We start from the raw sequence: 72,089 nt of genomic DNA, 5'->3' as shown, positions 1-72,089 counted from the left end.
TCTATATATATCATTTAAATACTATAATCTTTTAAGTTAGCACTGACCCTTTCACAGAACTTTATGCTTCTAATAAACCACAGAGGAGACCTAATATTAATTCATCAACTGTGTCATAGATGATATAAATAAATGACATATATGGTGGGCTTTTCCTGTGCCCAACTCAGCCCACATCTTTCCTGTGTCTATACAGCAAAAATATATTGCAGATATTTACATCACTGTAATACACAGCGGCCGGGGAAACAGACTTTCTGCAAACACATGTTGAGACTCAGGTTCTGGCTCTTTGAGATGAAATTAATTAATATTGGGTTTCAGCAGAAGGTTGAAGTACCTCTGAAGAGATTGTGCCTCTGTGTTAAAGATAACTGAAAAGAAAGGAAATGCAGGCATGTAGTATTGGAATAGTCTGCAAAGGGAAAACTCAGGCTAAAATGTATCACATTTCTCTTTCACAGTGGTGAAATGATTTAACAACATTCTTATTGAAGGGAATCCATTAAACTGTCATTGTTGTCTAAATGTAGGTACTCAATATTAGCGTTTTTGCAAGAGTTTTCATTGTTGCAGTGTGAGTAGAATTCTCATAACTCCAAATAGCACAGCATTTTCTCTTTTCCCTTCTCACTCCCTCCTCCTTTTTCTCTGTATAAGCTATGTTTGAGATGGTCAAGGGTGAGTGTGTTGCATATGATGCTGTAGCACCAAGCACAGAAGGGAGATACAGCACAGGTAGCATCCCTACTTTTCACTTTTACATCTCTGTTGATGGCCAGCAGATCCAGACAGGATTCTTTTAACCAAGATTAGTTTATTCTGACCCAAGCAAAGAGCAGTGACAAGAGCTGTTCCTCAGGGATCGGTATGGGGACCGGTACTGTTTAACACCTTTGTTGGTGACACGGACAGTGGGATTGAGTGCACCCTCAGCTGTTTGCCAACGACACCAAGCTGTGTGGTGCGGTCGACATGCTGGAGGGAAGGGATGTGCCAGCCAGAGAGACCTGGACAGGCTGGAGAGGTGGGACTGTGCAAACCTCATGGAGTTCAACAAGACCAAGGGCAAGGTCCTGCACATGGGTCGGGGCAATCCCAAGCACAAATCCAGGCTGGGAGAAGGGTGGATTGAGAGAAGACCTGAGGAAAAGGACTTAGTAATAGTGGATGAAATGCTGATCATGAGACAGCAATGTGCACTCACAGCCCAGAAAGCCAACCATGTCCTGGGCTGCATCAAGAGCGGTGTGGCCAGCAGGGCGAGGGAGGGGATTCTCCCCCTCTACTCTGCTCTCGTAAGACCCCCACCTGCAGTGCTGTGTCCAGCTCTGGGACCCCCAACACAAAAAGGACATAGACCTGCTTGAGTGGGCCCAGAGGAGGCCACAAAGATGATCAGGGGCTGGAACACCTCCCCTGTGAGGACAGGCTGAGAGAGTTGGGGGTGTTCAGCCCAGAGAAGAGAAGGCTTCAGGGAGACCTTATAGTGGCCTTCCAGTGCTGAAAGGGGCTGCAGGAGAGATGGGGAGGGACTCTGCATCAGGGGGTGTAGGGATAGGATGAGGGGTAACAGTTTTAAACTGAAAGAGGGCAGATTTAGATTAGATAGAAGGAAGAAATTCTTCCCTGTGAGGGTGGTGGGACACTGGCACAGGCTGCCCAGAGCAGCTGTGGCTGCCCCCTCCCTGGCAGGGTTCAAGGCCAGGTTGGACGGGGCTGTGAGCAACCTGGGCTAGTGGAAGGTGTCCCTGCCCATGGCAGGGGGTTGGAACTAGATGATCTTTAAGGTCCCTTCCAACCCAAACCATTCTATGATATCTATAATTTTTCAACGCAATAATTTTTCAAGCAAGCAGAAGGTAGCATACACATCCCCAAATTAGAGTTATTTCAGTATTCTAAGAAGCACTTCAGCACTCTCCATGCTATATTTTTCTACCTCTGTACTTTCTGTACTGAAGATGGGGGGTAGGAGGCTGAAGCCATGTCCAGAGTGCTTGCTCACTCTGGAGGCAAAGAATGAACCTGCAGGTGCTGGAGCTGGGAGAATGAGATAGAAAGTAAGAAGAAAAGCAACATAATCATTCAGATTAAAATTTCATTTGTTAGCTGTCACTGTCCTGTCCTTTATAAAAAACTCAGTTTTCTGTGAGTAAACGAATGAATTATAACAGAGATGGGGGACACTGGAAGATGATTTATCTGCATTCTTGGGAACTGTCACTGAATGTTTGGATGTACTGTGATGAGAGGGTTCCCCATTAAAAAAAAAAAAAAAAAAAAAAGGGACTGTTTTCCTCTCCTTATATCACATCTCTATCTTTACATGATAGTTCTCGTAGACTATTGCTTTTTATTAACAGAGTAGGTCTGCCGTGGGTCCTGGTCAGTGCAAAGGAAGAACTAGAGGGTTGCTGTTATAAGAACTCCAGTTGTGACTGAATATTGTTTTTCTCCACAATACCTTTGTCCTTTCCATCATCTCACTTTCATTTAATTGAATGTTACAAGATTAAGTGCCACTATTATAAGGTGATTTTTTTTTAAGTGATGATTTTCCTTTTCTCCTGAGTGATTTATTAATTGGAACATTAATTTTAAAAACTGCTTGTGTTTAATTAAACAGCTCCATGTTTCAATGATTTATAAATGCTAATTAGCACACTTTTAACTTTTCACTTATGATGATAGCCACATTAATCCTTAATATCAAAATGTAAAGGAGATAATAAATATGTGATAAAACAGATTATCAGTAACTTCACTCTGTATGACAGTAGAGGACTACTCACTCACATCGAGCTGTACAGAGCGTTCAGCGTCTTCAGCAGTAAGTAACTGAAAGTATCTCTGGAGGATAACCAGGTTAAACAGCGGTGGACAGATCCACACCAAGAACATACCAGTTTGATTTGTGATAACGCAGGTGACATCAAGTGATCACCTGTGCCATGCAAATGGTAGTGGCAGTTCAGTGCCGCCATGGCCCCGTGGAGCTCAGCCTTTGCAAAGTGGGCACAGTGCTGTGCGCGTGCTGCGTTAGCGGTCCTGGCACACGCTGTGTGGCTGAACAACAACAGTAAATCTGGGTCCTGTACTAAGGGATGGGATGAGCAAGGAGGGAAAGTTATATTGAAACAGCAAACCATGTGTTTATAAAAGGAATAGGGAGATAACAGCCATTAGCAGCCATTCATGGGGCAGAGTTTATCACATTAAAAACCTGCTGCATTGACAGGAAGAAAGTTATGTATTGTTTAGAAGCTAATGTTTAGGTTTTATAAAAATTAATCAAAGTTTTTCTTTTAAGGCCTCCGCAAACCACTCCTATCCCGCTCCTAAAACCCTACTAACCACTCTACGCCAAGTATAAAATTTAAATATTACATCAATAGATTTTACTTTCATACCTCTCCCCACATTTTTTTATTTTTTTTTTTATGGATACCAGTAAAGGTTTTGCACAAAAACAACTGCAGAGTGAAAGGTCTGGAGACGTTCTAATTCTTGTGAGCCTAGCTTTGAGTCTTTAAAAGCCTTTGGAGAAATGATTGTCTATATTCTACCTACACTAGATTTACATAAAGTAAGAGGGACAGTGAAGAATGCTGCTTGGGGAATATAGCCCATCTGCTTGTGGCCACATTACTGAGTGAGCAGCACCCACTCTACCACCATTCATGGCAATGAAACAAGGGAAAATCAGTAGCATTTCTTACTTGTTTACAGTGAGCCATGGCGAATTCATAGATATTAATTTTCTTCTTTCCTAATTTTCATTCTCATGAGCTCCCTTTCCTCCCTTCCCTTTCTCTTCTCTGAACTGTGAGCCTCTTCTTCAGCTTCAACTCACCGTCTTTCAATTTTCCTTTCAGATCACACATCATCTGCTTTCCCTTTCACCTGCTTGTACCTTTGTTTTCCGGCTTTCAAAAAATCTTCCCCAGCCTGTATTTTTATTTTTATAAGCTTCATGCTTCTCCCAGTTCATCTTCTCTACTATTGATACTTCTGTGCTTTTCCTTTTTCACATTTTCAGTTCAGCATTATTAATCACTGGTAGGATCACTCAATCGACTGGTTAAAACTGAGTAGTTACTCTATAGTTAGTAAATAACTGTGTTTCCTACTTTCTCCCCATGCCTACTGTCTCAGTTTATAATTTTCTCAGCTGTACTCAGTCAAAGTTACTGGAGGGAACAGTTTAAGCAACAACTTAATATTATGATTGTCAGTTTGAAATTCATATTGTATTTCTTCGTTTGAAAGTTGTTTGTGTCACTCAGTGTCATTGCTCCTGGCATCTTTCATTATCTGAGAGATGTTTACTCCTAATTTGAAGCCAGTTTTGACTGTCAGTAAGTTGGAAGATAAACTAAACCAAAATCAAACCCACTTTATTAACACTTACCCATGTAAATGTCTTCATATTTTTGTTTCATGCTGTGATCTATTGCTTTCATTCTATATTTTGCCTTATGGACAAACCATAATGATTACTTAATTCAATCTTATGCTTACTCTGATGAGAAAGCAATTAAAGAAGCTAGTGACTGAAACTTCATTTTAATCTCAAAAAAGTCAGGAGGAAAAAGTTCCCCTCTGTCTAGAGTCTCTTAACTTGGTTAACTTCCTCACTCAGGTTCCCAATCACTTTTTTTTACCTTCCAGGTGAGCCTAAACACTGTAAGAAGTCAGAAGATATAGTAAAAGCCACTGAGCAGAAAGAAGCACTGATACAGAACTAGATTTGCTATTTCTTAAAAGCTTCTGATGTTTCAGGCAGGACAGGTAATTTTGTCATTTCTTTCTTATTATGGGGAGAGTTTTATACCATGAAGACTTGTTTAGTGCTATTATTATTCTCTTTGTTCTATTCCACTTGTCATTTTTGTACAGAATTTTGAAATGGGGCATGGTACACCCCACTTTCCATGTCCCCTTAAAAGCCATTCAATATAAGGAAGGGAAAAACAATACTTTTACATCTCTGAATCCTTAATGTCAGACTAAATGATCATGCAATAAAACATCCTCAATTCATGTATATTAAATACTGAAAGTAGTAGTATTAAAAATCTATTGTTTCATTTTCATTTGACCTCTGTTGCAGGAGAAAATAAGAACTCTAGCTGTTCCTACCCCATGCTCTCAGAGGCTGTAATCTGTCAACTTGTTCTTGGATCATTCTGTTTCTGTGGAGAGTGGACAAAACAATTAAAAGTGTAAAACGTAAAACCCTGAGTTGGAAACACAAGGCACTTAACAACTCACAAGATTTCAGTTATATTCGTTGTTGCTATTTCCTCTTCTATTCTGCTTTCTTAAACTAGCCAAAATAATTTTTTCAGCCAAAGTTGGACCTCGCTTTATAGCATCACCGACACCAGACATTTCCAGTTAACCATGAGACATGTGAAACCATGACATTTATCATCTGCCCGAAATTGCTGTTTTGTGTCACTGCTGCTGGCTTCCAATGGAAATGAAAAGTCAAAATGAAATGTTGTTATAGATACTTGTTCATGCAACTATGCTGCATGCAACATAAAAGTCTTACTTGTTAGCTTCCTTAAAATATCTGGAAATAAATATGTAGACCATACAGGGAAGTTGTAGGGTTACACTGACCAGCCTGCGTGGATGATGATTCTTCCCCACTGTGGTGGCTGCCATACGGAGAGAACTGGTATTTAACAAATCAGTATTCAAAATACCTCTTTAAAAATAGCTAAATAGCATCCAGTATTAAATATTAAAACATTCTCAGTCCTATAGTGTTTTGGAAGACATCAGCAATGGTGTCAGCCCTACTATGAAGCTGATGATTACTTTTTTGTAGGGTGGAAGAGACAGTGACAGGAATACATGAAAATTGCTTCACTTCACCAAAATATTGTGTTGCCTCTCAGACAGAACTGGAAGGTGACAATGAGGCCTTATATCACGGTTTGTCTCAAATGCAAAGGTGACAACATGGATCCTGTAAAATCCTTGCTAGCATTTGTTTCATTAAAAGAAAACAACAGAGCATCTTTCTCTGAGAGGCAGTGAAAATGGAGCACACAAGCAGCCACCTCTGCAAGAAGCCTCAGAATGAGTCCTCCAGCCCAAATTGTACCCAGAAAAAGACCCCATTTTCATCTCTGCTTCCGTCGAGATGCACATGACTCCTCCAGACTTGCCTAGGTGTCCCATGCAGCTGCAGCCAACCTCATTTCCCTCTGCTGGAACCTTCAAGGAAAATTCCATGCTCCCCTTTGCATTGTAGTCACTCGGGTGGCTCGGGTTGCTGCACTCCCCGTTCTCCTTTTTGGACCCTGTGGTTATTACCTCACTGACCAAAAAGTCTTTATAATCAGCTGTGGTCTTTTCTGACTTGTGGGGCCAGTGGCAATCCCCTCTATGCAGAGGCCGATGGATGGTTAAGACCTATGTGCTGCTTCAGGGATCTAACCAGAGCTCAACAGGCACCAAGCTCAACCTCAACAAGAGCACACTTTGTCCGGATTGAAGGAGTCATAAACCAGTCACCCTAGACGGAGGGACCCTTACACATCCATACCTGTTGACTGTCTCTTTTCTGACAGCGGAGCATTTGAAATTGAGCTGGGAACAGTAAGTGCTCCGAGCCCTGGGATTAAGGGCATGCCAGAAGGTGGAATTCCTGTCATTGAATATGTAAGCCATACACAGACTATGCATAAGTAGTGTGCATAGTTTTAACTTAAGAAATGTTTGTGCATATAGGATGTAAAAAGTGCATCTAAGTTGTTTTGTGTATCTGGTCCACGGCTTGTATTTAGCATGGACAAATTTCTGTACAGTGCAGTTAACGAATGAAATGTTAACGGATGAAATTGTATCATATATGTTATAACGCAACTGATATTTTTTGCTAAGAGTTAAGAATTTATATATTCTCTGCTGGTGTTTGAGCAAATCATTAGTAGCCTAGATCACTCTGTGCATCTTTGCATCCTTTTTGGGAATGTTGAACTTTTTTTTTTTTTCTTTATAATAAAATGTAAATCATTTTATGGCTTCTTAATGTCATTATGACAAGAGAAGAAACACTACGGTTATCAGACTTTATTTTTTATTTGTAAATTGCCATATGCTGTGCAAATGGAAAATCTTCTTGTTTAGCATCTGAGAACTTGGGACCTTATTTCAGATATGTTGAGCATCTGCAGTTCCCACCAAATTTGAAAAAAACACAAAAGATGACTGGTATTGTTAAAAACTAAGCCAGTTAGATATTCATTTGTTACAGAGTGTTCTTCAACATTGTAATTTATGATTCACTGACACTAAAAGTCTGGAGCAATCAGAACTTAATGTTTTTATTGTATTTTCAACTTCGTATTTTTACCACAGTTGAGCTTGACTTTTTCCTTCTGTGTCACTATCCTATCATGATTTATATACTCTGCAAGAATTTTCTCCTGGAAATACAAGCAGAAACCATAACAGATTCTGCAGAGTCCTTGGAGCATCCTGTGGGGCTCTCAGTGTCCTGTTATTGTAGCCGGTACCAAGATCACCCACTGCAGAAACTTGAGGGAGCTCCTGCTCTTACGGGGAGGCACTCATTGCCTGCAGAACTCATTCATTAATATAGAAATGTGATTTGTATATAAATAATCCTATTTGCTCATTTGTATTCAGTTTTAATCACTGTGGTAGCTGTTACTGAAATACGAGAAGAAGAGTCCTTAGTTTTTCTTTAATGCCAGCTGATTCTCTTTCTTTCTTCCTTTATTCGTAGCAAGATTTTATCCGGACATGACCCAAAGCTTAGTGTGTTGTTTCAGTGAGGAGAAATTTGATTTCATGGAAGACCTATATAGCCAACACATGTTAATTAAGGCTTTGACCTTGGGTGAAACTCGTGTTTGGATGGCAGAAAAGCTTCTTGAAAGGGCCTCTCCCTGAACAACACTTTATCTTTGAAACCTGTAAGGCTGCGCTACCAAAACACTGCATGGGGCCATAAGAAGTGTTGTTTGTATATGCATCTCTCCCACAGCATTATGGGCATGTACCCCTGCATTGAGCACACTGAGGAGCTGTAGCTATAGATTAGCCCTCAAGAGTTTTATTTTGTATTTTTATCTCGAGATATCTGACAGATATATTATGTAATATTGTTATGGGTTATGATCTAGCCTGTATTTTTTTATTTAATTTTCAACAAGGCAATCTACAACTATGTGTTTTTATTCTGCTGTATTTGTCCGTATTTCCTATGATGATATTCTCAAATAAATTTGATTTGAGGGCAAAGATTGTGAAGCTCCTGTTAGTTATAAATTTGCTTTTCTGTAGCGTCTTTGCTCATTTGCCTATGGTTGTTTTTGAAAAGTGACAAAGCATAAATGGTTGTTTTCAACCCTTTCACTCATTTGTGACTCCACACTATTTCTGTAGCTGTGCCAGTTTGTTGTGTGAGCTCACTCACATCCTCATGACACTCTTGAAATAATTTCTTTAAGCGAGTCTTGCTGCCTTAGCCTTTACTGCTAAAATAGCCCTCACGTGAAGAAAACCATAACCAATAAAACATTTTTTACCCCCCAAAATTCCTACTGTTGGTTGGTATTGATGGAGTCACTGGGACTGTTCATGTTAGCAACCATTCTTCGGAAGGGTACGTCTTTCAGAGGCACCTCCATGGCATGGTATAAATTTAATCATCCAAGTTCAGTGGAGCCGGGAGTAAACAGGGCCCCTTCCTACTCAGATTGGAAATGAATTCAAAGAATCCCATTGACCTAAATGTGTATCAAATCCTAGCAAGATACGTGATGGAAGTAAATGAAGAAAAATACTTTATATCGTTCTTTGCAGTTCCTTTTTCTCAGGTGCTATCCCAGATACATGAGGAAAGGACGTTCTGTTGTATAGATGCCCAAAGTCAAACAAGCCACTACTGTGACCAAAATAACTTCAAATTAACAAATAAATCAAGTGGTAACTGTCTAAAAGGTATATTTTTAACAGACTATAGCTACTACTTTAGAAAGGGGAAAATGTAAGTAAAGCTAACATTCTTCAACAGCAGTTTAAAGAGATTTAAATTCACAATAGTTTAGCAGACAAAGGCTTATCTGAGAGTGGAGTGGATCCACTTTAAAATCATTCTTTGAAAAATCACATCCTTGGAAAGCGATATGGAAAAATGAGTGGAAATGACATTTAATATTATAAGGAAAAGAAAGTGTCCTCTGTCAAACACACTATGCAAACATTTAAGTCACTTCCCTGGGATAATCTTACTTTTCTGGTCATTTAGTTATTTAATGGGTCTCCAGAGAGCCCTTTTCCACGTTCCAGGGCAAACATTCAGAAGTTTTATCAAACTGTGAATGTCTTAATAGCCCCCTGGGAAAAAAGAAGCAACTCATAACCGCAAAGTTAAAAATGTGAAAAATCTCTTATAAAAACTGAGATTTTAACTGGTTTGGGCTGAACTTTGTGCAAAATATTTCCCTTGTGCTTAGGCAAGTCCTTTGCTTATAGCCCTTCTGTAGAGAACTGTGGGAGAACTTTCCATTAGCTGAGCTTGGATAGGTATCTTAACCAAATATGATTTCCTGACAAATTACATCATATATGAACTTTGAAGCTGATAAGTTTTATTCATTTGTAACATCCTGTATAGACAATTATTACAAACCTGAAGTAATATAAAGCTATATATAAATAAGGTGGTCAAAATCAAAATGGTAGGTACACTGTGGGCCTTGAGCTGGAACAGGTTAAGCAGAATGTTTTTTTCGTTTGGACTGTAGTTATAAAGCTATCTCATCATCACATAGGTCCTAATGCTGATGCACTTACAAGCAACACTCCTGAACCTGCAAGAAGGACTTTCATTAGAGTAAGACTTTGGGACTTGTATCATAATGCTATGAACAAATGTCAAATAACATGAAATTATTTGCTATTTATTTGTATAAAGCCTGATATGATTCTCTTCATCCAAATTCAATAAACCAAAGGGTCAAATTCACCTATGATGCAATTCCATGAAAGCCAAGAGAGATGGTGTCATTATACGAGGAATTAGTTTGATAATTGGATAGTAATTTGTTGTTTCTTGCTTTCTCTGTATTCATCTGGTTTACTGATTGTTTTCTGAAGTGTAGGGCACTGTCAGGGTCTAATGTCTCTGTGCAAAGCACTATTCAACTGTAAGCTATCTTAAATTATTTTATTGAAGTTGTGCTTTCTTTTCTTTGAGACCTCTCTCCTTTGAGAGAGGATTGTATTTCTCTTACCAGTCAGAAGTGAAAATTCACCTTTATTGTTTGGGATACTCCAGTAGTTCTCAACTGGAATGAATGGCAGCATATTTCTGTCAAGCATTGTAATATGATGCACAATGCATCTTTATTTTAGCATTCCTGCCTGAGAAGGACCCCTATTCTCTTAGTCACAAGGTGGTTTGGGGTAGGGCAGAACTGTGACTTCAGCCAGAGAGTTCTGGGAGACGTGTGTGTTCTTAAATAAATAGTAGGTACAGGAGGAGGACTACAGAATTGATATTTCCAGTAAATTAGAGAATAAAAATGGCATGAGCAATTTAAATATTATTTATAATTGACCTTCATGTCTGGTTTTAATATTCAATCTGCTGAGTGTTTAAAAAAGCAATTAAAAGTCCCATATAATGTTAAAACCCTTGATAAATGTAATAAACAAATGACATATTCAAAAGAGAGAATCTATGTCCCATTAGGAGAGAAAAAGAAAGATGAGAGCAACATATGGCAGTATAATTAGCATGATTAGGGAAGCACATCAACAGAATTTATGCTGCAGGGAAAATGTAATAAGAAACCAACACACTTTCCTCACTGCCTTGAAAACTGCAAATATCGCTCTCTGAAAAGGAGAAGATTCAGAAAGGCTCTCTGGCATTTAAAGCTGTAACTTGTGTTCTTCTGTCGTTATTAAAGATGCACACAGCCATCTGCAAACCATTTATTTTTGCAGAGTTCACATTGTCCCATTGCTTTGATTAATAAGGAGCAATATTACACCTCAGCTGCTTTTCAGAAAGATGCTATTTTGGAAACCTAATTAATACTCGTTCCACAGTTAGCTTGAGGTGTTCGTTAGTGCCAGATACTGAGTTCTTATTTGTTTCTCATTATGTGGAGAGTATTGCTTCTCGATGCCAACGTTTTTGTTTTGCATTTTGGAATAACCTTTCGACACTCCTGCTTCTCACAGCCCTTCCGTCAGAAGAGCTAATAACACCTGTCGTCATTATTTTAACATGCCTATTATGTCTGTTGAAGGCAATGTGGGCTATTTACATAGATAGACTATCCTGATGCACAGCAAATATTCAGGCCATTTTCTGAACAGTTGGGTCAAAGAAAAAAGCAAGATTTAGAAACTTGGCAATGCAATTCAAATCTCAGTTTACCACTAAGGGTCACTATATACTAAGCAAATGAATCATTACAGAATTGAAACAGAGTATGTTTGCCCTAGCAGTAGTACAAAATATTATTTTCTGCCCCCAAAAGCCCAGATCTATGAATAAACAATACAAAACAAAATAACCCTAAAAAATCCCACCCTATAGTAGAAATAAAGACATTAAACTCCTATAAACTCCTTCAGCCAACTTTGCTGTAACTGAAGATCAACAGTGCCTTATCAAGTGGCCTGAGGTAGTAGAGACACAAATGTCTTGCCTGAGATTTTCCCGAAGTGCTGCTATCCTCACTGAAGGATAAAGGAGAGAATACTGCAACGTATAGGAGGCATTTAGCATCCACTTTGTTGCCACGTATAATGCTCTGCATGAAAAGGTCAAATGTAATTGCACATATACCAACAGAACAACTGAAACTCTTACTGCAGCTCACTGTTGCACTGAGCTGATAAAGGGGAAAAAAAAAAAAAAAAAAAAAAAAAGAAGAGAATAGCTGTGGGCATGAGCACCAGCATGGATGCCATAGTAGAGGAAGAAAAGGGAGCTTTAGGGACAGCATGTTTTAAATATGCCCTTACATTGTACCCCCAGGGTGAGGGGATAGATGATGCCTTATGTACTGCAGGAATAAGGTCCCTCTTAAAAAATCCTGTGTCTCAATCTGTAAGATAAAGAAAACAAGAGGGGGGAACCCTGCACTGTGCTAGGGTCATTTCATTGTATAGTACCAGATGCTGAGCTCATACAAAAGCAGCCCCGCAGCTCTCACAAGTCCCGCTTAGGTCCCTCCCCAACCACCCACAGCACTGCAGCCTACCCAGAGCAACTCTGCAGAGAGTTTAGACGGACACCTGACAATTTGCCTTGTGGAATAAAATAAATACATTTTTTTAAGGAGCAAAAGCCACCACTGACCTGGCCCTTGGTATTATAGAGGAAGTGCAGACAGACTGGAGGTCCCTTCCTTACTGACTGGCCTCAACCCTGGATGCTGTGGGAGTCCCTGGCCCAAGCACGGGCAGCAGGACCTCTGCCTGCCGCCCTGCCTCAGAGCTGACACAATAGTGTTGGATGTGATAGTTTTGGTTCAGTAACACCAATGGTGCAAGAAGCAATGGTGACGTTTCAGTTTAAATTAGTGGGGGGAAATAATGACATTGTGAGAAGAGAGTGGAGTAGTCTTTGAAGATTTCAATAGCATTTATGGCAATCTTAAAAAAAAAAAAAAAAAAAAAAGCAAGAAATTAATTAATTAAATTGATAGCAGGCTAAGAGAAGCTTTCCTGAATGCTACACATCGTATTTCCTTCCTCAAAGGAAAGTGTGCTGCTGGCCAAAGCCTGTGGCCATTCTCAAGCAAAATTCCTCTGCTTCAGTGGAAGTTGTGCTTTAGAAAGGACTTTCAAATCGTGTCTCTTACTTCATATATATTTAAGTATTATCTGTTTTTGCAGATAATACTGGAGAATAAAAACCATATAGCATCCTGTAAGTCAAACCACAGAATTTTTCCAAATAACTTACTAGCACAATGTCTCAATAAATCTCTCTGAAGGGAAGAACCTGTCATGGAATAAGTAGTACAGCATAAGAAAAAGAAACAAGGCTGTAAAAGGCAGAAACAAACCCCCTTTAAACCACTGTGCATTAATGAGTTAAGGGATACTGGGAAAAGACTGCCATCAGTCCAAGGAGACATGTTCCTTTCAATTCTGCAAATAACATTACCTGCAATACCTTGAAAGCAAGAAGAGCAGCAAACACACCACAGCATGGAAAGGAAGTAGATTTAAGAACATGAAGGAGGGCAAGGGGAAAAAGACACAAATCAGAGTTGCTCATTGAGGAAGAACGATGTTCATTACTTGCCTGGGTAGGTATTGTTCTGCTTTGTTTATCCATCAGCCTGTTTCTGGAAAATGTACTAATACAACCCATCTCTAAAAATCCTCCTCCCACCAAACCTGTAAGAATCCTCAGCAGCAGCAGGTATTGAGAGAGCAAACAGCTCAAACAAGGAACGTGTCATTGCGATTTTCCATTAAGGTGTCTTCACATCGGACTTTTCTTTGAGACACTTGGTGTTCACTAACTTTTTGTCTATACTCTCAACCCCCTAATGATTCATTTATGCTGAAAGAGAAGATTACATTTATGGGTTTTTTTGGTTTGTTTTACCCATGCGTTTGATGATATAAACACCTTGGGCAACAATGATTGACCACTGACTCCTACATCGTTCAGATGCACCCATGTGGAGCTGTGAGACAGCCGGAGCTTTCAAAGACACACCAAAGCATAGGAGAGGTTGTCTATCTAAGATTGTGATTTATAAATGTCAGAGGCTGCACCAAACCCCAGAAAAGACCTGATTTAGTAAGCACACTGCTTTTCCTGACCTTCTTTTCTGATTTCCCCACACCCAGATATTTCTGTCATAGGGTTCACAGACAATCCACTGCGGTGTTTCAGCTCTGCCTCATGACAAGGACTTTTATCCTGTGCTTTGTTGTTTTACTAATTCTTTCCTTATGGCTCCACTTACTGTATGCCTCATAAGTGGAAGATCAGACAAACAGGGTTTGCTTATCTTTTTAAGCTAAAGATGGCTAATGTGTAAAAAAAACCCTATGCATCCTGACTTTGTCCTTCAGATGAGGTCCCACTGGCAAATGATGTCAGGGTGGTTCCATAGTAAAATCTCTGCAACAAGTCCTGTCCCTTTGCCAGACAGGAGGAGTCTCTTCCTGTACTCAGACATGCTGCTTGCATAACCTTGGGTCAAGAAAGAGAGAAAGAAACAGGCTTTTGAGATGATAAAACACAGCTGGATTATTTAGAGATGGGGAGATGATAAGAACTGTATTTAGAGATGCATCTGGCGTGGCTATCTGAGGCTCTTACCCGACCCTGATGTTTCATCCAGATCACAGCTGTAACACAGAATTGTGGTCTTCTTGGTGCTGCAGTAACAATCCTGGAAACACTCAGATCCAGTTCAAACTAAATCTGTTGGGTTGTTTTTTGTTGTTTTGGTTTTTTTTTTATTTTATTTTTTTATAAAGTGTAATTACCCTTAAGTACAGCAATCATCCTGAAACAGGGTGTTCAGTGACAAATTCTCCAAGCTCTTATCAGATGTTTTGTGTTGCCTTTGAAATGTTGAGATTCCAAAGTGTTCAATACCTTGTCTTGGTGTCAAGTATTATAAATCATGCACATTTTTCCATTTGCCCTTAAGCCCTAGACAGTCCTCATCTGAAGCCTGTGGCTGCTGATAACTAGCAAAAAGCCATTAATATCAAAAGTGCTTTATTAGCTAGCAACACAGATAGCTGGTGTGATGTTAAACACCAATGACTGTTTTACAACTGAGAGTACTGCGGCAACAAGTGACTATGAGCCTGGTGCTGTGCAGAATCAAAGCTGTGTCAAAGCTGGGACCAGAGCCCAGCTCTTCTTGCTACCATTTCAGCCTTAATTTTGGGCCATTTAAACAGTTTCTGAAGGGTCATTTCCTTCTTTTTGTTGTTTGTGGCATAAGAAGCCTTCAGTCCCATAAGTTCTGTAGCTGGTTCTGTACAACTGGAGAGTCCTTCTTGCATAGACGTGCTGAGCTGCAGCCACACACCCTGTTTGGAGTGTTTCTACAGAAAATGACAACAAAGAGGACCTATACAGAGATACAGATGGAGGGTAAAAAGATGGCTCCCAAATATAAAGGAACACTTGCTGACCTGTTCTCAACAGGTCTTCATGGAAGACTTTGGATTGAGAGTGAAATCACCATGCAAGGCATAGGCAAATGGCTGTGTGCTTACATACACTTTATCTCTTTTGGGGGATTTTTTTTGGCTTTTTTGATAGATAAGTCCTTTAGAAGAGCCTTAAACTGAGGGTAAAACTTTGTATCAAAGGTAAAGTTAATAAAAATTGACAGTGAAATTGCTTAAAAATTGGCCATTGATAAAAAAAAAAAAAAAGGACATGATCTCTCAGTGTGATTTTGAAGAAACATGGTTTTCCTTCTCCACCTTATTTCATTTTATGCCATAGAGTGAAAATATTATGAACCATGAACCAGCCAAAAGCCCTGTGGCTCAGACAAATGCTACATCAGCACGGCTGGATAAGCTACCATTTACAGGCTGAAACTGTGACAAACTCAAAGTAGACTGGTTCTCTTTCTCAGAGAAGGCTGTACCCTGTACTTGCTGCATGTGACAAAGGGGAATATTGGCATTCCCCGTGGCTCAGCTGGTGCATGGATCCTGTTCATGGGTCTCACACACTCCTGTGTTTCCTCTGACTCCCAAATTGAAACTTTTTCTAATGCCTCCAGATAACAATGATCTTGTGTAAAGAGAAATCACTTTGTGTGATGTGACTTGGCAGCCTCAAACTAAAAGCAAGACAAGTGCTTTATACGTTGCCTATCCAGAGGATGGGCAAAGATGTCTTTGTATCCTTCTCTAGACCGAGTCGCCTCTGCTCACTTTGTTTCTATCTACATTACTGCAAGTAACTCCAACAGTCCCAGTAAAAGCTGCCCTTAACTGAAAAGATCATTTTTATACAAACGTTCCTCTGCGTGCTAAACAAAACCACTGTACAATAAGCAATCTTGTCTAAATGAACATATGATTTATTCTGTAGCTTTTAAATCAGTTTTATTTACAACAGGCCATAGAGTACAGCTCACACGCAGTAGTTAAGCTCTGGCAGTATTGACATCAGGTCACTAACACATTTGCAAATTAAATTTTTTTAAGTCATAGAAAATGAAAGAAAAATTACTTTAAAATAACTGTTTGATCTTCGGGTACAAGGATCACAAAACACATTTGCAGGTGGCTGTAAAACCCAGCCGAGGGTGCTCCCCAGGGAGCCCCGGCGCCGCCGTCACACCGAGCTCTGTGGTGTGGGGACACAAGCAGTGGCGAATGGGCTGAGGCACGCATGGCTGCGCGGTTCAGTCACTCTCCGTGACGGGGCTCGAGGCAGCTCCACGCTCTTTAATGGCCCCACTCCTCTTCTCTTTCACTAACGCCCTCTTCTTCTTCTGGAAAGGCTGAATCACTCTGACTCTTTAAATGTTTAATCCCTGAAAAAACACCGAAGGCATGGTTAAAGTCGTGGTAGCTCATGCTGGCCATTTATTTTTTTTTCCTGAAGTAGAAACAAGCAAAAAACCAAACTAATTGCGAGTTTTTAAATTTTTTCCCTTTTTCACAAACCTCTTAGTTCAAACAATACTATGTTTTATTTCCAACAGAAATATTATGGTTCTTGAATACAGGCTTTTGGGAAATTTATCATGTTTTATTAAAAAAAAACCCTGCTGAAAGACACCTTGTAGAACAGAAGAGTATTTGCTTCTCTTTTTCCCTTGCTAACCCTTGATTAGATTAGTATTGCCCATCTCAAGCAAGTTCAAAGTTTTCAACACTCAGACAGTAGACATGGGAATTATTCTATGAGAATTCCATCTTAAGCCTCTTTCCGAGACTGATTGGCTGAAGGCCATCACTCACACGGACCTAGTGCCCCATGGTCACAGCAGTTTGCATCCCCATAACCTGTGCACAACCTGCAGAGCTGTCCTGGTGCAAAGAGATCATTGCAGCTAACAGAGAAGGAACTGCTGGCACCTAAGCCCTGACAAGTTTGGATCATTTCTCACACGGAGAATGTATTCCGCTGACCTCCAAATACCACATGAGGCTGGATGAAAAAAGTAGATATCTATCACAGGATATCTGGAAGTTTAGGTTTGGGGAAAGCTGTGCAGCTCTTCCTGCTGGCTGGTTTCAGCCAGTCACCAAATTAGACTCTGAAAATAATCAAACTGCAAAGTTATTTTCCCTGTCCCATGCTCAGTACAAGCAAGCAGACCTCAATGAATGGGCCCAATCCCATCTTCTCAGCTCCACCTCGGTGTGATAGAAGAATTCAAGCTAGAAAAGGAGGCAAAATCAAGCTAAAAAGATGACAGACGGGAGAGACCAGAGATGAATCAATTTATTAGCAAATGCATAAGATTAGTTTTTGGGTCCCCTAGCTTTTGACAAAAATAGTTGTAGTGGGAGCATAACTGTTAGTCAAAAATGTATCATTTCAACAAAGGTTTTCCAGTGTCATTACTACCATAACATGGAAATATTTTTGGTTTTATTACAGATCACACATAGTTCTACTCACCATTTCTAATTGTCAGAAAAACAAACAAAAAAAGCTTTCCTTATGCAGCAGTTCTGTTTGTTGAGGAGAAATTGCACCCCAGCCACTTTAGATAACCACAGCTGGATGATTCAACACGCCCCTGCCAAAGCATTTGTAGAGGCACAATTTTCAAAAAGGGATGCACCTTTAAGGCATACATGGCAGGATCCAGATTACCTCAAATTGTGAGTAAGGGGAATTGATAAAGTACATCCAAGAGTCATGGTCCCAGCGTCGCTTAACTTGGAGGTTCCTACACTTCGCTTTTTATGTCCACACCAGTCCAAAATATGGGATAGTGTTTTGCAAGTATGCTTGAAATATATTTCAACATAAGTTATTCCAGTTAAACAAAGGTACAAATAGCTAAACCCAGGATCTTATAATGCGTTGTACAACAGGCGTGCATCCAGCTCCGTTTCCAAAAGAAGCCCATCACTGCTCTGCTGGGCTCTGGGCTCATCTCTTTTTTTCCCCCCCCACAAATGACAATACCTGGTTCCCTGGGAAACTGTTGTTCAGATGTAAAAGAAGCAAATATAAATTAAAGCTCCCAAGCCACAGTACTTGTGAATGTTCCCTGCAATAATCAAACCCTTTCCAATTCAGTAACTGTGATACATGAAAAAACACATAGGGTTCTCAGCTACCACCAAGCTGGCCTCATTAGCAACACCCTTTAGTAAGGCAAACACCTTAAATATGATTTCACCCAACTATAGGTTAATGAACATTCATTTCAAAATTATATTGTGTTTGTAGCGCAAGTTTGTCTCCTGTTTTTCACCTCTGGATTTACAGAGCCATTTCTTGCACATTCACTGTACCCATCTAACAGCTACTCTTCTGTACTTCAGACAGAAATTGCTAGGAGCCAGAATGCATCATTTTTTAGGGATTTTTTTTTACAAATATGAAAAAGGGGAAGTTATGGACAGAAAGAAGGCATGTGATGATTCACAGTTAATATGGTGAGGCTTCATGGAATGGTATTTTTGGTAGGAGTGAAGACTTTTGGCAATGTGGTTTAATTGCAATATTGAATGTGAAAATTGCAGGAAATGGACAGAAATTAACTCAATGAGCATTTCCCATTGATTTTCACATAGCAGGCAGCTATCAATCTTATTTAATGATTTTTCTGTAACCTCCATTCTACAGCCTGCCTTCACCTCTGCCAGTTGTTTAATCCCACAGTGTCATTCGGAAGTAAAGACTCACAGGTTTTCCTGCACCGACCAATAAGTGCACAAGACTCGATGTCATTACTCATAAGCTTCAAGATGATCTGACAGCATCAGGTTGTCAGAATTAACCGATGAAATAAGATGCTCAGCTATACAACAAAATTTTTTAGCATGTGTTGATGTACAGGTAATGAAATTCCTGTCGGTAGCAAATGAACATGCATGACAGAAAAGGCTGGTGGCTTTCCTGAAAAGATACATATTACGCCCAAAGTGTCAGACTTTTACAGTGCAGAATAATCCGAGGCAATAAAACTACTAAGTTAAATGGTAGCAATCATACTTTTAGATTAAATGTGTATCTAGCTGCATAACATTGCAGTAGTCCGCAGTAGCTGCTAAGGGTGGTGGGAAGGCATTGGCACTGGGCATGCCCAGGAGCACACTGCCATATCCATCCACAGCTCCTGCTCCGCTAAAACAATTCAAGAGAAGAGGCCATTCCGGCAGCTCTTGAGTGTCACTCCAGCACAGTTATTCAAGCTGTGTTCCCTGCCCTTTGTCAATACAAAGCAAATAATAAGCGGGTAGTGAGATGGAGCTCTATCCACAGAGACAATTTTTTCCAAGTTGGATCTATTCATACCCAGTATATTTGTTTAGCAATATCTAAATTGCTTGCTGAAAGTTTACGTTCTGCTAGAGAATGAGTGAAAACTCTGGTCACTCCAACCATTTTTACAACTGCTGTTACGGTAACATCAATTTATTAGCGAGGAGATTTCCTTTCTCATTTTTTTCAGTAACACCACCCAGCAGTAACAGAGTTCATGCCCTCAGCTTTTTCAAACAGTAATCAAGATGCACCAGAATGATGTTGTTTGGGGTTTGTTTCTATTCATTGTTAAAGCACAGTAGTAAAGATGAGCAACAAATATAGACTCTTAAGATTTTACTCATAGAAAAAAACAAACCAGGATATTTGGGGAGATATATGTGGGATAATTCAGAAGATATTGTTTGTACATAGAGCAGATCCAAGTTCGAAACATCAAGTTACTGGTTCCATGTAAACTACACAAGTTTCATAATAGTAGTAGCAAATAGTCATGACTGCAGATGCTCATCCACAGTCACCCCGTCTCGTCACTGTCCCTTATCCTAGGCAGCGGGTAATTGAAGCACTGTGCCTGCACTGTCCTGATGCCATTTCGTTTCCCTCACTACTCTGCCCTCCAGCCCGGGTTGCCCTGCCCTGCTCTCTGCTTGCGTGTGGAGGTGGCCCCATGGTGCCACTGGTCCCCAGCCCCCTCTGTGCCTGACCTGTCATGCCCTGGCTGGGGCTTTGCTCTTTGCCTGAGAGGTCTGAGAGCAAAAATGCCCTTCCAGCCAGAAAGCTGCTCCTGCTCACCGCTCCCTGATGGCGATTTTATACCCACAGTGCATTCAAACTCGCTCCTATTCTGCCTTAAAACAAAGCCTGTCTGAACACCGCCTCTTGGTTTCTTTTTCCATCCCCCCCCCCGCCTTTTTATTCTTCTAAAGCCAGCAGGACAAGAATGGTTTTTCCACAAAGGGCTCATATTTCACTGCAGGTAATTTAATCCAATTAATGCTGATGAAGAAACCCTTAATGCCAAGCGATATTCAGCAGCCGGGCACTAATACACTTTGAACTGATAATTCATTTTAGATGAAGTCACTGCCTCAAAGCGTATTTCTAGATTACTTATAAATTATGAGTGAAAACGGGACAACTTTCTGGCATTTTTGCAGTCACATAATAACATCTATGCTGTTTAATCAACACCTGTCTTTTTGCTTCTCTCTGACCAAAGTACCAGATTAGGAGGCTAAATCACAAGATATGAAATAACCAAGTGCTCCTGAATTAAATATCTCCTGGAGAAAAAAAAAAAAAAAAATCAAGTAATTAAGGCAGCTCCCTATCTCAACTAATTAAGGCAGCTCCCCATCCTATTTAACACTTCTTCCTTCACCCTGCTTCACTGCCCAAGGAACAGTGTTGACATTTACCAAACTCAGGATTGAAGTCTGGTTGGCAATTTGAATTCCCCAAAGTTTGAAGGGTTATTTAGTTTTATGATTTGGAGCTGAGCCTCTCTCTATCAAAAACACATTTACAGATTTTCAGAAAGCAGTGAAAGACAGAGCTGAGCTACAGACAAAGCAGCCTGATTTTGAGTTTCAGAACTCAAATCACTCTGAAATTATCAAGCAAACAAACCTGGCCAAAGCGGATAATGGCCAAATAAAAATGTCTACTTTATGCTAATCCTAAATGAAATATGTTCTGGTTCCATCAGCAAAAATGAGAATATCAAACCAAAAAAAACCCCCACCATATTCCTGCCACTATACAGGAGAAGGAATTTTTCTTTTTTATGGAAATTTTATTTTGAGTTTATCATTCAAATATGCTTTGACTCCTTCCTCATATTTTTTTTTCCCCAACTGAAATGAATTTTTGAATTAAAAAACAACAGAAAAGCCCCAAAGTTAATGTCATATAAACCAGCATCTACCACAGGTCTTTGGCTAAATTGGAAGCAGTGGGAGGCAGTTGTGAAGGTGACAGAGCCCAGAAGAGCTGGCAGGTCTTCAGGGGCAGCCTCCTCTAAGCGCAGGAATGGCCTGTACTGATACAGGAGAACAAGTAACTGTATCAGAAGACCACCTTGACCAAGCAGGTACCTCATGACTGACCTCCAATGTCAAAAAGATGATGCATACAGTGGATGAAAGTCAGGTAAGAATGAGGAATATAGAAAAAAATACAGGCCCACAATACAGGGGTGGTGTTAGCAAAGCTTGAACTCGAGTTGAAAAACAAAGGGTGTCAGGGGCTACAAGAAAAGTTTCTTCCCCTACCCTCACAGTAAAAGAAAAACAATGAAAATGTGGGTCTGAAGCTGAGTGAAGTGAGCAATCTAGACATAGACAAGACTGAGGTGTTCAATACCTTCTTCGTCTTGGTCTGGACTGAAAAGGTCTGCCAGGGCTTTGTGCCCACAGACAAGGTCCAAGGAGGAAAGGTTGGCTCAGCAATCCATTGAGAAATCTTGACCCACAGAAGTCCGCAGGGCTGGTGGGCTGCATGCAAGGGTGCAGAGGGACCAGCTGGTGTCAGTGTGAGGCCATTCTCTGTCGGTTTTGAAAGGTTGTGGAAACCAGGAGAGATCCTCGATTACTCACCATGCATTAAACTGTGCCTGCAATACTACATTTGTCCCTACCCCTGAGACAGGGGATCTGAGTAACTTTGGTCAGATGGCACAAGACAGAAGCCTGTGCACGGACAAAGAAAAGGGGGGAGAGCCACATACCAGGTGCTGATAATGTTGCTAGGCTACAATCTCCTAGCTCAAAGAGAAGTTTCTTATGGTTCTTGAAGTTGTATGTTCCAGCAACAAATCATCCTAGGTTCTAGCACAAACTGGCCTGGTGGTTTGGCCAGGGCCCAGGGAACAACTGAGGCTGCGCAGAGCGACGGGGTGAAAAGTTCATCAGCGAAGAAGAAGAGGTGCTTCATCTATACAAGCCTTGCCCAGAAATTTGCGACCCCTGACTGGAACTTGAAGAGTTCATCGCACAGACGCAAGGGGAGGAGACCTGATTGCCATGAGAAGCGAGGGGAGGCGGGGGTAGGCTACGTATATGTACAGGCGTTCTATGAGTATGCACTATTTTGTAACATATAGACCAGACAGGAGCTACGAACGATGCGCATGCTTGTGGTGGAGTGATCCCCCATGCGCCCGGCGCTGAATAAACATACCTATGTTACAACTTGACAGTTGTAAAGTCTTATCTCCGTAAAACACCCCCATACAAGATGTTGATAGACTGGTTCAAATCCAGTGGAGGCCACCAAGGTGGTCAGGGAACTGAAGCACATGACCCGTGAAGGACCTGGGCTTGCTCAGCCAGAAGTGGCAGCTTTGGGGCACCTAACAGCAGCCTGCCTGTACCTATGGGAAGGTTATCCAGAAGATGGAAACACTTAGTCATGAATTAAAAGAGAGTATATTCTGTCTGGATATAAGAAAGAAATTATTTCACTGAGTATATTTAAGCACCTGTTTCCCAAAGAGTCTGTGAGGTCTCTCTCCTAGGAAGTTTTCAGTACTGCACTAGAAAGCCTTGAGCAATCTGGTTAAATTTGGTGCTGATATTGCTTTGTGTATCAGGTTGGACCACGTGATTTCCCAAGGTCCCTTGCAACCTAAATGACTATATGATTTTACAAAATCAAAACTCAGTAAATCCATCTGATAGTTTATAAAAGTACAGTACATTAGCTGTGTGAATGCAGGCTACGTTTTGACCCAGGTGGGAGCTTCAAACGCCTCCTTTCCCTGGGAGATGAAGCACCTATTTGCACCAGTCAGACTGATCTCAGGAACAAGGTTTCTTTTCACTTCTTAAAACCCTGAGGCCAGACTAAATCGGCATTTCAGTACTGATTTTGGGAACAAGCTCATAATTAGATTATGTGGCCCACTGCAAGCTATATATACATGTATGTGAGCTACATACGTTTGTATTTGTTCCCAAAACCAAGGAATGAAAACAATGGGATTAAGGAGTTGCGTTGAACCAAGGGCTACTCAAAATCAAGGAACATGGAACATTTCTTGCATGTGACAGATACACCTACAGACAAAATCTCACATAGAAATCACATGCCAGTTGTGGCCCGGCGCATAGAAATTTCAAAGCAAAGAGTTTAATTTCCTGAGCTGGAAGCACAGGAGCGGGCTGTCCTGTAGAGTTAGTCCTAGCACGCCTACCGCCTGCTGCTGAAACAGGGCATCCCGACAGGGTTTCAGGGGCGGATCATTTGTCTCAGTCACTGTTTACTGGTGCAGGTTACCTGAGGAGTGCCGACTCTCGTAGTTAAAAGAATTCTCACTGTATATTGTGGTAATAAAAACAAAGCCTAAGCACTCCTGTTACAAAAAGAAATTGCTTTCCTGCTCATCTAGGTATCTGCACAATGAAAGTAACACAGACTTTGAACCCTTCATAAGATGTTTTGCCAGATGTTTCCAGAAGTACTGAGTGCTCCACGTGAGGGAATGTGCTCCCTTTGGCCGGTCAGTTGTCGTGTGAGAGCACCAAGGCTCTCCCTGCGACAAGCACTGTGGCACAGCGCTGTCGGGCGCAGCACACGCAGCACACAGCCCCTACTCCAGGCATCTCCTCGCTGTGACAAGCACGAAACCCTTCCTGCTGTTGCCACCTCCAGCAGAAGCCGAGGACCATCAGCACTTGGCAGAGCAGCTGTCTGGCAGAAATTTACTTCCACATTTGCTGAATAGTTATTAAAAACTTTTCCTCTCTGTGACTTTGTTCAGTTTAAAAAAATACATCTTAACCAGCCTCCGTTGTCAGCATTTTCTGCCTCATAAAAGTTGTTTAGACGAGGCAGGTTTAGTAATCTTCAAATTTTCATTGTCAGGTGCATGCCAACTACATTTCTAAATTTATTTAAATGCAAGAAATACATGTCCTGGCTTTCCTCTGCCCCATTTGGTGGAGGTATCAGAAACACAGCTGTCATTACTGGTCAAGGGAAAACTCAAAGCCTACCCCTTGCAGACACTGGAGACATAGATGCTAGGTACTTTGACCCTCTTGATCAAAAATTCATTTCTTTAGCCAGAAAAAAAAATAAAATAATCTACCATGTAAATATTTTGCTTTAAATAGCTGAAATACAGCAGGGTATGTATTCCATGCAAGAAAAGGACAGTAAACCATTAAGGAAAATGCTGTAGTTTCCCAGAGGCCTATTTTGAGCTTTCTCTTATTTCCTCTTTGCATAAATGACCTGCTTTCTATCTCCCTCATCTGTACAATCAAGTCCTTTAATCCATTTTTACTTAACTGAGGTAGTTTAGATAAGCTCTCCTTGCACAGAAGTCAGAGTTCTTCTCCCTCTACCATTCAGCTTACCAAGGACAATGCCCACTGATCCCACCTAACCTTTCCACACACACCCCTTCACTACATCCTCCACTTCCTTTGATCAAGTTGCCCTTGGACTCAACCTGAAGGCTTTCTAGCAAAAGTGTCCAGTGATCTCTATCTTCATTTTTTCCAACTTGTTGTCTTTGCCTCTAACACTTTTTGCCCTGGTTCTTCTTGCACTGTTTGTAACGCACTTGCTATTGTTGTCCTCTGATGGTCCTTTTCCCCTTTCTCCAGCCTCTGAGGATGGGTGGCAGAGGCTGTAAGTTTTCTTCTAGTCTTACAGTACTCCTGATCTTCAACAGTGTACTTCTCAAATGCAGAAATAATAAATGCCCTTATAAAGGCTCCGATGGAAAGAGTTTGTTCCTTCTGTCCAAACTAAAACTCTAGAGGATATCTTTGGTGGAAGCTTGCAGCAGTCGAAGAATTATCTCAAAGTGACTAAAATCAAACTCTTGATCTGCAGTCCTTTCCAAAAAGCTTTGTTCATCTACTATGGACAACACCATCATTCTCTCCTGACAGTCAGGCTTACATATTTCTGATTTCTACTCTTCTCTAGATCACCATATCTAATTTTCACCTGTCTTGCATATTTTTCTTGCTTAATGCGCACAATATGGTCTTTACCACTTATCCAGTCATGGAAACTCTCCTTATCCTGGGGCCTTCACTACTACCACATCTCCTTCTCTAAGCTTTATAAATGAACCTTTGCTCCTGCATTCAGCATTCTGCAGTTACAATCTCCTGAATCATTTCCATGATCACTTCCTATGTCACCACTAAGCAACTCACTTTTCCTCCCGAGTTTCCTCCAGGATATTTCAGACTAATGGTGGCTATTTATGCTTTCAAGGAAAATTAAGTTTCTTCACACATTATGAGCACCACACGCTCTCATCTGAAATCAGGGACCAATACAGCTTTGGCACTCTATTTGCTAGGATTTTAAATGAACACTTACATCCCTTCTCCTACATTGTACTGAATGCTGGAGAGATAAAAGTATAAGCCTCCACAACCACTTCCAAATCCTCTTCAAAATTCTCAGTTATGGAATTTGAGAAACAACCTGAGAACATTCAGTTGCCAGCATGCTGAGACAGACTGTCACATTCCTCCTTAACACTCTATCTGTTCCTGGGCTTGAATTCTACACCCCTGCTGGGAGTTTCCTGGTGCAACAACCGACTTCTGTTAAATGTTTGAACAAGGTTTAACGTGGCATAGTCCTAATCGCTGGTGTGGGTTCCTGGGTGCTATGTTAACATCAATACAATATGACAAACATTGGTGATCACTGGGGGATCACTGAGTGTGAACTAAGACCTAAACCATGACTGATATTTGTATGCAAACAGAAAGTGTGTTTTACATACCTTTCCTTGTGTTTCATCATTCTCACTTACAAGAATGGCTTCAGTCTGCCAACCTGGAAGCAATTATTTCATCTACTGATGCTCATGTTCATAAATCACGCCAGGTCACCAGTGGCAGGAGGCTACCCAACTTCCAAGCAGGCACAGCACAAGAGCAGCAGCCCAGACTTGCTGAGGGTGGCATCCCTGCTGTGTCCCGAGGCAGCCACATTCTTGGGTGGTCCCTGAGCCATCAGTGGTCCAAAGAACATCAAGAAGTATTCTGCGACATGACAGCAATAAAACACACAGACCCCAACCTTGACAATTCCCATGTGTGTGAGTGAGCAAACAGAAAAAATGTGAGCGGGAGAAGACAAAATAAAAGTAACTGGATGTGGAAAATTTTCCTTTATGTGAACAGTCTGCTTGATACACCCTTTGGAAGTTTTCCAAAACTTAGATTGTTCTTTGTTGAGAAAGACTGAAAAATGCTGCTCTGTGGAATTCTCTCAAAGGACTCTGAACAGTGGCCATCCCTGTAAGCTTTTGTTAACCAGGGTTTCATGGCAAAGTAAAACGAATCACCTGAAGCTTGATAACCAACATGCAGAGGTCTGCCCTTACTCCTGTGGTCAAAGAGTTTGAACACAACCTGTATCATTACACAGGGCTTGATCCCACTCCTCCACAAGTTAATAAGGCTTCCTCTTACTGTTTTCAAAGAAAGAAGAGTCAGCTTTCGTAACTGATCTTAAATTCCAGTTATAAAGAAGAAATAACTTCAAACAGATACTGTTTATTTACACAGAATCTATGTAAAATACTATAAATTAATGTTTTATGTGGCTTTAAAGTTTGACATATGAGATAAAGTGACACAGAAAATTGGCACAGTAAGTATACTCAAACTCCTGTTTAGATTATCCAAGGAAAAGCAAAGTCAGGCTGTTACTCTGTCTTTTATAGCTGATGGTGTCTTCAATGACCAGCAGACATGGAGGGCCTGCAATATTTAGTATTAAAAGAATCTGAAGCACCAGTGTGGCAGTTCAAACTAGGTTGACATTTTAGAAAATTATAAATCAGCAAAAAATCTTGTGTGCTACATTACTTTATACCTAAGTTCAGGCTGAGGTAGGAGAAAAAAGTTATCATGTGTCTGTTATGATTAGGAGACCAAGATAATCAGTTATGCAATTACATCTACTTTTTTTTTTTTTTTCTCTAATGTACATCTCTTTCACAAGTGCTGATGATTAAATCAAAACAAATGACCTGAAACACTGGCAAATATGATGGGTTTATGTAGGTCACATATCTGATGTGGAACAGATCAGATCATCAGCATATCCAGCAGGTCACCATGACCTCTTAGATGTTTGTGAATGATCATTCGGAAACCAAGCAACGAGGACTGAGTGATTATCTAAATGTCTGCTGGTTGTTACTAACTCTTCTCTTAGCTCCAGCCATACAATACCCAGACCTTACGGTGAGCCTTTTAAATGACAAATTTGGGGGCTCAGGCTACTTTCTCCCAGTCAAAAGACTCAGTGTTAAACTATCACAGTAAAGATTGTATGAGAGCAGCAAAATTCATGTTGTAAATGTCTGGCTGCTTTCCATTTTGTTCTCTCACACAGCACTTTCCACTCCCTTTTCTCCTCTCACAAGTCACTTAAAGCAGCACCGGCTCCATCATACTAGTGTGAAGGAGCTGCTTCAGCACAGACAGGCTTTTGTCAGTCCTCCACAGGCTGGCCAGGAGTGCGCTGGAGACAGAGGTCAGCTTCGCTGTGGTCCAAGAGACTGCATCTCCCACTTACAGTAGCCAAAACAGTAAACAGAGAGGCTTTTGTCGCCCCAGGCAACTGCTGCTATTATGTAAAGATCTCTTTTGCTCTTCCTTCCTCCCCTGCTAGCCCTCAGACTGCAGAAGTCAGCCCGTCTTCAGAGTCTGGATGAACAACAGAAGCCCCTGCAGTCAGCTAAGTGGATGTTTCAGCCCGTAACCATCTCAGCCCAACATTAATTACCCTTTGGAAATCCAGAAAACATTTCTCAGCCGATTCTGTGCAGGGTGGCTCTTGGCCAAACACCTCACCAACAACTTGAGCAGAAAAACATGTGGAGATGACTTTCACATTGGCGATGAAGCTGGATGGTGCTGCACGGCTCTCCTGCACAGCTCCACGTGCCAGTCTGGCTGGGCTGCAACCAGGAGAGGATTAAAGGTTTTCGGCTGACATTTTTTCATCCCAATTTTTCATAGTTCAGAGATAAGATTAGAGCTGTTAATAAGGGTGCTTGAATTCAACCAACGCAGGCAGATCTTCAAAGGTGCTATGCTTTGACAGGTCCAGGGAAGCTCCTTAGATGGTCCCAATCCCCCCTCAGAAAGCATCTGTCTAGAAGCCAAGTTTTACGGGGCAATGTGTTTATTTGCTAGAATTATTAAATCCTCACTTTTAACACCAGTACCACTCACAGCCAGGAAGCTGTCTGTCTAAGAGTAGATCAGAATCCCAGGACTGGCAGAATTGATCCCTTATGCCACAGGATTACAGTAATTCCATTAAATAAAGGGCCACATTTTCAAACCTGAATCAGCTGCTCCATAATAACAGATGTCAATAGCTCTTCAACTGTCAAAAAATATTTATTAGAACTCACTGGCCTTAAAAGTTTACAAGTAACATTTTCTAACCATTTCTTCTTTAAATGAAAACATATTTTCCCAGGCAACTTTTGTCATTCTTATGATTCACCACATGCTGCTCCAGGTTAGTTTATGCTTTCAAGCTCTGAAGGCTGACTACCTTAACATAAGCCATGAGGGAAAAAGCAGGAAATAGGTTTTACAGCTAGAAAAAAATCACATCAGTCAAAACCTGAGAAAGCTGATGCTCAAGACAATATGAAACGATGCTCAATTATTTCAGTCTGTTTAGAGATAGGGACAAGACAAATGTTAGTTACATAGACTGCTATGTACAAAGTGAAACGTTATCATCCTATTTGCCCTAAGTAAATGAAGGGCTCTAAGGATAATTAGATAACTCTTAACTTTAAAAAGAAGTTTTAACTTCTGCATTCTCAAATATATGCCGTCATTCAATATAAATTATAGATCAAGTGTAGAATTAGGCTGAAGAGTGTGCTTTATGCCAGAGATGCAATTATATAAAAATAATGGTCCTTTCCTAGCCTTAAGACCAATTACCATTTACTAAAGTGATCTTCCTCTTGTCTCTAGGAACAAATATTCTGTTCACAGCTACTATTCCTTCTGTTGAGGATGAAAAAAAGAGTTCTGCTCCCAATATGTTAATATATTAAATGGTGATTTATACATGAGAAAGGGAAGTGAGTCTCATACCAATTTAATTTCCTCCAGACTGTTCCTGCCAAAAGTGTCAACCAAGAACATTTTTTATTTTTTTAAATTTTTCCTTCCCCAATTCTTAATGGGAAATTTTCAACCTGCTTTGATGACCACTTCTTTTACTACAGCATGGTTATTCAAGACTTTATATTTTTTAATAAAAATCAAAAATACATTCTTGTCCAAAACTGCTGTTGAGGCTGCACAAACCAGGACTCAAAATAAACACATGAACTTTTCTAAGGGATTTTACTTCAGCAATTAATCCTTGGTGGAAATGGTGTGTCAGAGAACTTGAACTGAAGGAGTCTGAGCTGTTTGAATGTTAGGTGGGCTGAGACACCCACCTAGTTAGGATGTGAGGTAGTTATGGAAAAGTACACTAACAGCAGCACAGCTTTTTTTTTTTTTTTTTTTTTTTTTTTTTTTTTTTTTTTTGTGCCCTATGTTTTAACTTGAAATTACATTGCTTATACTCAACTGGCAATTTCTATTAGGGTTTAAAAAAAATCCATCGGCCAGCAGAGATTGTTGATGGTGAGGACAGATGAAGCAGAGTGCCTCTGCTGAAAATCTGCAATGAGAGTAGCGTGTGGCTCCAGCGCTGCCTCAGCTGCTGGGGAGGGCTTCGAGAGCCGGCCCAGGGCAAGGCAAACCCCCAGTCTGCTGCTGTGCTGGCAGCACACAGGACAGAAGCCAAGTGAAAAAGGAAACTGCTACTCAACCGCAAGCTTCTGCACAATAAGAACAAAGTGTAGCGCTTTTACCTACGCCTTGCTTACAGTGGTTTGCTGTCAAATCAAAAGCAATACGTGATATAAACTCTAATTAATAAAGCAGGGGAATGAAACCTCATACTGCAAAATACCCTCACAATGTGTGACAGAACCACTAACAGCGATAACAGCCACCTTTTCACTCCCCAGTCTGGCCCCTCCACAGATATTTTTTTTTGGAAAAGATAATTTTGTTGGTTCCCTTTAAAAACAAAAACAAAAACAAAAAACCAACAAATAGCAACGTCAAAAATAAATGTACATAAATAAGAGAAAATAGGTCCATTCTTCTTGTGAAAACAAATATTTGTCTCACCACAATTTTGATTTTGGTTGGTTCTCTGGATAGCAAGGAAGTTTGTTTTTTTTTAATCCCATGGACATTTATAGATGCAAACTTTCATCGTGTGAATAGGATTCTCATATCCTGATCAGCTCTGGTTGTACTGCTCAGGCAAGCCTTTGCACTGCGACACAGCTGCAGTTCACACCCCTTTGGGCAGGTAAGGTTTACTCAGAAAGGTTCTCTGCAAAACTTAACCTGTGTAGGAAGTAATGTTTTTATGTCCTAAGTATGTATAGAATTCAGTTAATTATAAAGGGTAAGCTTAAAAAGTAGTGTATAAGGAATGAAGGGACAGAGGTACCTCTGCAATATTGAATACCACAGCAGATTTGAGGCGATAGGAAACATGTAAAAGACCCCATGTGATTGAATTATCATACAAGGACCAGCAGTTACATTTAGGTCCAGTCACGGGTCAGATGAAGACAGAATCTGGGATCAGATTTCACCAAGATTTTAATTATAGCCCCTTTTGCTAGAATATATAATTGGAAATGCTCCTCCCTAGTTACATGGGGCCAGTGACACTGCAGTCTCACTAGTTTTGGTCATGTTTCCCGGCAAAAGTTTTTACACAATACAGAATTATTTGTCAAAAATCGGGGAGGTATCATTTTGGGTTTAAGTACAAAATATGTGATTCTCCTCCTTGCTGTAATAATGATAAACCCTGTAGAAAGGTAACATGGTCAAAGCTATCCTTGCTTTACCTCTGCTTCCAAGGTCTTTATTTCCTTTGTTTCCTGCTTACGGCTGTGGCGACACAAGAACTGTCCCTGTTGGATGCCCAAGGGCAGCCTGGGTTTGTAGCTAAGCACAGATGCCCACCTACCTTTAGGTACTTTAATGCTGAATGCACTTGCCTGTGACGCCTTACATGGTGAGTAGAGACCCTTCCAGGGCTTGATTCTTCACTTGTCAGCCTATAACAAGGCCAGGGTAACTCCACGCCTGACCTGGTTTAAGCAGGATAGATTCAGGCCAGAGCATTTATAAGAATGACAGTAGCAGACTTCAATAGCTGAATATTTACACTTCCTCGGAGCCTTACAATCCTTGTTTGCTTGTGCTTAGAGAAAATCCCTGAAATTTCACAATTTCCTTTATGAGGAAAAAAGGAAAAAAAAATTTCACCAAAACATTTAATATTAGCAGTACCAAAACGTTTGGTCTTGCCTAGTTTGTTAAACATAAAAATCTAGACGTTACAGGAGAAATTAATTTTTATACAAGTTCAAGACACAAAAGGAATCAAGTCTTTCACACTCAAAACCTTACTGAAAATGCTTTACCAAACATTTTCATCTCCACAACTTCATGAGCCATTTCCAAGCAGCTGTATTTCAGTTTTCTTTGGGCATTCTTATCTGACTTCAACATTAATGAACTGCATTATCCAGCTGCTTGCTTTTTCCTGGACAACTGCACTGTGGCTCTACTTCTTTGTATTTTGGCTGACACGGGGATTTTTCTGAGGTCATGAAACCTAAACAGATGAGCAGAAAGTTACTGCCACATCCGGAGGGGAGAGAATCATTAACAGAGAAGGGGAGACTGTAATACTGAGTAGCAGAAGCCTGACTACGTGATGGGGTGAATGGAGTCCTGCATGTAAAGACTGAGCTGCTTTTGTCGTTTCACAGCTTCTTCTGTTTCACCCCCAGGCCTGGCATGTTACACTCAGCATTCTGTTTGGTTTATATTCTGGATCCATGTTTTCTAATTTTGTTATTCTTTTTGTGGTTATTATTTCTTTCCATGGTCTGGGGCTGATACATTGCACAATTTGTTAATGGCACATTTAAATCTCTTTATGAATAGTCTGTGCAGCCTGAGATTTTTGGGGTGTGGATGAAAAGCTTTCCAGTGAATTGTCCATTTTAAAATGAAGACTGGAACAAAATCTTTGCTGGTCAGCCAAAAGTCCAAGGTGGTGTTTCTCTGCCGTAGTTCCATGTGCTGTGTGGCTTTCACTTTTAATTAATCCAGTCTGTTTGGTTTCTGTCAGAAGTCTATAAGCTTCTCTGTTAATTTGCTGATGAATCCCCTACTGAGTTATAATTATAATCTTCATTGTGATCCTTCTTACGATGACAAAGGAGATAGGATTTTGGCATCAGCATAACCTGACATCAGTAATATTGTAAACGTTGGAATGAGCTCTTCTTTGAAGTATTTTATAAACACCATCAAAATTACAAAAACATTGCGGTGATTAAACGAGTGATTGATAGGTCAGTGTTTACATGAAATTATCCCCATTTCAATTGCTTCATGGGTGGCATATGTATAGCAGGCAATTACCATTTTCTTCATATTACAGGTACTGTAGCTGTAGCTCGTACATCCAAGCAGGAAGAATGAGCCTCTCCAGTTTTCACCACCTCATGCCCATGAGGTGCTGAGATCATCTCAAGCAGCTGAGATCCAGTTCAGGAGACTGAAGCTGAAGGTAGTTTGGATCCTTCCCCTCCCTCTGCAGCAGGCAATTCAAGCTAACCAAAGCAAAGTCTGCAATATGAGTTATGAATCAAGTCAGCTTAACTGCCTAGGAACTTCTGGAAAGTCAGAGCCAGTCCCTCTTCTGGTTTCATTAACACCTCCTGGTGCTGGAGAGGTTTTTATCATGTTAAAAATGAACTTACGTGGGGCTTCCAGTCTACCCCAGTCCTTATTTTTGATTCTGAGACATTTTCCTAAGACACAATATCACCCAGACAAACTGACATTTAGAGAGCGATCTTACAGAAGTAGGGAACATACTGCTACAAAATAAGATGTCATCCTTTGGACTGAAAGGTGAAAATCTGATAGAGGCAGCTGTGAGATGAAGTTTTCACTATGCTTGTCATTACCATGTGATGAAAGGTTTACACTTCATAAATGGTAAGTAAAACAGCTATTGAATCACAGAACTGCTGAGGCTCAGACCTCCAGGGACTGTCTAGTCCAAACCCCTGCTCAACACAGGCTCAGCTGGAGCAGGTTGTCCAGGATTGTATGCAGCCAGATTTTTAGCATCTCCAAGGATGGAGACTCCACAAGCTTTCTAGGCAACTTGTTCCACTCTTTGACCACTGTCACGGAAACAAAAATAAAAACAAACAAAAAAGAAAAACAAAAGAAAGGGTTTTTTTTCTTATGTTTAGGCTGAATTTCCTGTGTTTCAATTTCTGCCAATTGACTCTTGTCCTCTCGTTGCATACAGGCCCCTCATTTTCTAGCACAAAGTGTAACCAAGGGAATTGTACCTATCGTTACTGTTTCTTAAGGAATAACTGTATTTTACACGTAAAATTGCATCTCTAGTCTGGAAAGTAACTGTGTAGAGATGCAGTGTGGATGGCAGATAGATTTCCTTAATTTTCAAAACTGTTCCCAGTGCTCAAGATAGGCTTTTTCAAAGGATCCATGCTCTCAACTCCTAAATGCATGCAAGCACTTGAGAGCCCAAGTCGTGTAGGCTACAGCTAAAAAACACACTAAAGAGTGCCAGGGGGCAGCACAGGGCACCGACCTTCTCTGCCAGGTCCCCAGTTTTGTCTGCGCCAACTAGCCCTCACCCAGAAAATTCCCAGCCTCGTTTAGGCACAGGCCAGAGATAGTTTCCACTGGGTATTTTGGATGACCCTCATGATTTGGGAGCATAAAAGGGTCTGCAACATGGATGTGAGCTGTGTGGAGCCAGCTGGCCTCAGAACAGAAGCAAGCTCTTGTGCAGATGTAGCTGTGGCACCTTACAGTGCTGAGTATTTTGCAACTTGACTGTCTACCTTGTTTTCCTAAAAAAAATACACTCTTAGGACAAGAAAATAATGTCTAGCTCCTTCCTCTCATGTAACAGGTGTGTAGGTTTTAAATATCTTCAGAAGCATTGGTTTTGTCCTTGTGCCCAACTACAGCTCTTCAGAGTAACTGATACATCCCATGTGATCTCTCATCATTTCTACCTATTTAACTTCCTGATCAAGTCTAAGACTATTCAAATATTTTCACGTGCTGAAGTATCCTCAGCCACACCAGGCTGTTCTGAAGGAGCAGGGATAGCACAGCTCCCTGTAGGCTGGTGCAGCAGCTTGTGGGGGCTGAGATTTGATATCAAGGCTGGAAAATAAACACCATGAGGTTCTGCACCACACAGCAACCTCCAAACAGAGACTCCAGGCTTATGTGGGTTCCTGAAACTGAGGTGCGAGACCAGCCTGGGCAGCAAGATAGACTTGCCCACTAGCCAGGCAGGCAGCCTGGGCAAGGGGCTGGTTGCACAGGGGGCATGGGGGGCTTGGTCCACTGGAGATGGACTATCTCTTCAACAAACCAGCATCCAACCAGCAGGTGCTCACTCACTCCAGCAGGGCTTCTGCTGTGAAGTCCACCCAGATTCAGGCTGATGCCTTTGACCCTTAAGAGGTGGTTGTGATCCGTTAAAGTTCCACTGCTGCAGCCAGCAGGAAGGGGAGGGGGGGAGTAGGTACCTCTGTTAGTCCTAACCAGGGGCTGAACTGCGCTTGCTCACACATGCTGATCAGGAGGCAAGTGGGAAGGGGGACTCTTCCCGCCTGGAATCCAGGAAAACAGTGATCCTTTCCCACACAACATGGAATCAGAAACATCTGGTGTAGAATTTTCACAGATTAAGGGTACAGATCCCTTGAATCAAGGGAGAGAAAGCAAAACTTAGTGATTTATGGTGTTTTGTGCAACAATATAGGTGGGTTTTCCCACCCCTAAAAGAAACACAAAACCATTTAGTACATAATGCTTATGCACAGCCACGGTGCTTCTCTGTTACACAAATTCAGCAAAACCCAAGTCCTAGTTTAGACATCAGAAAGGGTCTTGGACAGTGTCTCTGCACTGATGTTTTGGGAGAGGAGAAAAGAGAAGATGAAAACAGTGAAAAGTTTATTTTGACCTCCAATAATATTTTAAATTTGAAACGTTCTCATTTTAACTCATTAAGCTTACTGACAACTGAAACCCCACCAAATTCTTAAATATAAGGGATTTAGCTTGCCGGCAAATTAAAAACCAATGTTAAGAAATCAGTTATTCAACATAAAATGCCGTCATCAAAAATTATTTGCAGTACAGTAGATACAACCGGTCTCACTTTGCAGTTGCCATGAGCAACAAAACATCAGGGGCAAAATCTTTAGTGGCTCTTTATTGTGTGAGTGAGCTTTGGAGAAACCTACCTCTTCTGGTTTGCCTAAGGCATCAAAATACCCCAGAGCCAGCATCCAGTACAACCAGAATGTAATTACAGCGTGGAAGCACTCTATCTGGCGTTTCATATTAACAGTCAGAACCTGAAAACAAGTATTGCTCTCATTTTTTCTGGAAAGCACAAGCAAGAATATCAGCTTACTCAATTTTATTGTGGAAAACATAGACAAAGTATGGAAGAGGTAGCCTCTTCTCTAAAGGCTTAGACACATTTGTATCAGAGTCATAGATTCTTTAATTTTACCGCTATTCTTTTGATCTCGCAAGAGTGACTTTGAAGAAAAGCCAGGCTCTAACCACTCCAGCTATTTGGGGAAAAACTGCTGGTGTGCAGGTGCAATGTAGTAATAACCTTACAGAGTTTGGCTGGAAATTATAAATTGCAGTCAGGCCCCAATATAATTCGACTCCTCTTATAACTGTTCCTGCTATTTAGTAATTTGCCAGAACTAGTGCTAAGGAACTACACCTACGTGTCACCAGAGGGAGCTTGCATGCCAAAAATCCTACTTTTAATACCTCGGTTTTCTTCAAGATTGCAAGGAGATTGAAAACTGAATTTACGTAAAGGAAAAGAAAAACCTGCTGATGCCCTTTGCCTTTGGAGGGATGTGGTTGCCCTGGTATTCTGAGATACAGGCAACCACTTGACCCGCTGCCTACCATCATTCAGCCCCTCTCTCCAGCGGTGTCTTACTGCCTCCAGTTTTCACTGCTCTCCATTTAACTGGCCTCATCTTTCTTGAGTCTAATGTCTCAAACTGGACATAGTCGCAGCTAAGCTGGGTTTCCTATGGCTGACCAGCTGCTCTCCAGGTACAGGTGCAACCTTGATGTGTCCTGTGTCCCTGTCACCTGGAAAGATGCCATTGCAGGCACTAAGTAGCCCATGAAACTGCACCGCTTCCAGGGTTTACCAGATAGGTGTTTACATATACTTCTTGCTGTGCGCACAACATAGGCAGTAAAGGTGCACCCTAAGATGGGAGAATTGCAGCAAACATTTTAGGTTTGTTTTTTGCTTCTGAGCAGTCATTAGATCCCACAATTCCTTTAAATGTATTCTTAAAAATAGTAACTCAGTATATTGCTCAGAGCCTGCTGACAATCTCCTCTGGCTATAGACGATCCACTGGTTCATAGGTTGGGTGAGTGCTGAAAGACCTGAAAAATCCTCCCACTGTTTCAAGAAAAATTAGCAGCTACACCAAATGAGAGCTTTTTAAACAACATCCTTCTGGCCCATGCAGCTCTCAAGAAAATGAATCCCTTTTCAGATCCATATGCTTGCTGCAGTATTTCCTGTGTTTTTCTGGTCACATTCACACACATAATTCATGCTAGTGTTCAGTCCTAGCTGCAGGCCTGAAAGGATGTGGTTGAAATCTTCAGGCTGTTCATGTTCTTGTCTCTATGCCAAAGCTCTGGTGGATGGTTTTGGGAACTCTGTGTTCCTGCTAAACTGGGCAATGTCACATCCCAAGGGGTGAAGGAAGGGAGAAATTATGGAGAGGAGGAGAACCACATGGCCTTCTTTAGAAAATTTTTTCTTTTCAATAAATTCAGACTAATAGGCATACACTTTAAAAGGAAAAAAAAATAAAATCAAATCATAAGAAAACCAGACAACATTCTCACCACAAGAAACCCAATGCAGATGGTCCCTAAGAACCAGAATCAAGATTTCTCTTAGCCTAACCACAGAAAGAAGGACCACATTGTTCAGAGACAGAGATATCGCAAAGCTAGCATACTACTTGGACATCTGCTTGGGTCAGAATGAAACCTGATGGCAGAAAGTAAAATAACCAATGGTAAGCTACTAACCTGGAAGGGCAGCTTGTGGGCAGGAGCTGCTCTCAAGGAAATGGTTGCATTTTTCAAACCTCCCAGCCCTGATCCCAGGAGAAGTGAGTGCGTGTGGCGGGAGACCTGCTGACGGGCTGCGAGCCTGCTCATATGGACCAGCAGTTGATGGAGTCTTAGCTGGAAAGCTGTAGGGTGATTTTGCTGTATCAGACACTGCTCAATGCATGGTGGTGCCGTTCATGTTATATGAATTCACTGTTAACCTTGAGTTTGCCTGTAGCTTGTCATTCTGTCTTCCGGCAGCTTTGAGGTTTGGGGGTGGAAGTTTTTATAAATGAAACCTGATTTCCTGGAGAGGAGACATTAATAGCCACAGAGCAACTGTAGAAATACGTAGTTGGATTCAAATGCAAGGAAGGCTTTTCTTTTAAGGGTAAATTAAATGAGACATGAGCCTACAGAGTATGGAGGATTTTCAGAAAAATACTAGAGAGGTTCCTCCGTGTTTATACACCGGACCCATCTCTACGTCCAGAAGACCGCAATATAAATTGAGCAAGCTCCCCCACTGTCTCCCAACATGCCAGACCCTCTGGCAGTGCGGTGGGAGGATCGTGCTCTTCCCAGCAGGGCTGACTTTGCACAGAGCTGAGAAGGAGCGAGCACCTGACATATACTTGCCCCTCCTGTATGCATGATCCTGCAGCTCCTCTCCAGGAGCCCAGGAGATGTCAAACGCTGAAGAGGAGCAGCAACATGTAATCTAGGTCTTCATTCCATCATCTTGCTTGGGATCAAATTCAGGATTTTAAATACTTGAGATGAAACAAAGGAGCAATTATTATTTATTACAATAGGACTCACTGGAGTCAGTGTCTGCTATGTGACTTGGTTGTTAACCTCCACTGTAGAACATACAGCTAAAGCCAGAAAATAAAATGTAATGCCCTGCCAAATGTCTAGCTTCATAAGAACATTACATCTTCTCCTACAAAAATATTATCTTTTCTTCAAAAGCTGTTTCAATTCAGAGCACCACACTGACAAAATCTTTGGAATTTCACTATAAATACATTTTGTGATATAAAGTAACCAGAATAACCCATGCTGCCCTTCCTGGGCTTTCTACTTTGTATTTCAAAGTAAGTATTAGGTCTCCCACATTCTCTTTCTGTAATATTTAATGCTGTTATCTCTTAAAAGGTTGGCTTTTTAATGTCGTCTGTTACTGCTTAGAAGCAATTAATAATACTATGATGTTTACACTGCTCTATATTTAGTACAACAATGCTCAACAATATTCATTTCAAGTCATAAATGCTGTTTCACAGACATTTATAAGATTACCCTCCTATCATAAAAATAAACTTATATCCTTAAAAAGAGGCCAGTTTAGCATCCATTGCATGACGATTAGAAAGAGCTATCAGATAAGTGGACTCCACGCTGAACCGAATGAAATCAGTGGAAGTACTCCCTCAGACTTCAGACCGTGTTGGATCAGCCCCTTAAACCACACATGGTAATTTAGGGGACTGATATTAGTGCTCGGCGCAATCTTTTCTTTTTCACACGCCAGGTAATAGTGGCAGATGACAAGTTATAACACAAACATCCCAGTTTTGCCGTAGAACAGATGTCAAGCTCAGTCTCCACTGAACACCTCAGTCTCTCTAAAGGTACTGTGGTATTTATTGCAGCCAAGGCCAGAGCCATTTTGAAGCAGAAGCCGCCAGCTGTGTGAAATGAAATGTATGCAAAGCTGCCAGCAGTAAGAAATTAAATACAGACTATGGCAGTGTCTGCCAACATTTCGGGCAGTAGCAGAATGGTGGCAGCCAACTGAACTTCAGATGGCAGCAATGTAATGTATCCCGTTCACCAACGCAGTGATTCACTAATTAATTTAGTTAATTTTTTAAAAAATTGTACCTACTGTCATCATACTACTGTATAAGTCTGAGGAAGGAGAGAGGGATAAAATGATACCAAGCACTGGAAAGTAGCATCATAGAAAAGATATCCAGGAAATTTGCTCAAGGCTACACTACATTAAGAGCATCGAGGTTCCCCCTGACTAAGATGTGGGTAAGAATGGTATATAAATGAAGAGAAGAACGAGTTTTGAAACCAAAGCTGCACCCTTCTTTTGTGACCTGGTTTGGCAAAAGGAGAAAACATAATGATTCCAATACTGCAGCATGAATTTTCTTTCCCCAGTGCTACAAGAGGTCCAGGCAGTCATGGGACTTTCACCCATGAAACTAAATGCTCTTACGGTGCTTTGTCACATCATAACACAAACAAGAACAGTGCACACGGAAAATGAAGCAGAGCTTTGCCTTCTGTTACCCAAGAAGCAGCATACTGAGTTAGATCTTCCTAAAAGGACTGAAGAATGAGGGTCACCAGGCTAAAGAAAAGATGCTTCGCCTGGAACACTGCAGCTCTGCTAAGGGATTAGAGGAGGACTTGCCCTGACCTCAAGAATCACTTCAGCTACTGGATGGTGCCTGCTTTTGTGGAGCAGTTCTAGCTGTCCACTCAGTATTTATTGCAGCCCTTTAGCCCACTGTAAAAGCAAGGAGGTCTGAAAAACACTTTCAGGACTGAGAGGATAGTTGAAAACCATCTCCTTCTCTTGTTCGGGCCTCATGACTCACGTGCAGGAATCACATTTTTTTAAAAAAAGAATCATCATTGGAGATACTGGGAAAATGTAATACCCTGTGCCAAACTGACTTAGTCACATGAAAAAAAGTTTATCGGGCACCAATTCAGTCTGAATTTTCACAAACCTGGGCTTGATGTTCAGAAAACTGTGTAAGATGTGTTACATTGTGGCTAATACTGATATCCTAAAGACTAAATTTAAGACAGTGTATGAAGCAGAAATCACATAAATACACAGTATTGTCCTCTCAAGTATAACATGATGTTTCTTGTTCTTACACTGTTGTGTTTAGTTAACGCTAGACACTTTTTGCAGTTTGCCCCTTAAGAGGGCAGCCTTTAAAATGATACAAGTTTCTGTAGTCAGTGCTTAAAACTTACAAACTTCATTCCTCTGACACCAGAAGTAAATTTAGCCTGAGATTTTTGTTCTGCATTGATTCTCGTGGGGTCTGAACTCAGTGCTTACCACACTAACAATAATCTTTTATGTCTCCAGACTCTATCCGTGTTCCTTGTTAACCTTCAGTCACAAAGTAATGAGATGCATCAGACATCATCAAGCTGGCCTAAGGGGTTACAAATTTGGATGAGGGCCACATACTGTACTAATTGCTTCTAATAAATTACATATTTCAGGAGGGACATCATGATTTTAATCATTTATTCTGCATGTTGTTTCCTTTGGAGAGAAGAACAAGCAGGCGCTAAACAAGCCGAGCATCTGAAATTCATGGCAGAAGCTGAAAAGAGCTCATTTAATATCAACCATCATTGTAAACACTAGAATTATGCATGTATCAAATCCCTGGGTCTGAACACTTTGGGAACAGGCAGTGAGTCTTAGCTGTTTTAATAAGTCAAACCAAAATGATGTCTTTGAATGTTCCTTAGATTTATAACAACTCAAATTCAATCCCATTTCAAATGTTGTAGCTGGAGCCTAGCTCAAGAAAAAAATCTTTGTGTCTACGCAAAGAAAAATACACTGAGGGGAATTTAAAGGATGTATTTCCCAAAAGGCTGAGACAGAAAATGGTCAAAAGTACCTTTCACCTCTATGGGGTAAGACTTTAATTATGATTTGATGGCAGCTAATTGCAAAGGTTGTCCAGTTAACACAGAAAGTTGCGGGAACTTTCTTTAGAGACTGCTGAAATCAGTAGGATCTTCATGATGATCTAAGTAGCCTCTTGCTGGGTGAACTAGGGTGAGTGAAGGTTTCCTATTTTCCTGACCTCTAGCACACCCATACCAGTAGATTCACTGTTAATGAAATCCTCAAACCACTCGGGAATGTGCACTTCCTTCACAGGGGGAGACCTTGATGGTATTTAAATAGCTGGTAATATTAATAGCAATAGCTTGTAGATAATGTGGAGACTTGGGAGCTCTAGGGAGATATGCAGGTTTGGGAACAGCTCAGGCTCTCTTCTGTTTGCCTTTGTAAATCCTGCTTCCTGTCACTTTAGTCTGCATTTCCTTTCAAGGATGAGCTGAGATATTAAACAAAATGTGACTATCTAAGTAAAAGGAAACCTGCCTCAGTACAAAATACGCCTTGGGATCAAAAGCTGTAGCTCTGAGACTCAAATGTACACTTTTGATTTTCAGGTGGCAATGAGATGCTAAGGAAACACCATTACTTGGCCTAAGCGCAATCTGCTTCTGCCATGGCAGTCTATGCTGCCTTCCACTTGGTCCATCTCTACCTGGGAGGGTTATCATTCCATTTTAAACTTCTCTGGTGAGCGTGAGGTGAAAAGGGTGAGAATCCAGCAAGACTTCCAGGGGCTCCTCTAACCCACTGATCAGAATAATGAAGATATCTCTAAAGATGCTATTTGTGGATGGATGGATGGATGGATGGATGGATGGATGGATGGATGGATGGATGGATGGATGAATGGGTGGATGGATGTTTGTGCTAAATTGGATGGATGGATGGATGGATGTTTGTGCTAAATCAGTTGGACTGATACAGAAGAAAAGGACCAAAGGATTATTCTTGGTTTTGTCATACAGAATGAGAAACAGGCCTTGTACAATGACAACTGACTGGAAAAGATAGCCCTTAGTTAAAACTGGTGACTATTCAGATTGAAAAACCTCTCTCTGGCTGTTTTTATGCTTTTTCATAGGGAGCTTCAAGCCAAGCTCCGCACAAAAAGAAGAAAAGCTTAAAATGAAAGAAAGTGATGGAGCTCAAAGTTCAGCATATTAGAGCATTGGAAGTTACAGAAGGATGAGAAAATTTGAAGTTCAGACATAAAAGACCAAGAGTAACGGAAGAAAAAGTGACACAAATGGGGGAAACAGAGGTGATGAATCCTCAGTTAAGAGCGCTGCTATACCTAGAAAAGATGTGACAAGCAGTAAAACACAACATACTAATTTGGTTTACTCTTCAGATACTGACTTTTGCCACTATTGCATGCTACATAATAGCGTGGAATTAACAAAACCTAGTGTAGCAGGGTTAGAAAAAGAAATATTTTTGAAAGCAAAATGGAAGACCTCTTTGACATCCATTAGGTTTGGTAATATAACACTAACAAGAACACTGCACTGAGCTGTTATCTGGTTTTCTGTCTGATTCGCTCTCCAGATTACCACTTAAATCAATAGTTCTCACATTGATTTTTCCAGCACACTGTATTCCAGTAAAAAGAACAATGCTCTGAGATGAGTCAGCTATTTGCTTGTCTGTAGGGACTCTGGTGCATTTTTGTTTAGGAAAATAAAAGCGGGAGCCAAAGTACACATAAATATATAGTAATAAGAACCTGCCTGTTGCACCATAACGTGACACGGGCTCTGCAGACACATGGGTTTGCTACAGCATGCTGCAGCAACTACAGACCTGCCTCAAGCTAGAGCAAGCCATTGTAAGGAGAGAACCAAAATACTTTGGGGGCAATCTTAGACAGATAATAAAATCGCTATGGCGGAGGGGAAAAATACGCCCACATTTGATCAAGAAGCTGATCTCCATTTATTTACCATGACATATAGAACCTTGGCAGTACTGCATTTTCATTTATTTCATATATTTTCATGCATTTGCATAGTCCATGTAACATGTACTACAATCCTGGTACTGTAACTAGTCATCACTTTTGTCTGATGTTGCTTTTACTCCTTTTAACCATGTTAACAATTTCTTAATTTGTTTGTAATCACAACACAAGAGGTTCATTTATTCTTGCTTTCTCTCTCTTGCTTAGCTATGAATTCATGAAACCAGCAACATTTCTCACACAGCGTTGTAATTATTTCAAGAAACTTGCAAGGAGTGCAGCAAAAATGTTTTCAGCTCAAAGAAGAAATCATAATCTCAGGAGCTACTTGGAGATTTGGTGTCAGGCTGAAATATGACTATACTGACAGTTTCTCTTGGCCACCTCTCTGCTGCAGGTACAGAGCAGTGCCGTGGCCCCCAGTTTCTCCCACAGCTTTCCGCACACAGCTGCTGTCTCAGCTTCCAGGCTCTGCATCCACCTGCAAGTTTGGCTTATTTCTGAGACCTTTGAGTTAGCAGCAGCTAAAAACTACTAAAATGTCAGAAAAAAAAATAATGAATGAAAACGTTTGCCCCTCTTTTCTACTACGAGTTCTGGTTTACGGAGATTTATTGTCTCCATATTTGAATGCAAATTACCAGATTACAGTCTATCCCACCTTTCATTAATAACAGACCCAGAGGATATAGAGCAGCCAAAAAGGGTGTAAAGGAGAGAGGTTCAGCATTCAGAATCTCATTCTTTACTGTATATTGAATATCATATTGTGAATATACTGAGGGAGAAACATCCTGCAGGAAACAAACATACGCAAGGCTGTGGGAATAGTGTGCCGTTATGAAGCCTGTTATTCTGAAAATACTGCTTATATTGTTATCTTCTACTGCTATAAAACTAGAATAATTTAAATCATTACAAAACCTCTGTATTTCTCAGTAATGCTTTCTTAGCACTCGTTGCTATGTTTGCCTCCTAATCTCTTGGCGTAAACAAAATAACATTCATGTTTTCATAACAATAAAGAGGAAGAGATAATGAATATTCTACTTCCAATCATTTTTAAATAAAAAGGACAGTATTTATCATGGTTACAGTATCGTAAATCTGGACCAATCCAGCTTGTTTACAGGAAGGGTTATCAATTTCCAGGTATCCACCTGTGAATCTGGGAATACTGTGTAGTTTAGGGTGTTGAGGTATAGAGGAGAGGCACTTTGTGCTGCGCTTTGTTCTTTTCAACGAGATACTTCAGGTTAGTTGTGATTTATCTTGAATCACATACTTGCATACTGTTCCCTGGGAATTAAGTTGATGTGGAAGTAAACTGTGCTAGGTACTTGCCCAGGTCTCGGCAGGGTATTAAAGGTAACACTGAGTAGGCTGCAGTCCTTGAGAGGAGATATAAGGACCTGTTTTACAGGGCACTTCATTTATGCAGTGTTTAGTTTAGGCTTGTGCAGCAAAATAATACAGCAGTGAGATCAATAGATATTATTGCTACCCATTCAAAGCTTCTTCATTCCACAAATTGTTATAATTGACTGTAATGAGATTATTTCTAATATCCAGTACACAAACTTTATCCCATTTTGACAATCAGATAGTAAGTATGTGGCACCTGAGTGATGTTTTAACTGTTGCTAGGACAAGCACTAGAGAACTGAAGCTACAGGATGAGATACACAGAACTGGCTGATACAGCAAATTACTTAATGACAGCAGCAGTATTTTTCACACAACAAATCAGATATCCTACTTTTTTTTTTTTTCCCCAGGTAATAAATTGTGTTAAGGAGAAGGAATGGAAATTAAAGATATTCGTTATCATGAGACACCTGGCAGGATAGCCTTTGGTCTGCAGCCTGAAAAATAATGCTGCGCTGACAAGAGGCAGTTGGAAGTGCTGGTGAATCACTATAGATCTTGCTTCACTGCAAGCACCAGCAAGTCAAACTCTGTTGAGAGTCATTTGAGAAACAAGGCCTAAATGTATTTGCTCTGATCGCAACTCATATTCCTGCTGCTTTGACGTTCATTCCTGAAAAGAGTGTAAGCCCCTTAAACATTTACCAAGATTTCTCATTTCTCCTGATCTACTCAGACCACAGTTTTGGTTATTCTTCTTCCTACAGCTGCCTGGAAAGAGAGGCAGAATATATGGGAGTCATTTAAAGAAGAAACAGACAGCTGTATGGGGCCAGAATTGATAAAACTTATGTATTCAATGAGTTCTCTTCAAAGTTTGGCATTGAACTATCTGTTACATTGAACTAATGAAAGTATCAAGATTTTGTAAAAAAAGAAGTCTGCTTTTTTTTAAAAAAAATTGCCAGTGCCGCAGGATTCTGTGGTGAAGACAGATGATCAGTACCAGCAGACAGTCAACGCCAGAGAGTCACTCTGAAGTGTGAAAACAGCGATGGTTAAGCATGACCCCTCCGCAGACACTGCTCACAGGCAGAGCCCTTGCTCAACCCCCCAGTGTTTTCCCTGCCAGAGGGGACCTGGAGCTGCGGCGGGTGCAAGGGTTCCACACCCTGCCAGGGCAGAGACAGTACCTGCACAGTACCTTTGAGGGCAGGCGGGGTGAAGACGCTCTGCTTCCTTTGCTTGGGAGATGCGCTCTGGGACTGGGGAGGGACAAAACAGAGACAGGCAGTAAGAGACGGGCACAGGGAGAGTTTTCTGGTCATGGCAGCTCCAGGTCTGGCCCCACAGATGCTTTCAGAGGGTGCACACACCAATCTGAGAAGTTTCTAAGAACATGATATTGCATAAATCTGATGCCAGCTCCTGGGCTTTCATGAACAGAGGGAAAACTAAGATTAGATGGACAATATATATGTTTAATGGACAACATACATGTTTAACGGACAACTTTTGTGGCTCCCAGGCAAAACGGACCCAGTACTGCTGAAAATTACCCTTGTCTCTAAAAAAATATTGTTAAGCATAAAATTAAGATAGCCTGTGCTTTTAACAGTCTATGTAACTGGTTCTCATAAGGCAAACAAATTTTTATATATATTAAAATAGTTGTAAGATTTACATCAACTGATATTCCTGTTAAATACAGTGTAATGAATGTATATGTGTACATATATGTAGATATATAGAACATGTATAGGTAAGGTTGTACTGAAATTATTAATATATTAATATCCAGATTTTTGCATAAATAAATGGAAGATCCCTCCCGATTCACCTTTTCCATATATTCTAAAATAATAATTTCAGCAACCAGTCACTCAGCCTTTAACTGGGCCTGATTTAAGTCATATATTTAGAAACAGATAAACTTTTTATGGCCCCCAAATCACATCTATGTACAAATATTTCAAAATAATGGTAGCCAAATTACACATAGAGTAACAGTAGTATAATTATACCGATGTATAATTAAGCAAAAACTAACTGGAATACATTCCAGTGTTAAAGCAGAGCAACTTTTGCAAAATGAAAGCCGTTAAATTGGTGTCCATTATATATGAACATGAAAATATGTCCAGATACAAAGAATAATGACACTACATAAGGTCACACACATAAGTAGCATCATATCACATTCCTAAGAAAAAGGTTTAAAGAAGTTATATTTGGTCATAACGATGTTGCCTTTTCACAAATATTTGCTGAAAATGCCTCTTTCCCTGAGTACTTTGACTTGTATATAGTCTGTGAATTTTAATAAGATCTATTTCTTCAAGGAACATTTAAGACATCTCTTAAGAAAACTACTTTCGTGCAGTATGGCCAATCCTATTACCCTACCTTATCACAATGGATGGAATAATAACATTTATAAATAAAATATTGTCTTCTTTTGAAAGAGAAAGCTATTTATAAACACTGTGGGATAGGTTGTTGATCCTCGCCCCAGTAAATCTTTATGAGTCTGTATTTGAGTCCAAATTTGAACCAATCAATACCTCCTACTGCTATTTAAAGCACTGCCTGCTTCTTCTCTGAGCAATGGGTGAAGGAGAAAAAGATCAGGGAATTGCAGGAGCTGTGCAAGGGGAGGTTGGAAAACAAGATTGGAGGAGCTGACTTGTAACTATTCTGCAAACAACATCAATGCACTGACTGTTGTGGGCTTGGCAAATGACGGGCAGAGGAGTTTGCAATGTTTTTGTAGACCCGAAGCGATGCTGGATGAGGTGAGCTGGCAGGGTCACCTTGGGCCAGGTTTGCTATGATTTGCCAGGGCATGGCATCAAGGCAGAGGCGACACTTGCCTTTCCCAGTTCCCTGCTACAGGGAGAAGGGAGAGCCGTCAGAGCTGAGACACAACACAGCTTTACACAGCCCTGGTTTGAAAGCAGTGAAAGGCTGTGTTACAGAAGATGGCATGACAACGTAAAGAAAAACATTAACATTAAGGACGTAAAGAAAAACATTAAGGACGAAGCAGCGAGTTTCAAAGGGGTTTTAACCATAGACCTATTTTAAAAATAAACATGTTTGAAAAAAAAAATTCACTTACCTCTGCCTGTGACATGTTTGTTCTCTTCTCATCTTTTTCTAGAGGATGAAAACATACGGAACGAGAAATGTTAGTACAAAAGCGTTTCTGAGTGCTAACCCCCGCAACTCTACCCTGAACCCTACAGCATTATTGTAAATAAGAAATTACCCTTCTGATTTACAGCTTTTCTTTCTCTTTTTTGTGTCTGAGAAAACCAGAGGCCCTGATTAGCATTTAGACATAAGCACTGTGTCTAAAGCACTTAACTCCCATTTTTTTGTCTGTGAATTAAGAGCAAGCAGTGGAGTGCCTTTAGCAGCAGGTCCTTTGGCCAGGCTCACAGCAGGGCTCTGCGCTCATCAGTGGCTGTTGGGAGAGGTGGCTGCTTTGCTGGGGGACCGCACTTGCTTCTATAGTCAGAAAAGGCTTTGTTGCCAAATGGTGTGCAGCAAACCCACAGAGGGCTCTTATTGAACCTAAATAATAACAGCCACCTCAGCTCAGATAAGTTATTAACATGCCAATACTGGTACGGAAGAGCACCTAACAGTAATATGTAAAATTAGCAACCCAAAGTTTAACAAAGACTAATTTTTAATCTTAAAAGTTTCATGACATTACTGGACTGATTTTTTTTTCCTGGAACTGCTTAAATTTTTGCCTTAATTTGTTCTGGACTATAGGCAAGACAGAAATGGGCAATACTAGAGATTTCTAATGACAATAAGTGTCTCTAAGAACCTGTCTGAACAACTGAGTACAATTGTATAAAGCAGAGGAGGGTCAAGGATCTTCCTACCCGTTGCACTTAACCAGTTTTCACATAAGATTATTTTTCTACTGTTATCTCGATGCAGTTAATGACCAGAAAGTGCCTGTCTTCTGATGATGATTTCCCAAATATTTGATGAAGATCATGTTGGACCTTCGATGTGCAGTAGTTTGGAGCTTTAAAATAAAATGCCATTAAAAACAGACATCAATCCCTCACTGTAGAAACACACCTTCTAAAATTTTCCACCTGCAGATATCACTGGGCAATTTCACTGACGTGTGACAGATCTGCAAATGTAGGTCTGAGGGAAGAATTAGGTCAAGGCAATATCACTTTATCTAACTTTTCTAGACATTGGCTGCTTGTGGTGTGCTGTATGTAAGGGGATGAGCCCGTCCAGACAGATTGTATTTGTATTCTTTATCATTGTATCTGTGCATCCTGCAAACAGTAATTGACTTACTGGATTTTTTCAATGTATATATTTCCCATTACCTTTATATGCAAGACATTCAAATGATTTATACTAGCGATTAAAAAGTGTAGCGGAAAACAGTGCTGGTTACTGTTTTCCGTGGTCCCACAGATACAGAATTAGACAGGACAATCAGGAAGCCAGTTCCTGCCATTAACATTTGTATGAACTTTGGTAAGGTGACTAATCTCTTCCTTGACTTCCTTACCTGTAAATAAGCATAGCAGTGCTTATTTAAGTATAGCGGTGCCTATTTGCCTTTGTAAAGCACTTTGGGGTATGAAGATAAGCTGGCTAAATGAGTGATTATTTATGTGCTTGTAATCTCTCTTATTAGTTGTATAACAGACAGACGCAGACTTATGATTCAACATTGCATTTATTATTTTAGGATCCTGGATTTAGTTTGGAGACTGAAATGTGAATAAATCGGGAACTGTCAACAGAGAACAATGATGTCCCGTTCCTTCCTGAAACTCTAAAGTTGCCCAGATTAAAAATATATTTTGTAAAGCCAAGCTGAGGCTTGCATAAGGAACAGAACTTCAATCAGTAGCTTCATCAGGTTTCAGGTCTTGTTCCTAAGGATGTACACAACTCTAACCCTTTGGGCTTGCACACTTAGTGCTCTTAGTGGGGTGACACTAAACCTACAAGAACCAGAAAGTTTCCAGCCCTGCCTTCCACCCAGCAGCACTTATATGACAGGCAACTCTGGGAACAAGAACTGGTCTGTATGGAGTTAGAGAAACCATTCATATCCACAGGGCAACTAGTGCCAGTAAATAACAGCAGACAATGTGGAAATTTAAGAATGACTTACAAAATCACACAAACAAACAGTTTTTCAAATCCAGTAAACAGAGATCAGAAATGAACCTAAAGGAGCAAAAGAGACAAACTTGAGGACATGAAGTTTCAAGTGAGTTGTGAGACGAAGGGAAAGGGAAAGCTGGCTGGAGATGCAGTTTGGCCAATAGTACGTTTTGGCATGCATTTATTTTTGAGGACAAAAAGACCGTTTATTTTTGACAGCAATTTTGATGGATAAGACTCAAGGGAGAGTATACATTTTTAAGAAGAGGTGACAAGGAATAGGAATGAGAGAAGCTGAGGTCCCTGACTGCCATAGACTGAGGCAGAGGATAAGAAGTAAAATATTCTTTCTGTAGAGGAGAAGGAAAAGATGAAAAGCAATGGGGTCATGGAAGGGAGATAGAAGTGCTTGTGTGTAGTTAAGGTAATAATGAAAGACAGGGGCAGTGGCATTGTAACAAAAGGTAAAGGGGAATTTAGTGGTGACGGAGAGCAGAGCTGGAGTGCAGTGTGGGCTGGAGCTCAGTCAAGAACTCTCTGCCTGGAGAAATACTTAAAGCCATATTGGTCTAAGTGAAGGATTACATTAATACTTGTGTGAACATTCTTCCTTGGACAAATAGTGTTTTTTCCAGTGTAAATTATAATGCTTTGAAAGCAATCTAAATAAATTAATGAAAGCATATTCTTATAACAGTCTTACTGAGAAAATGCCCTTGTGACAGTCAATGCATGTACAAATCTATGTTCTCACTACAACAGGTCAGTTCTCCCATAAGGAGATTCCACACAGAAAATCTTCATGACAGCAAAACTTACGATGACAATGGAAGTTACAAGGTAAAAAAAAAATTAAAAAATTTAAAAAATAATCTCTTAGTTATTGCAAATCAGACATATCCATCTACAGAAGTCAAACAAGCCATGCATTTCCCACCCTTGAATCCCTCTCAAATCCATTGACAATTATAAACTGAATTTCTTTACTGAACTCTGACCATAAATTCTTCTTGAGAGGTGTCAGGAAATAATCTGAAACTAAATCACAAATATCAGACTGTGATATCAATTGATTCACAGGGGAGAATGAATTCCCTGGTTTCCCAACATGCTTCAATTCCCATTGACTACTGTGCAGTCAAGATCCTGCTCAGAAAAAATCATAGTTATACAGAATGAGAAGTTTCCTTATCAGGTTTATAACTAGGCAGATATATTGCAGAGAACATGAATTCAAATGATCAACTATTTCTCTTCTACATGAAACAAAACCCAGGCTTTCAGTAACAACTTCTCCCTACAAGTCTGCTCTCTTTTTGGGGCCAGGAGGAAAGACGACTTTTTAATGATGCTCCATATTCTTTCCCTCACAGAACATAATACAACTGCACTATATTCCTAATCTGAATTTCACCAATCTAAATTATTCTTGGCTGCTCTAATTAGCTAACAAGGATCTAACTGCTCATGTAATGTCTTGACAGTTTTTTGTTTTAAATTGGTATAACAGAAATCATATGAAATACTGCTAACAGATCTGTAGACACCCAAGTTGCTGGAAAGTTGCAGTACCTAAAAATAAGATTGGAGTGTTTTTGTAGCTGTGCTGAGGAAAAAGCAATTGAGGACTTCCCCCTGTCCTGGGTGAATAACGTGTCACGCTAGTGTGACCCTTACCTCATGTAGACTGGACTAGCACCTGGCAAATAAACCGACTATCAGGCTTTAGTCAGTGTTCTCAGGAAGAGAAATGGTCCATGTTCATCGAAGAAAAGTTCAGTCTAAAGGATATTTCCACCAGTCCAGATACATACACAGATTCTCTGAAGTGAACCCCTAGTTCTTCAAGAAAAGACACTTCTGAAAGTCCAGCTACCTGCACAGACCCCCTTTCAGCATTAGAGCTCTATGCTTTAATCTTTATCCAGTTTAAAATCTCATCCACTCACAGGAAAACCTGCAAGATTTGGCCTGGCTATAATTGCTGAAATATGGAGAAAGAAACGCCAAGGGATTTTGCTCTTGTTAGCAGAGCTCTTCTGAATGTTTATTAGCACATGCACCCAGCCAAGCTGATGTAATAAGCTGAGCTACCCCAAAGGTGTCATTATATGAGGTCAGAAAAGAGCAGAGTGGAAGGAGGCTGGTTATAGCCAGGATGAGAAGCACTTGCTGTTGATCGCTTTTTCCATGAATCTCCACTGCTGTGCAAATGGCATGACCATGCTGGGGGAAGCCTTGTGGTCTTTTTAAAGTAAGATCAAAATTTATCCGCCTCTCTTCTCCCACTGAATAATGTTAATGCTCTTGGAGCAGCTATGCAGGGCAAGAGTTGACCTGTTTTAAAAGACTTGGCCTCTGATATCACCCATGGGCTCTGTAGTGGAGTCATCCGGAAAAGGCTTATCTCATCCAGCTAAGTACCCTGCTTTCTTTCCCCTTGGCAAGAGCAAATAAAAGCCTTTTCCGTAGGGTTTCAGTCAGGCACTGGAGGATTAGAACAGGTCAGAGAGGCCAGCTGTTACACAAAACAAACTCGGTAAGAGGCCGGTATAATTGTTGGAGAAAGCTTCTTGTAGACAGTTTGGAATTTTCCTTGGGAAACCAAAACTGAGGGGTGTCAGGTAAAAATCACAGGGATAGGGATTTGGATTTGGTTGGGTTTTGTTGTCTAAATTTTCCCTTAAAAATAATACACATGATACTCTTTCACTGATACGCATGATACTCTTTCTCAGATAGTGGAAATAGCCCATGAGCTGCATGCCTCTAACAGGTTTTAGTTAAAGAATGATTTAAATAAGAATGGTTTGAATCTGAAAGAAATTAGCCCGAAGAGAAACTTCGAGGACACAATGTCACTGTCATTCTAGAGCCTCCTTATAATCCTGCCCCCACCTCTGTATAAACAGTGCCACTGAAGAGAGCAGTAGGAGCATGGATCCAACCTTTCACATGCAAACTCTAGTGCAGGACACTCCAAGCTAGAGACAAATCAGATAATGCTACCGCTAGGGAATAGTTCAGCCAGTTTAATTTTATTTCACTAGTTTTGATGAAATGCCTCCATGGCCAAACAGTACTACATCCATGAGCAATGGTTTCTCTCTCAAAAAATGTGAAGGAAGTGAATCAGTTGATGACTTCTGATCAATATGCTCAATGATGACATACAGTTGGAAAAGGAAAATAAGTTTCCTGGCTCTGGCTCCACTTAGCCATCTCCTGTAATGAAGAGGAGGGGGTTTCTCTCCTCCTGCTGTGGGGCTGGGGGATGTTTGCGTGCTTGGGCAGCAGGCAACAGAGCTCCAGTCTTGCTGTGTGCTAGTTGTGCGACAAGGCAGATCACCTGTTTCAAAACCTCACCCTTAAATGGCACAGACCCACACAATTTTAGGAACCAAGAAAAGAAAATGATAATTTTCCAAATAATTCTTCATTCTTCTGTCACTTAGTGGCAGGATGTCCTGAAATTTTCTGAAAATTTGCTTTCAGTCATTTCATATTTCAATTTCTTCACCTGTAAAATAAGGATATTTTTAAATCTACCAGCTGGCCTCACTGGTGCTTGGCCACCACTGTTGTGTTTGCCATTGGTACTTGTAAAACAAGCTAATTGAAATCTGATTTAGAAATTGCTTGGTATAAAGTTACTTGGGTTTTATGGTATCAAAACTACTTTTCCTTTCCTCCAGAAGACAAAATAAGATTAAAAAAAAAATTAATGCTATGTTTTTGCCAGAGTTCTAACTACACATTGCCAGACCAGCTAGAATCTCATTGCTTTTTACTAAACCACTGAAGTAAGAAAAGGAAAAAAGTCCAAAAAGACAAACGTAAAAAAGTGCTTACGTAGTTAATTGTTTGACTTCTGCTTGCTGGTTTTTATTTGCCTGTATCTATCAATGAAAACTTGATTACGGGTATAGATGTAATTACATTTAATTACAGAAAAATATCCTGGTAAGCCCTCCTGGCGTGAGTATATGTTTCTGAAAATCTTCACACTGCAAAAGCACCTCATTAAACTCCAGTATCCCAGCTGCTGCGGTAAATGTAGCTGGAGGGTCTGCTCCCCTCCTCAGACAAGCGCTGACAGGAGAGTTGGGTGCATTGCGGTGCTGCTGCATCTCACTCACTAATCAGCATCTGAATTACTGCCTGGCCCTTTAGGGAGCACTAATAACAAGATTTGTATAGGAAATACTAATAAAAACATAGGGGAGAGGGGAATTTGCTATATACACAAGCATTTGCATGCTTATTCTATCAGGCATTTGCAGTTAAGGTATGTAGCATGGGAAAGGTCTCACTTTAGCCCAACAGCATCGTCACCAAGAAACCTCTCATCACTCTGGCTCAGAGATCATAGCATAGCTTTTCCCAAGTAGCTCCTGACTTTGATGTCCAGCCCTTTACAGTTCACTAAAATGCCACAGGCCGGATGAATCAGCTGTCTGGACATTTAAGATTTTATTTTCAGGTAAATTAGCCCATTTATATTTACATAGCTCTGCATTTCTGACCTTCGGAGTAGGGGCAGCAATGTCCTTTGTTAGACCAAGGGTGCTCAAAGTCAACCTCTAAATGGAAAGAACGATCATCCTTTTCCTCCCAACACACGCAACAGCATCTGATCCAAACAGCATCTGTATCTCTGAAAGTCATACAGACAGTATCCAAGGACCCACTTTCAACAGCACAGCCTTAAGATTATGAAATAAAACCACCTTTCATAAATTACACAGATCAACATTTCTTTAAAACATACATTCTGGGACCATAATCTGGTTTGGAAGAAACTGGAGACATTACAAACCTCAAATGTGAATCTAAATGTATTTGTTTACATCGCACAAATCTCGGAAGGGAATTATAGCGCCTGATTCACCACCTTGTTATTCCAGTTTCATGCCAGACCCATGGAAATCATTCTAGTTTCACTGGCATTAAATATATAATAGACATAAACAGAATATAACAGTGATGAATCAGGTCTGCAGCCTTACCACAGAGCAGTCATGAATTATTACAACAAGCACAAAAAATCATCCCTCTCTTAAGCATTTGTTTTCAACTTTTCGTTCTCCCTCCCTATGATACCTGCTAAATATAAATATAAAACAAATTCTAAATAAATAACATAGATCAAATATAACTTCCCAAAATATACATTGGAAGATAATCCAAATTTAATACTTTATTTTCTCCCTTCTTAGTAAGAAAGACTGAGTTGTTCTGTCTGCCATGTCAGAGTTACACAGCTGCCTGACTCTGTGGCCTTCCAGCTTCTGCCAGCTCTGTAGGGCTTTTTCTGATACTGTCCTGACCTTGAATGACAGAACAGAAAACACGCTTCATGGAAAAACCTGTCATGAAAAAATCCGTCCATGCAGAAATTTCTTCTCCTCATAGCACAGGAGGCCCTGTCCTGTAGTCCGGCTTCGTGAGGGGGTCAGGTGAGCAAGGAGCGTGGAGCAGATCTTCCTGACGTGAAGTGCCTCATCCATCACATGGGGATGATGACAGGCTTGGCACGTCTTCCCAGAGAAAGTAATTAACCCAGGGAGAAATGTGCTTGAAATAAACATTCTCTTTGGATAACTAATGTAAAGATTGACTTTAAATCACAATATAACCAATGCTAGGCTTGAAGTTGCTTTCTAAGCAGCACAAACTCCTCTTTGGTGAAGGAAAAGGAGATGGCTTTCAAAGAACAACTGACTAAAGAGGAACCAGAAGGAGGTAAGTAAAAGGTTTTGTTTTGTTTTTTGTTTTTATTTCTCAAATGAGACATTTTCTGGACCCAATATAAATCTCTCACTAGATTACCAGGAATGACACCAAGCTAAACTTTTCATAAAATTTGCAGCTGGCCTGTGTTGACTCATGACATCAGAGCCCGGAGGAACCTCTGGCAAGACTACAGGGTGTCACTGTCTGCAGAAGCTCCAGGTCAGGGTCTGCCTCTGTGTTGCTTGAGAGCTCCCTCTAATTAACTTGTTCCAAAAGAATATGATTTAGTTAACAGCAAAGTACTTCTTTTTCCATTTCCAGCACAATAAAGTTAAGCTTAATCACAAATCTGAGCTGCCTGTTACACTCTGACCCTCTGCAAAGAGGAGTTTCATCAGTGCCCAGCTCAGAACGGTGTTAAGGGGAGCCGAGCAGTGCTCCAGGCAGAAGTCCAGCACAGCAATTCAACACGTGTGGAGGGCTGCTCAGTACAAACACTGTGGCAAATCTACAAATCAGGCAAAACAGAATTTCTGAGGGAAGTGAAAGACAGAAAATCATTTTACTGCTGACCTCATTGGGCCATAAGCAACAGAGGTTTTGCCATTGACTTAGAAGTCAAGATTTTCTCGTAGATGTATAACAAGAGTTTGGTAAAGCAAGTGAAAAAAGAGAAAAAAAAGGCAAACTACTTTCTCATTTAATAAACTAGTACTAGAGTTAGTGGAACTGGGAAAGAACTTCAGCTATACATAAACTAGTTTCTTAGCCAGACCTCTTAATCATTATCTGAAGTAATGACAGTCACATTAATATTCACTGCATCTTTGAAAATCCAGATTAATTAATTCAACTAGGTAAAAATAAGTGAGATAAACTGAAGAAAACTGTTGTGATTGGTGATAAGAAATTTAAAATCCTTGGCCTGTTGGGAAGGTTGATGATAAACTCAAGTCTCAAAATGTGCAAAGTAAAACTTAAAAGACCCTCTTTCATACACATCTGTCTAGGATGACTCAAATCTCTCCTTTAGATTGAAATATACATAAGAAATAATCCCTTATTCTTGAAGCAAACAAATGTAAACCAGAGTGACTGATTTTCTGGTGTGAGCCAGAAGGGGAACCTGACAGCCAGCATTTCTCGGCGCCTCAGGCAGTGCTGGAGGGCCAAAGCAAGCTACAAGAAGACCTCAGAAAAACACACTTCCATGAGATATAGAACAAGGCAAAGGACAAGGACTGGAAAATAAACCTATATCACAACGTGGTGTCAATGTTTGCCCAACTGTGTAGAAGGAGAACGTACCTCACTGTAAGGTTATTTTGACACAGGGTCTATTCTGACACAAAAGCAGACGTCAATAAAGATTACATCTTTGCTGCATGGAGTAAGGGCAGTTTCCACACTCACAGCATAACCTCACCTGGCAGTGAAAGAAAAGACTGACACAAAGGAAACAGGAGGGGAGATAAAGGTGACCTACGAGAGGTTAGTGGAGGGCCAGAGCTGTTGAGTGACTGCCAGCAAATATTCAGAGAAACAGGTTTAAAGAACAAAAACATGACTCTGAAATGAATACGCCCAAGCAAAACATACTGCCAGACTACTGACTGCTTGCAAATAATGGCTGCTGTTTTACCAAAAGTTACCAAAGCATGTACACAAAAACTTCCCAAAGAGCTTGCAAGTACTTTGTCCATTGATGCAAACAGTCATAACAACTTATTAGTTTGGGAAAAGACTTAACATGTTCATTAAGTATTTTCAAATACAGAAGGAAGCTAACTACCTTGGGAAGAGAGTTACCCCGAGTTGTGAATTCATCAGTAATACTGAAAAGTATTAGCAATGTGTTACATTCCAGCAGCTTGCTTACTTTATGTTCAGTCTACGTTCAGATGACATATTGAAGAGGTTGAAGATCTTAATGCAACTAAACCAAAGATCATGAAGAAAAATCCATGGTTACCAGAAATACAATACTAGCCCATCTCCGACATACATTTAAACCATTTCCTAATGGCTTCGTATGCAGGAATAGTTGTGATGGAAAATGGCTCGGAATTGACCCAGCAATTGCAAGCTTTGTATCGGAGTTACAGCTGCAATAGCTATCACTGTGAGCAGCTCCTTTCTCGCCTGTTGGCTCTAGGAGTGTTCTAAGCTCTAAAATAAAAAACAGCAGCAGCAGCCAAAACTAAAAAAGTCAAATTTTTCTTAGCATGCTTTATCTCATAGAGCCATTAAAAAAAAAAAAAAAACCAAAAAAAAACAAAACCCAAACCCTGTAGCTGAACAGTAGTGTATTGTACATTCTGGAAAGGGACATTTGCCAGGGGAGAAGAAAACAACTACAAAAAATTAAAACTCTTCCTTAGCCAGTGATTATTATTACTGCCTTTGCAGTTTCCTTCCTTTTGGAATAATACCTCAAGGATTTCAGTAAGGACGTGTTGCAAAGCTAGTCCTGGCCAACTGCTGGTGGCTTGCTTGTGGGTAGGATGCACATGCATAAAGCTCCTCACACACATGTATCATCTCAGGTAGGAATCAAGTGAGCTACGAGTAATAGTGCTTCTTACTTCTCCATACCATAGACAGAGGGGACCTGGGTTTTGTTTTGTACACCTCCATCTGTACTATCACAATTAAAACACCTTACTATGATTCCCATGGAATGAGCTGTTCCCCACACCCTCCTAGGGGATATACTGTACATATTAAAGCCTGCTACATACTAGAATCAGCATTTTAGGAGGCTTGACAGCACATTTCTAAACAATTACAGCCCTGCTGTGTACTTACTGTATTTCAAAAATGGACAGTAAAAACTTAATGTTGATCTGGATCAAAAAATCTTCTGATCACAATTCTTTAAAGGGAAAACTTTTTTTTTTTTTTCCCTACACTCCCAATCACTTTTTAGTTCATCAGTACAATTCCACTTCAAAGCGAAAAGGTCATAAAGTAGCACTTAATAATACCAACACATTGCATTCAGAGCAGCTGGGCTTGTAGGTTAAATTGCTCCCTGATTCTGTAGCTGTCCTGCAGATCCTAATATAACAGGGAGAAGGTGGAGCAAGAACTGCAGCTACATGGTGGCTCACCCCAGAGATGCTACTGTTTGGTGGTGGTTCATCCAGACCGGCTTTGCTTTCTGCCACTGTCTGAGAACAGCTACGGCAGGGAACTTCAGAAAGACTCGAAGGGAGTACTGTCACCACTAGCCACTGAGCAGTGCAGGCTCAGTGCTGAAATGTTCAGCCTATGGGATGCCCAGGTACCAGGATAAGATGCAACAGAGCTCACTGCTTAATTGAATTTCTATCTGTCTTGCTGAAGCTCGTTTTCTGCCCTGTGTGACTCCTCTCTGCTTGTCTCATCGGGACAAAAGGACGTGGCCTCAGGTGAAAAACACGACCTTTAAATGCTAACTCTGTAAGTGCAGTTTGGTTCCACAAGATGAATAATGCCAACATATTCATTCTCTGTGGTATACCTGCATCTCAGGTATCCAAAGGAAAGCATGAACAAAGAGTGAGAATGTAACTGTGCTTCATTCCACTACTACGATACTCTCTTGATCCTCCACTAAAAGCTTTTGAGAAAAATATTAGAAGTGATGATTTTAGACACATGAACTGTATTTTGAAGGGGAGAAGGGGAAAACAGAGCTCCTTCCAATAGATGTACAGTTTAATTCTACCTTAGAACTACTTCGGTTACTATAAAAAGAAACTTGGCTGGTCCAGCTGATCTTGCTTCCACCAGCTGGTGACACAGAGAGCTCAGACTCACAGGAAAGCTAAGCTAAGCTCTATAACCCCCTGCACTCTGAATTTCTGCAGCCTTCTGAGTTGACAGAAACTTTCATGATCAATAGCTTCATTTTGTTTAAAGTTTCTGCTAACTTTCTGGTCCATATTCATTATATTCCCACTTCTGATGTGCTTTGAAATGAAGCTTTAACTTCAATTGCTCCATATAAAGAGTTAAATGTTTACTCTGAAAGCTCAATAAATGGGGCTATCTTGATTGATGCTTTAAGTGCAATCCCTTCCCAATATTCTGAACATGATGAGGTTAGTGCTAAAAGCTGTATTCTCTCTCATCTGTCTGCATTATCTATTTATTCCGCACATATCACCATGGTAAATGAGTGCTGCATTAAGTACTAAATAGTAGAGGTCAGACAAACCCTGTGCTGTTTTGTTTTGGTTTTTTTTCTCCTCAGCAAGGCTGAAACACTTATTAATGGATTTTAGTTTATTACCTAATGTTAAAAAAAAAAAATCAGTATTATCACATTATTGAAGTATAATTTAAATATAATCTCAAACCAAACTAATTTGACATTCTTAAAATGTCAAATCCTCTTAAAATGTTGGAGTTTTTTTAATTGCCACGAACCCCATAAATTCTATACTCATGTAGCTGTATCAGTAGTTTAAATACTTTGACTATAAGTAGGCATTTCATTTTTTAAATAGAAAACTCACCATCCAAAACAAAACTGTACGAGGTGTATCAGTATATGTCACAGTGCAAATCTGTTAAAGAGCAAAATATTAAGCCTTATGAATGCAATAAAGTCAGAATCTGTCCAACTAACTTCCTCACCGGGTTAGGCAGTTGTGCACACTTCTGTTCTCTAACCAAGGCACAACTCTTCATCATGTTAATACACACGGAGGTGATAACAGAGGTAAACACTCCAAAAGCTTATCAGTGCTGACGTTGAATAAACAAGCAGCTGGAGATCTGTAACATGAAACCATATATATTAAAAATTATTTGCAAATTATCTCCTGCGACGGTAGAAGGCCGTTGCTATGGTGCTTTTGTATAAGGAACAAGGAAAACAGATGAAGAGTACAAGGTTCAACTCTAAAAATACCTCCTTCACTTTCAGATAGTTCCATGGACGTTGACCCTTCCAACACAAAACCAACAGGAGGGAGGGAGCAGGAGGAACAAGTAATGTCATGGTACTCATTAGGAGCTTAGCTGCACTGATAAATAGAAAAGTATGTTGATTCACATGCTGGAGATTTAAGGCTGGAACGAGAGAAATGGATGAATGCAATTCCACCCATTCTGGGAGTAAAACTTTTTTTCTGCCCTCAAGTCCTTTCAGCTGCTCCACTTTTCTGATCTAGGCCAGAAATCTGAGTCCTGGTTGCAAATATCCAACCTCTATTTCCAGACTGCCCAGCTGGTTCAGGCCTTTCCACAGATCAGAGCTTTCCTCAGGAGGTGTTTTCGTCCCACACTCCCCTGTCGCACAGAGGGAAGGCAGGCTCCAACGAACGAGAGGGACTCGTTCTTGTTTTAACTAAATTTACTCACTTCAGTCAACTAGATTGCAGTCAGTAGAAGCAATCAAACTGACAGAGGCGATGTGTCATGTAAAATGTACCTATGCAGTCATCAACACAGAAAATGAAGGGAGCATGGATAAAAATAAACATGAAAAATGAAGTAAAATAAGTGAGTTTTGACCAGAACATGCACAACGCCTTTTTGTTTTGACATTCTCTGAGTAGTTTTCAGACCCTTCTCCTCATGAAAGCATTACTGACTAAAGAGACAGTCAGGATTCTACTTGGGCGCTATATGAAACAGTATGTGTTTCCTACTGTTTCTCACTATGACTTTTACACTAAAATGTTTCCAGGGAATGTTGCTATTTGTGAACTAATGCATTCATGACCTCAAAGAATAGTGAAAATGCATCTGGCTACTATGGTGATAAACCACTTTAGGCACAGCAATGCCTGGTGCATCCCAATGAACTCAAACCTAGTCATCTAGCTTGCTGTCTTTACGGTACTGCAGGGAGCATGACAGCTCTTTTGGCAGGTGGTGACAATGACATATAAAATCCTCACACTCGCATGAAAACGGAGCATTTACATGAAAGACACTAAGGAAAACTTTTTTTTTTTTTTTTTTTTAAATTCATTGCTTCTGTTTGGAATCTCTGAGCTGTCTCTCCTGGGCTGCATTAAAAACAGTTCAAGCACAGTTTCCTGACTTTTTTCTTTTTTTCTTTCTTCTTTTTTTTTTTTTTTTTTTTAAGTCCCTGAACTTTTTATTTCCATGAATCAAATCATGGAGTCTTTACTCACACTGTATATTTGTGAAGAAATTATGCTGTGGCTTGTCCCAGGGAATTCTGTGAGCCTGAGCTGCAGAGTAAATTCAAAGTAAGCCAAATAAAAGAGCATTCAAGCATAGTGTGTGTATAGGTAAGAAAAAGGGATGTATTTTGCCACCGAACATTTGCAGTCACACATCAGCCTGCAAACAGCAGGATATTTCAAGCACAGATATTTTCATGTCTGTCCTGGAATCCCTATCTCCTGTCAGGTCTTATACAATGTTTGTTTTATATATTTCATTGTTTCACCGTGTCAGATAGTCCTTTCCGGCACCAGCCGAAAGAACATGAAGGTCCTCACTGCCCTGACCAGCAGTGCCTGATCTCTGAGCATCCTGGTGCCATTGATAATACACCCTGAGCTGTACCAGTCCTGTGGTGTGAGGGGACACAGATCTTTTTCATTGCTTATTGCCATACCTCCATGAACTCCAAGACTGTGATAAAAACAGACAGCACACTTAAATGGTATCTACATTTAGCATATAGAAAGGTCAAATATTTTTTGGGGAAAAAAAAAAAAGTTAGTGACAGTTTTTATTAATGTACTGCTTTTCTAAATGTTTTATTACCACGTTAGAAGCCTAAATTTGCAATTGAAAACAGCTGCTCTTTGGCTTACTCACTTTCTATTTCCTGAACCAAAATAAGCAGTATGTCCTACCAGAATATCGAGCTTTTGAAAAAAGTATCGGTTTTCATGAACTGTGAGACCAAGAGTCCTCCACTGATTCAAGTTTCAGTGAGACTTTTGCCTGAGAAAGTATAGCAGAACTGCTTGACAATGCCCAGAAACAGCTGCCTCCTACTTAGTAGGTCTGTTTTGATCCCAGTTTATTTTGTCTTGGGAGAAAAAAAAAAAAATTAAGTGACCATTAGATGTAAAACAAACACATTAATTTATCTGGAAGAATAACAAACATTGGTTACAAATATTAATGTTAGGTAGAGCATATTGTATTTATTTCCTCAAGGATGTGGTGCTGGTATAGTTTGCATCTTCAGAAAAGCACATCTATATGTGGTAATGGAAAGGCTGGGAGTGTCTAGATGCAATTTAGCATAAAAGAACTTTGGGTTGTCATGGGGTTGCTACAGATGCAAGGACAGTTTTTCCTTCCGTCACCCATCTGGCTGTGTTGTTTGCTGCTGCACTAAATACGGAGGCTGCTCTTGAGGCATCTCAGCAGACCTCCAAGGAAGTGGTAGCAAGCTGAAAGGCATGAATCCCTCTCTGGACAACAGAAAATCAGCTAGGAACAGGACAGAAAAATTGGTAATGGCCAAAGAAAAGCTGCAAGCAAGTTCCTTGTCTGGAGACAGGTACAGCTTGCTTATCGTCAAGTTATGATTTCCCGCCTTTAGAAATCTCAGATGTACTGAATTGTACTTGGAATATATGTTTTATATTGCTTTTGTCATGATAATATACTCTTTCTGCCTTGAAATGAGATTTGCAGAATACAGAAAGGCAGCTCTGGAGAAGAGTCATCAAAACACATCACTATGTTTTTTCCTATTTCCAAACACCAAGTAACATTTACATTTACAAGCAAGGAAGCCAAAACGGGCAACCGAGCAGAAAGGAGAGCTGGAAACAGCAAATACATAGAAGGTTCAGAAATGTAGCTTATCCTAATGTTTACCCATACTCTAATGCTTCAAGAAGACCGAACACTTTGACAGATGTTGAACAGCCTTTGTCAGCCAGACTGCTTGATGTCGCATGGGCTCTGTGACCAATCCAGTCTGTACAGGGACGCTGGCATTGTTTTCTAATCAGGGAGAGCCCTAATGACATTAAACCTGAGTTGTGACCTGACATGTTTTCCTTCCTCAACCATCACTACTCTACATTGCCACCAGCTTTTTCTTGAGCCATTGCAGTATGATATTCTACTAGTTTAAAGCACGGTCAGACTTTTATTTCAGATTACAAGAACTGATTTTCATATATATTCTGCTACACTTGGTACAGAGACAGGAGGTTGTAAGTTTATTGTGGCAGTACAGAAAAGATTGCTTTCAGGGTATGGTGATACTCAGTTTCTGTTGGCTCCAATGATATTGCAAGAGAAAGAGGAAGCAGGAGGTCCTTAGCAATTTTTGGATTAAGCCCTCGTGCAGCACCATAGTTAAATTTGTCTTTAAAACTAAGCATGTGTTTACGTTCCTTTTATAAAGGACAGTCATGCAGCACCTGTGGCTATAGCAGATCATGAGTGGGTTACCCCAGTAATCCATGCAGACATCCTGCACAGGATGAGATGCTGAACATTTTTTGTAATTCTGTACACTAATATTTGTCTTTGCTTTCACAGACAGTAAAAGGGTCTTAATAACTTCAAATAAAAGTAAAGCCGATCAGATATTATGAAATCAAACATCAGATGCTCAGAAAATAAAGCTCCATTGATGGCAACCGAAGCACAACGGAGTTAAGTAACTTCATAACTTGAGTCTCAACTTGCTAGAGCTAGCTTCTCTGCTCAGATGTGACATAACCCATCAAATAACACTGTACAAAGCACTTACAGTTAAGGGTTTATTCGTTGCTATGCTGCTTCACAACCTCGTATTGTCCACTGCAATCACTGTTGCTGCTGCAATTCAAATTTCTCTTTGGTTGACTTTGATTGCAATTATATATGATGCCAACCAGAGTGAACATGAGAAAATGTGCCGGTCAGTGATGCTGGATATTAGCTCCTGCAGTCACATCTACCACCTGTCTTCAAATAATTTAGTGTAGTCTCACACTGTATCCTTGGAAGCAAGGAAGCCAAATAGAATCTTCTTAAAGGTTTTGAATAGCTGTCGCCAGTTTAAAAAAGCCTTAGTAGATATTCCATCTTCACTTTATAGCCCAATGGACCTGACCTAAATCCTTGAACAGATTCCTGTCAAAGCTGTGGTAGACATCAGGGAAGGATGAGAAGACTTAGAAGAAAACAACTATTTTAGATCTTTATACAGCACAACTCAAACTGCATTTATTATGAAGTTCTGACATGTCCAAACACATTTTACTGCCTTCTGGTTTCCAGATGGATCTGCATCCAGAACACCACAAAAATGCTGCTTTTTTTCCTGCCACAATCAGAAGCAGCTGCAACAGAAGGCTATAGAAAAGTCTGATTCTTAGAAAATGCCTGTCTCTGTTTTTCAAAATAAAAGAGGTTTAGATAATTTGAGTAAACTTTGCAGGGGCATCCAAACATTTGGAATTGCATTATGACACACATTTCAAACCCTTGGAAGTATATCCTTCACTAGCTGTTTGCTCCTACTGAAGGAACTGGAGTTCTCCAGTGGGTAAAATACATGAGACAGGATTCTGGTTTAGACCAGCACTAATCTAACAGTAGACAGTATCACTTAAATTCTCTGCTGCTCAGTTTCCCTGTTGATCTAGGGAATCATGCTTCTAAAGCAATTTGTTGGAGTGTCAAGTTAGCACCCTTACTACTACTACTACTATTATTATTATTATTATTTTATTGACTGCAACCATGTGCAGCGATAAATTTAACATTTTTGGAGACAAATTGTTATTCAACATCCCACTGAACTCCAAAAATCCAATAACTGACCAGCATTTTGGGGTTTAGACAGCAAGGTGTCAAGAGACTCTCGTATTAGCTGACTCTGAAAGCTGAAAGTACACAATAATTCCAGAAGCTGTACAGCACCTTGCAAGATCAAAACCATAAGGAATTTTTTTACTGTTCATACTTCCATTGTAAAGCTATCATCTGGCTTTGCAGTCCTTGTATTCAACAGGTTTACACATCTACACGTGCCCATATCAAGCATACCGTATGGAAATATGCATGCACATGCTTATGCATAAACCACATGGTGAGGTGTAGGAAAATGAAGGTGCTTTTAAAGTTTTTATTTTGACCTGACTTTATATAAAAGTAAAAAGCAAGACGAGATTATAATTTAATGAAAGAATACCTTCATTGATATTAGTTCCCACTATATAGTAAGAGGGGATAATATCTAAATGAATAAATATAAATAAGTGAAGAAGGTGAATACTAACTCTTGGGCTTATATGGAAGTTGACTGATACTTGCAGCAATCCTGACTCATAATAAAAATGATTTATTTAAAGATTTATTATGAACATTGCAGGAAAGGAGATAACAGACATGTACCACTTTGTTTACAGTAAAATTTCCTGTAAATTGAAGAGTTCTTATTCTCTGTTTGGTTTTGATTTGGTACTGTACCAAGTATCTGTTTATAAAAGGAAATATGATGGTACAGAGTGTACAAAGCGAATTGCAAGAGAGATTAACAGTCAAGGTGAATTTGCTTTCAATTAAGTCATAGTAACACAGACACAGTAGATCCCACGAAGGTAAGTAAAGCTGGTCTAAGGCAAGTATTTTGTGCATGATTAGTGAGAGCTGAACTGCCTGAAATTCTGGCCAGAAGACTACTCTCCAACCTGGAGTTGGTGTCAGCCCTGCAGCAAATGCACAGGTCCGTCTCAGTGTCAAGAACATAACTTTAGCCATATGCCATGCTTGAACCTCCCTAATCTGTGTGCTGTGGTGCAGTGATCTCAACCTCAAGAGCAGGGCTCTCTAAGTGCTTCTCTCTGTGTATTTCTGAGGAACTTCAGCTACTGGTGATGTTAATCAGAACTGGAGACCATCAGCATAGTGCAGTAAGTGGAGATTCTAGTAGAGCTCAGATGATTTTATTTTACTGAGATGCCAGTGCATACAGTAGTGGCCTTAGAGACACAGTGAGAAAAAGCCTGAATTGCTTTTAAAAAAAGGTTCGGGTGACGAAGAGATAAGGCAGCAAAAAAATGTTGCAGAGCACTACAAAATTTCATATAAAGTAAGTAGTGTGTTTCAAAGGGATTATGTCTTGAGGAATTTTTCCTGTAATCCATTTTTATTGAGATTGTTTGCTTATAATACTCCCTAAACAGCTTATTAAAGAGTCTTCTGAAGTCATATTTATGTGACAAAGTCTGTTGCAACCTCAAATCACTTCATCCCACAGAAAATCTTCCGGGAGGAGTCTTGGATGAAGATAATGTATTCACAGTTGAAAAGGAATAATGAAAACACACATCATGTTTCATCAGAAAACTAGAAAACAACCTGTTTTGCGAAAGTAATTCCCTTAGTTGAGCCATCCCTGGAGCCACCCTCGTATCTCTAGAGGTCAGAGAACCAAGATTAAGGCCTTCATGGATCTCCAAAGTATCCACCCAGGGAAAGAAAACATTTGTGGACAGAAGTGCTGGATCTGGGTCATATTAATTCTCCTTATACATATAATAAAAGATTTACAGGTTGGATAAAATCCTGAAATTATTGACATTACCTGAAGGCCAGGGGTTACACACAGGATTTACTCCAAACAGTTCTAAGATCCATTATTTGATATTTAGTGCTATGAAATTAATGCTGGGGTTTTTTTTAAATCATGTAGCTAATAAAACCAATGTACAGACAATCCTGTGTGTGCAAGCTTAATGGTTTAGAAGGTATGTTGCCACTTACCCGGGGGCACATGTTCATTCATGATGACGAGTGATGCTGGTGTAGGCCGCCTTTTCCTGATCTGTAAGCAGGCATAAAACAAGGAGAGTCAATAGTGTCCATCAACTGCTACCCCCCCACCCCCCTGACAAAGCAAAGAAAAAAAATCCTTCTGGCATCTTCCCAAGTATAGGCCAGGCAGAGTTATAAAAGAAAATATTTAAAGAACAGCAGCATGTCACTGTCGTACTGACTGCTCGCCTGGTCCGACAGTGATCAGGGTCATGCTGCTGCTTGTACGTGGAGCGCAAAGGCATGGGAGAGAGCTTTCTAAAATACTTTTCGGATTTGCAATCATCCTGAATAAATTGTGGGGCATGTATCGTCTGACATATATCAGTCATATCTTAAAATATTGACATTTAGCTTTGTGTCAGGAAAATGATGGCAGTAGCTTGTGAGCTTCCACGTGCAAATACCTAGTACTGTCATAGCCCTCACAAGTAATCATTAATAATATTTTGTAAGTGCAAGTGTAAGAGCTGATATTGCATGTATGCCTAACAATGAATTTATGATATTTCTAAACTGTGGCCAAAGATGTTACTATTTTTCTTTAACTAAAGAAAAACAACAGTAAGACTTTCAAAAGGAAATTTTCAAGGAGCATATACAACAGAACTTTACATATCAATATATAATTGTGAATTGTATCTAATTCTCATTATTTCAATTTTATTTGGTTAAGTACTTTTGTTCTGCTAACACTGGTTGAACTACATGATATAGGACTACCCTCCTAAAATGCACACATTTGCACTGAGAACTTTGTGTTGCTTTACTAAAGCCTCCAGGCTACTGATATTCTATTGAATTTAAGACAGGGATCAAGAGTATTTAAATCTAGAAACCATTCCGACACAAAACCTCAATGTAAGTGCTTGTTCTTTTTTAGTTGCTGAGTCAACATCTGTATTTAGCTGGGTTCAAATTTTGCTTTCAGAGGTGTAAATGGAAAATTACCTCATCAGGGTTAATGGGTTTATTCCAGATTACCGTAACTGTAGCTGACAGCAGAATTTACTACTTTAATTTCATCACACACCCACAATGAAACTGTATAGTACTTGGAATTAAACTCACATCACACACAAAAAAAAAAGGACTGCCCATAAATACTGGGCAGAATTTGGGCCGCAGCATTTCAAAAGCCATGGGAATTCCGGGAAATCCTAATTCTGTGGTTCTCACCGATTTCAGAAAAATATCAGAACACATCCTGCTTGAATTCATTGCAGGACTGTTATATTAGGTATGGACATCTTGCAGCTCCGAAATACCTATGGACAAAATGAAGACCCACAGCGATTCTCTCCTGCACCCTTCTAGTATTTCTTCGTTCAGTAGTCACTCACAATTCATCATTTTCTGGCAAAGGTGGCTGCCTTTTAAGAGACATGACATCTGAATATTTAGGAAACCAGATACCTGTCCTAAAGGTGCCAATAATGTTGTCGCTAATGGCACAGAACTGTCAAGGTTATAATATTCCCCTGATATTATCTAAAACTAGACTTACCAGAATAGAAGCAAATGATGAGGACTTTCACTGAGATAAATATACTGGGTCACCTAATTACAATTTCTCCAGCTTTTCTCATAAGATTCCCTATGTCCTTCTTTATACGCATCTACATGTATCACGCTAATAGGTATCTTTTCCTCCACAGACGTCTGTATTGCTATATATATTATATGTATGTGTATGTTTTGGGAGTGAGTCAAAACCTAAAATAGCACAGACATAATTCCAATGTGGATTTAGGCATATTTCTACACATATGTATTTTTAAATACTTAAACCACTGTAAAAATGACATAAAGACTGTATGAAAATCATGAGAAATACACGAGGTAACTGAAGTGATAACTATCGTGCAAAACAACATATATTTTCTCATGTTAATATTAATAGTAAATAAGCCGTCTTCTACGCAGTACTTCCATTAGGTACCTATTATTGGCTTCACATTTTGGTTTATATGCAAACAATATACTTTATTTGTCTTGTTGAGAATGTGTATTCATGTGAAGTATATGTATAAGGGTACAAGCCCAGTTACAGAAAAGGCACGACAAATATATATTGAATAAGCCTACCCAAGGTAAAGAAACCTTACTCTGGCTAGAGGACATATCCTCCTCCCTCTCTGGGTATATCCAGACAACGCTATAACCTCCAGAGCATTTAATCTATAGTTACACTAATATAAGTTAGAAAAGCATTTAGGCCGCAAGTGTTACCTATTCTCACCCCACATCTCACCCCCATTCCTACCCCATTCCCTCAAAAGAGTGAAAGAAACTCGTCTTCCTTACCTGCTCAGCTGCCTCGGGATCTATTTGACTCTGAAACAGCGGCACAGCAAACTGTATTTTTTTAGGGCTGTTGGGCTCCATCGTGATCCTGAGGTGAGTCAGAGGAGAGAAGAGCCTGGAGCTTGAGACTCGGTCTGCGCCTCTCCCCGGGCGCCCTCCCCACAGCCAGGCTGAGGGCTCCTCAGGAACAGCTGTACCTCCCGACTTAGCACGGGAATCTGCGTGAGCCGAGCAACTCCCTTATTCCACATCCACAGAGGTGCTGCTGGCTTGGCTATTTTCTTTTTTTTTTCCCCTCTCCCCTCTCTTCTGCAGTCCTTCAGATCCTCTCAGCACAAAGCTGAAAGGAACAATAAGCTAATTGTGTACCAGTCCACTTCTACATATGCCAAGCATTCACTCAGAAGCTAATTGAAAATGCAATACTAGCATTGCATGGCCTGGAGCCCTGGGATTTGAAAAAGAGGATCTCTCCACCGTACATTACTAACTGGCTGCTCAGAAGTGCAATGCAAGCTCCCTCTGAGTATTGCTGATGGGCTCTTAATTATTGATGAACACAAATCAGGAAGTTTTCAGATTTTGGGGGTGGAGGTAGCAGGAGGGGTGGATGCAATAATTCCATCTCTGTTACAGTGTGCCAGAACTGTTCTCCTCACATATCGAACAACTGCCTTTGCTCTTTCAAATCTTTTTCTAAACCTTTTCCAGGAAGACTTTTGATGATGATGCTACATAGATGCCTACACTTTCATGAAGATTAACTGGTGTGCTAGGTGGGTTTGCACCTTAGGCTGGGTTTGCAGATTTAGACTGCGGTTTCTTCTGGTGGGCTCCATCTCACATGACTTCAGATACTGAGAACAATCTAAATCTAAACCAGCTATCTGGGTTCCCTCATGCAGGATGCATCAAAGGGCATTTCACCCTGTCCTAGTTAAGCAGAATATAGTATTTATTGGAGATGACATTTTCTCTCCATTAACCCTAGAAAAAGTAAAGAGGACTCAGACTAGTTACATCACTTACAGATGGTTAAAATTGAGAGGGCCAAATCCTACTTCAGGGTACAAAAATCTGTGCCTTCTTCCAAGACCAGGCAAAGAATTTGGTCAACTACAGCAATAGTACCCTCTGGTGAACACAACCGATTTTCATTTTTCTTTTCACCTTAATTCAAAAGAAGTGTATGAAACGATACACAGTGACCACTACCTCTTTGCTTAGGGCATGTGACCAGTGCTAAGCAGCGCAGCAGAGCTCCTGTGACAAAGGTGTGCTTGATATCAAAACTGCATCCCTGGATGGAAAATGCCCTAGAGACAGTTCAAAGGGCTGTGCTGAAAGCTCAAGTCTAAGTCAAAGAGCATCGGGCCAACCTCCTGTTACACACTACTGCCAATTGGGAAGAAAGAGAAAATGAGGTACAGCAGGAAAACCCACACTGGCCCAAACCATCACAGACTCAGCTTTACCTGGGATGAGGCCACCTGCAGAGAGAAAGCATATTGTGGACAGGTTTTTGGAGGGCCTGGGAACTCCCTCAACAGGGAAGGGAAACACAACATCCAGAACAATCAGACAAAACTCATGGAGAGGAGTAACAACTTGAGTCTGCTTCTGACTGACTACAGTAAGGAAACAGAGAAGCAACTGAGAGGAATTTGAATACACATTTCTTGTTCAGGCCATTGAAAGCTCTCAGGACTACCACAGTTCGTCACAGGTTTATTCAGAGTCACTGAGCATTCTCCCACCTGTGCCAGTGGAAGAGGCGAGGAAGGAGTGGGGATCACGGTTAATAACAATGCACAGGCTGTACACAGCAGAATAAACCAGCAAGTCTGGGGTGGAATATTTGTTTGGCTTTGATATATACAAATGAAAACCTTTAACGCTTTATCAGAATATCAGGGTATTTCTGAAGAGAGGTAAGCATGGCAGCCAGCTGGTTTATAAAGAACCTGGGAAAGCTCAGGAGGTGAGAATACACTAAAAGTTAAAGATCCAGTTGATCCAGCAATCAAAAATAACTCTCAGTGAGGGCTGAAATTTCCCTTCTTGCCCAAATCAAAGCTACAGCGTACCATAGCGGTTTCCAGCTGACAGCTTGTGGCTGGCCATTACGTACACTGTGATCCGCGGCCCTCTCAGGCTGAGTCCTGAATATTTTCAGTACTAAGGTGAAATGCTCAATTTACCACAACAAAACAGAGAGACTCACAGAATAGCCTTGTTCAGTGTTCCATGCGATCATTTTTAAGCCTTCACTATTCCTAC

At 40.4% G+C, this 72,089-nt stretch overlaps 2 protein-coding genes across 2 annotated transcripts in view; one reads left to right on the top strand and one right to left on the bottom strand.

Annotated features, from left to right (window-relative positions):
• Positions 1-7,210, top strand: part of PDE1A (phosphodiesterase 1A) — a 161,634-nt gene extending 154,424 nt beyond the window's left edge. The window contains exons 15-16 of the mRNA XM_026853204.1: positions 4,675-4,794; positions 5,117-7,210. Of these exons, the coding sequence (XP_026709005.1) occupies positions 4,675-4,751 (77 nt within the window). The 3' untranslated portion in view covers positions 4,752-4,794; positions 5,117-7,210. The remainder of the gene's footprint in view (positions 1-4,674; positions 4,795-5,116) is intronic.
• An 8,880-nt stretch (positions 7,211-16,090) lies between these two features.
• On the bottom strand, positions 16,091-70,324 carry PPP1R1C (protein phosphatase 1 regulatory inhibitor subunit 1C). The gene is given in 6 exon segments (XM_026853202.1): positions 16,091-16,565; positions 46,045-46,105; positions 47,962-47,999; positions 67,452-67,512; positions 69,810-69,934; positions 69,937-70,324. Coding segments are annotated over 6 exon segments (498 nt in total). The 5' UTR covers positions 70,061-70,324; the 3' UTR covers positions 16,091-16,476.
• Positions 70,325-72,089: the final 1,765 nt, after the last annotated feature.

The sequence above is a fragment of the Athene cunicularia genome (assembly GCF_003259725.1).
Source record: "Athene cunicularia isolate RWA chromosome 7 unlocalized genomic scaffold, athCun1 chr7_part2, whole genome shotgun sequence".
Classification (NCBI taxonomy): Eukaryota; Metazoa; Chordata; class Aves; order Strigiformes; family Strigidae; genus Athene; species Athene cunicularia.
This window is presented reverse-complemented; position numbering and strand designations above follow the sequence as displayed.